We start from the raw sequence: 72,089 nt of genomic DNA, 5'->3' as shown, positions 1-72,089 counted from the left end.
CGTAAACTGGTCATATTGGGCGGACGTGGGTTGGAAAAAGCCGCCGTTCGTTCGTTCGTTGGTTCGCCCGGGTGGCAAAGCCTAGTTTGATGGCCACCGCGTCATGGCGCTTTGCGAGCAACAGCACACTGGCGTTCACTTTTGCTAGAGGACGTGTTGGTCAGGTTATCCTCCGTGTTACTCTTCTTACCGTGCAATGATTCGTAGGACACACACACATACACACACACACACACACACACACACGAGCATACACATCACTGAAGCCTTTCCCTGCAGCTGTGGCTCAGGAGGGAGAGCAGGTCGTCCAATGATCATAGAGTCAGCGGTTAGAATCCCGGCTCCTCCTGTCCACATGTCGAAGTGTCCTTGGGCACGACACCTAACCCCAAACTGCTCCCAATGAGCAGGCTGGCACCTTGCATGTCAGCTGCCGCCATTGGTATGTGAATGGGTGAATGAGAGACTATTGTAAAGCGCTTTGGAGAAGAGTGCTATATAAGTGCAGTCCATTTACTATACGGTATCTCTGCTTAGTTGATGTATTTGGACGTTCTCCTTGTGAAGCAATACATGTATTCTGGTTTGAGAGTGCGTGGACCAAAGAGGCTCTCTGAAAATCCTATCTTGACTGGCCAGGGGGGAGGGAACAGGAAGTAGCGAGAGGGAGGAATCATAACAGATGTCTCTCAGTCAAAGCAGTGGCTTGGGGAAGATAAAATGCTTTTTTTCCCCCAAAGGTGTTTAAGATGGCCTCTTAATCTTCTCATGCCTTGTCACTCTGTTCTTCCTTCCGTCAGAGATTAGATTAGATTCAACTTTATTGTCAACATACAGCACAAGTACAGTGCATCGAAACGCAGTTTAGAATCCAACCAGAGTGCAAATTAATAATAAGTGCAGGTGCAATATACAATTGGAGCACACACACACACACACACACACACACACACACTGTTCACTGTGCTCTCAATCCCAGAGTCTGAGGATCAGAACATGAAGTGGACAAAGTTTAATGACTCAAGTAAACTTTGTGAAAAAAAAAAGGTACAGTATGACTGTTTTGTGTGGTGAGGGTGCGGGCTGACTGTGGAGTAGGAGTTGTAATAGACACGCTGTTCGCTCCAGACAAGCTGTTCGCTCCATGGCTGCATTGGAAATTAAGGGCTTTCACGAGGATTGCTTGAGTAAAGCATTAGTTTACTGTAGATTACAGAGAGCTTTAAGAAATCAAAAACATTTGGCTGTGGCAGGTTTCTCTGTAGCATCCGCCATTCCTCACAAGAACTCGCAGGCTGTTCACCACGCTATGAGGGAGGGAGAGAGAGAATGCGCCATAGTTGCATCAGGCCTCTGAGCCAATGGAAAATACTCCCTTTGGGGCCAAGAGAGGGGGGGTAGGGGTGGCTGCAGCTGTTTTGGCACTCCACTGTCACAGCTGACAGTGGGCAAGCTTCATGTAGAGCTTCTTTGTTTTGGGACTGCTCACACACACACACACACCCACAAACACATACACACACACACACACAGACTCAAAGGGGGCTAAGTACAGCAAGAAAGACATGTAGCGCCAGTCCACTCATGTGCATGGGAATATGGACAATAGAACACGCAGAGACACAGGAAACAGTGGGATTGTTACTCTACAGCGGCGCTCATTCTGCTCCGCCCCCGTAAAAAAAAAGAAAACCAGTTCCAGTCTGCGCCGCGGCTAACGGGCGGCCAGCTTAGCCGACGGCGGCGTTCGAAAAAATACCTTGGTGTTCTGCGAGGAAGCGCGCGGCGTCTTTCACCGGTGGAAGTTGGGCATCTGGGTGCTGCTCCCCACTGGACCGTGTGTGAACCGAGTGCGTGAAACCGACTGACGCTGGTTGATGACCGGCCCTGTCTTTTTTTCTTTTTTTTTCTGAGTGGTATTTTCTTAACAGGGATGTGGTCCGCTAAAAAAACGAACCCGATCCGATTCGATTCTGCCTCTGGAATCTCCAGCCTGGTAATATTCCTTTTTTTTTTTTACTGAAACAAGCTCTGTTTTCTACTTGAAAATGTGAAGCCGAGGCATATCTGCAGCTCTTTGAACTGGGAATTACTGCGGGTTGTGGCTAGTGGCAATAAAACCAGCAAGTTTGGTGGACCGCGGGGTTTGGGATTTGAGACTAGTAGCTGCCACTGTTCTGACAGGTCCACATCTGTCGCCGGAGTGCCGCATCAAGGCCGGGGACGGCCACATCTAGAGTATAATCTAGTATCGATCGGTGCATTCCCCTCGCCGGAAGATTCCACGAACATATCGCATCATTCATACTGACCACCTCATCCCACAGAGAAGCGCTCTATACACCAGTGAAGCACTCTTACTATGTAGACATGAATGAATCAGTGGATTCAGCCACAGTACACTTGGGAGCACTTAACCACATTCCTCTACTCAACGAGCCCCTCGACTGGAACCATTTACCCAAGCTGGCACATTTCCCCTCCACCCTGAGTCTGCTTCATACTGCCCCCCCTGTGTGCAATTCATAAGGAGAACTCTTTGAAGTTAATTTTTAGACCCCCCCCGTGGATTAAGGCTGGATAGGTCAAACGCATCCAGAGAGAGCAACTCTGCAGCCATGACGTTAATCATAGTGCTACTATGACTAACTACTGAATGTTTGATGCCTTCATAAGACGCTAGAGATGTTTAAAAGGGCTCAGAGATGATTGAACTTACCTACAGTTAGCGTTCCTGTGGAAGTCAGGAAGTGCTTTTGATAACGTACGTAGCTTGAGAGGTAGAGCCGGCTGGGGATCGCAAGGTCCCTGGTTCGATTCCCAGCTCCCGGCAGTGTGCCAAAGTGTCCTTGAGCAAGACACTGAACCCCAAAACCGCTCACGTGCTGCATGGGGGGGGGGGGTACAGTACCTTGTACTGTCGCCTCACAGCAAGAAGGTCTCCGGGCCTTTCTGTGCGGAGTTTGCATGTTCTCCCTGTGTTTGCAAGGATTTCCTCCCAAAGAAGCCAAAACGATAAACATGCAGAGGAACATATGCTCTTCATTCCGGTCCCTGACCAGGACTTGGACTGAACACTTGGACTTGGTCCCCGGGCGCTACTGACGAGGCTGCCCACTGCTCCTGGCTGCCCCTGGAGGAGGACGGCCCACTGCTCCTGGCTGCCCCTGTAGGAGGACGGCTCGGATAGGAGAAATGTAGGGAACAATTTCCACCGCCGACCCCCGATGTTGCGTGTGGGTGCTGTGTGCTATATCACCACTCACTGTGTGTAATGTGTGTCACTGTGTGGCCAAATAAAGACCTCCCCCGCCCCGGGTCCTGTACAAAAAAAAACACACACACACACACACACACAACAACAATATAGAGATTTGTCGTTTTGTGTGCTTCCCTTTTCATTGACGTTTAAGGACAGTTTAGGTCAGTGTCTTTCTGGTGGCATGTGGCTTTACTGACATTGATTCCCTGACGAACGTCTCTTGTCCCTGGGATTCTGATGGCTGTTACGGGAGCCATACGGGGACCGGGGGACAGCATCCCGAGCGCTGGCGAGCCGTTAACCCAGCCCCCCCCCCGCTGCTCCTTAATGACTGTTTAATGCAGCGTTCAGCGGGCCTGACACCGGCCCGTTAGCACCTGCCCGATACGGTTTCTCACGCCGTCGCCAGACACGAGACACGCAACGCGCCGGCGCCCCCGGCCTCCGTCTCGCGATCGACCCCTCCTCCTCTCTCCTGCCGCGGGAGCAGTTTTCCTCCAATCACCGTGTGCCCCATAATACCACCTTAACCAGGAAGTCATTAAATAACATAGATTCATCTAGTCTATCCAGGAATATCAGTTTGTTTTTGACATCGGCTGCTATAACTCTACAGTTGGTTAACCCTTTTAACCCTGAAAGTACAGTGACAACATTTTGAATATTAATTTGATTTTCCCTATAATAGCCTACTAGAAAGTGCAGTTTCTCAAGTGTTGGAGTGATGAATTTTTTAGATTTGTTAGATATTTTTTTAAATATTATTAAATATTTGTCAGATATTTTTTTACATTTTTTTTGGTCGTATCGAAAGGGTTAAAACAATAGCATCAGCCAGGCTCCAGTCCCTGAATTGCACACCCTAATTTTCTCTAAAAGTTCTCCAGAGTGATTTCTCGGTTGGAATTCCCAGCCAGGCCAATCAGCGTCCTTTGAATGCGATGAAAGGCAGGGGTCTGCAACCTGCTGATCCAGAATGTTCCAGCGCATGTGGCTCTTTAGCCCCTCTCCAGTGGCTTTGGCTTTGACCAAAAAAACACAAATAAAAGGAAATTAATAATGGTTATTTTCATTTGTAATTGTTCGGGCTAGCTGTCATTTTCTGACTGGGAGTGGGAGATGATTAAATCTTTTTAGATCATTATCAGACTTTGGCGGGACATAATGGGAAATGCTGTAGCGACATAAGTGTTGTAACCACAGTTTTTAGTCTGTCTTTTGACGCTAGTAACTATGTAGGCTGGCTATGTTGTGGACAGAGTCCTAAAATAAATGGCTGATGCGCTAAAATGAGGAAAACACACAGAGCTGCTACAACAGGCCAACTAGCATGGCGCCGTGACACAGAGGCGTAAATGGCGCCCGGTACAAAGTGGTGCATACGAATTCATCAGAATGCAGGAAAGGTTTGATGCTCAAAATTTCCAGGGGTTCAGCAACGCCCATCTCTGAAACCGGCTGCAATGGGGGCCTCTATTCAGAATGAATAATGAAGAGAAACGAAATGGTGAATTCAGTCCGAGTGTCAGGCTAACAATATTATGCATTAACAAAAATATGACTTCCTCTCAGCCTCTCCCTTTCACCAGTAGTACAATAACATTGGCCTTTCTCACAACCACCCTGGGATCTATGGTAAATGGACTCCACTTACAGTAATATAGCGCTAACAGCCCAAACACTTTACAATGGCCTCACATTCACTCATTCACGCACACACATTCACACACCAATGGCGGCAGCTGCCATGCAAGGTGCTAGCCTGCTCATTGGGAGCATTTCGGGTTCAGTGTCTTGCCTAAGGACACTTCGACATGTGGATTTGGGATTCAAACCGTCGACCCTGAGGTCATTGGACGGCCCGCTCTACCTCCTGAGCCACAGCCACCCCTACGTCTACAACTCTACAGTCGGAAGCCATCAGAACTAGTGAGGGAGCTGAGCAATGAGAAATCACTGAAGCATACCAGCAGATCATTACGCTTCATCGGTTTGTCACAGCGTGAAGTCATGCTACTGCACAGTAAAAATTGGACAATACAGGAAGCATGGCTTAAGTATGCCATGGCTGTATATGGTAGTGTTGTTGTCAAGACCACCTAAACCGAGACCAAGTCATGACCAAGACTAGAGTGTATCAAGTGTATCAAGACCAGAGAGTATCGAGACCAAGTCAAGGCCAATACCAAGGCAGGACGAAACCCACACTGCCGGACACACTTACGATAAAACGTGGAACTTTCAAACCATATAGGCTCTCTTCAAATTGATCTGACAAGTTAGTGGTTGCATTTGTAGCGGGAAGTTCTACATAAATTAGACAACAAATAAGTTACACAGAGCGACGAGACAAGACCGAGTAAAAATGTGGTCGATTCCGAGACGAGACGGAGGCCTTCAAATGTGTTCTTGAGACCACGACCAGTCTGGAGTACTTCAACGCTGTAGTATATGGAATATATGGTATGGTCTTCTTTGTCTGGTGTGTTGGTCTTGTTTGTCTGGCGTGTTTGTATGGCTCTGTTCAGGCAGCCTGGCGGGCTGCATCGGTGTTCAGGCAGCCTGGCGGGCTGCGTCGGTGTTCAGGCAGCCTGGCGGGCTGCGTCGGTGTTCAGGCAGCCTGGCGGGCTGCGTCGGTGTTCAGGCAGCGTGGCGGGCTGCGTCGGTGTTCAGGCAGCCTGGCGTTCTGCATCGGTGTTCAGGCAGCCTGGCGGGCTGCGTCGGTGTTCAGGCAGCCTGCCCAGCTGTGTTGGTGTTCAGGCAGCCTGCCCAGCTGTGTCGGTATTCCGACCAGGCTGCTCCCGGCTCTCTCCGGAGAGGAGGGGGTCATGCATAATGGATTCATTGTTGCACGCTTTGGCATGTAAATGGCCCCTCTGGTTAGTATTTCTACGATCATCCTAATGCCTCGGCAGGTCACCCCAAACGCCCGGTCCCCCCCCCCCCCCCCCCTCCTCCTTCCCGTCACCACACATTCACTGGAACGGCTCAGTGACGACGGCAGCAGCTTAACGGCATACGGGATATCTCTCCCTAACGGACTTGACCGTGCAGTGCTGTTTGAATATGCTCCACCACAACTGCATTCAAAGCCCAGCTCCTCATTTTCTCTGCCCTTGCATTCGCGCACACACACACACACACACACACACACGCGCGCACGCACACTCCGCTCTCGCAGTCTGCCAGGGTCCCGTTGGGAGAAAGTCTTTGTGCATGTCAATGGGATTCGGCGGAGACAGCAGAGCGGTGTCAGCGGCGAGATGGGGCCCCTACGTTGAGCGGAATGTAATGACCCGGGAGCCTATCAGAGGCAGAGCGGCCGTGCGGCGCCCACTTCGTCGCCGCGCCCGGGAAGAGGTGACAGACAGGGCGGACGTGCGAGAGAGCCCTTAAAAGGGATGTCCTCTCCTCTCTCTCTCTTGCTTGGGCCCATAGCTCACCGCAAATATATCTCCCCACCATCGCCACCACTGACGCCCACCCCCCCACGTACCTCTCTGTCTTTCATTGATGCCCGGTCCCCTGTGAGAAGCACCGGGGTATTGGTTCTGTCTCCACCAGGGTGAGGTGGAGACCAGCTCGGCACCAGCCTGGTCGATCTATCTGTCTTTTTAGCGTCTGGTATCGACATACATTTTAGCCGGGACAAAATTCCCGGTTCCACCCTCTCTGAGAGTTGTCAGCATGAGCTACATTCACCATATGTGACCGCCACTGGAGGTTTGGTCCTTAACATGCGCTAGAGGGCAAAATACTTTCTTTTTTTTCTTCCCCGTTTTCCTTTTTTTCAAATTACGCAAATTGAAGTTGCCGTTTTCCATGTCACAATTTTAAGCTGGTGTCATCCAATGACAACAATGTCCCAGTAGCACACAACAGAAAAATATATTTTATCCTCCTCTTATTATTGTTATCTGGCAATGTTGAACCCAATCCGGGCCCGGATCTTATGGACATATGTACTTCTAAGGACTAACATCTCAATGTGAGAAGCCTAGTTCATAAAATCTCCCAAATATGTCATCTTGTTCAGTCCAGTAAAATAGGAATAGTTTGTATTACCGAGACCTGGTTGGATTCCTCAATATCAGATGCTGAGATTGAATTAGAAAACTTCAGTGTGATCAGGAAAGACCGAAATAGGAATGGGGGTGGAGTATGTATTTATATCAGGTCTGATATTGTATTTAGTTTAAGATCAGACCTTTCTGACGAAACAATGAGAAGTCATTTGGGCTGACATTTTATTATCTAAGCGTAAACTTTCATTTATTAGTGGGAACATGTTATAGACTGCCAGAACAAAATGAATTTCATTCTAGGGTTAGAAGAAATGTGCTCTAAGCACAATGAGTTTGTGTCTGGAGAGGTGCTGCTATTGGGCGATCTGAACACGGATGTCTCAAATCATGACCATTACATGTACAAGTCCTTCCTTAACTTCTGCTCCAATTTTAATTTCAAATAATTAATAAATAAACCTACCAGGATAATGTGCACATCCCAAATCACCATAGATTTGGTCTTAGTATCTGACAAATCCAAAAGTGGAGTAATAGATTATGGGATTAGCGATCATTCAATAATATTTTGCACCCGTAGAGTCCAGAGGGCGTCTCTTGTCCATCACAACTCAGTCAAGATAAGATACCTAAGGAACTACAATAGTGAGGTGCACAAAGAAAGGCTAAGGTGCATGGACTGGTCACAGGTTTTTAGATGTGTGTCTGTGGACAAAGCCTGGGGTCTTTTTAAAACCTTGTTTTGAAAAATGGTAGCCAACATTGCACCTGTTAAAACAATTAGATTAAAAGTTAGATCTGAACCTTGGATGAATTCAGAGATCCTCAAAACGATCAGATCCAGAGATGACACATTCGAAAGAAATCAGGGAAAATAGGGAGGAGAATCTGTTCAGGGAATTTAAAACACTCTTTTATGAAAAACACTATTTTATGAAAAAATCACAGAAAATAAGTCTAATCCACAACAGCTGTAGAAATGCTTAAAATATACATTTTACGGCAACGAGCTCAAGACAAAACAAAAAACATGAATTTAAACATTAATGGTGAACTCATACCAGGTAATGTTAGTGTAGTCAACAGTTTGAACCCGTTCTTTAGTACAGTAGCCAACACCTTAGTGAATAAACCTCCTAGTCCGTCAGGCACATTTAGTGAAAGTCATGTGGTTCCGTTCTATTACCAAAAGGGTGTCCAGGTAGATGCCTTTTCTTTTAAAAATGTGTCTGAGGATGTGGTCTTAAAAGAAACGGAGGCCCTGAATCTGAATAACGCTACAGGACAGGATAACATTTCCGCTAAACTCCTGCAGGATGCAGCAGAGGCCATTGCTTCCTGCCTAACCTTTATTTTTAACAGGTCATTTGAACAAGGGCGTTTTCCCACTGATTTCAAATTGGCTAGAGTTGTAGCTCTCTACAAAAATGGGAATAAAGATCTGGAGAATTATCGTCCTGTCTCCATATTGAGTACGGTGTCAAAGGGAATGGAAAGAATCATTTCCGAGCAGATCAATGCTTACCTTTCATCCAACAGCCTTCTGTTTGAGTTCCAATCTGGATTTAGAACATCACATCATCATCATCATCATCATCAGAAAAAACACTTAGCTGTGAGCTCAGTAAGATCAGCACATGGTTGGTCGACAACAGGTTATCCCTTCACCTTGGAAAAACTGAATCCATTTTATTTGGGTCAAGTATTAGATTAGGGAGGGTGAATGGGCTCAAGGTGGTGGTGGGCGACACAGAAGTAACGGCCAAGAAGGAGGTTACGTATCTGGGCTGTATCCTGGACAATAAGTCAACAGGAGAGAGTATGGCCCAAAGGGTGATCTCCAAAGTAAATCAGAGAGTCAGATTCCTTGCCAGGATATCTTGCTTCATAGATAGGTCAGCCTTAGAGATCCCGTCAGGGGCCTTGGTTCAGTGTCACTTTGACTATTCTTGTCCGTCCTGATACTCCAGCACAGCACAAAATAAATTAGTCAGGTTAGTTCTCCAATTGCACCCCAGTCCCTCAATCTCACCCAGTCCCACTTTGGCAGCCTTAAGTGGCTCAGAGTGGAGGAAAGAGTACTGCAGATTAGGCTGTGTATGGTACACAGAATAAACAACAAGACAGTGCCCAAATACCTGGCAAACGATTTCACCAGGGTCACTAGGGTCCATGCTACCAGGGGAAGCGCCACTAATGTTGTGCTGGACAAGTTTAAGTCTAAAAGTGAAAATGATTTCCTGTATGATGGGGCCTTGGCCTGGAATAGTTTACCTGTAGAAAGTTCCTATGTCTCCTTTACATCCTCTGTGGATTATAAGGAGTAGAAGCTGGGTGTAATTATTTTTGTTATTTTGCAATCATTTTTCTAATGTGTTCAGGTATTCATATCGAAATGTTATTATGTATTGTACTCTGTACTGTATTTTGTTTTTTTAGGATATCATCTTCAAATATGTGCAGATTTCAGTGACTGGCACATCATTTGAAAGCTTACAATTTACACTTTCATAATATGTAAAGAAAAAGCCCCATTCTCCCACTGTAGACAGGTCCTCAGGATGGACAAGAGGGAATCTTTTTTCGGAAGAGGACGGCCCTAAACCTTGACAATTGTTTTTAGCTATCAGAAAAACTAAGCTCATTTTCCCTAGTTCATCTAGCGGCATACACTTATATATAACATATAATGAAGACATATTGTGTCATAGAATTGTAAATAAAATGAAACTGGAACAATAACAAATATGACAAAGTGATATAATGTCCATGGAGACAATATTCATCAATTCATCCTGCTGCCAAACAGATATGCAGCCATATCATTGAAATCATTTGTTTCCATCTATGGTGTAGACAAGTGAATCAGAAATGCAATCCTATTCATACGCTTCACATAACTTACACATAATAGGACAACATGGAACCTTGAATAACAAAACAACATACCGCAAACAGGTCATGTCATCCGTGTAACCAAGGCCCACTGAATACAAATACGCCTTCAATGAAGTTAATACGGAAATGATGTGACGTCTAAGCATTCTGCCAGCTCTCTGCATGGTATATATTAAGACAATCTCACTGGAATAATTTGGATTGCATATTACGCCAGGCTTCCTTTTTCAAACCCTTGACACTTAAGATCACCTTGCTGACAAGAGCATCAAGAGTCTTTACACTTTGAAGGTAATAAGGAGGGTGGGGGTGAAGAGAGAGAGAGGGGGGGGGGGGGGGTTAGATAGTTAGATGCTTGGATCAGCTCACTTAGATCAGGTCCTGAGGATTAGCCTGAGAAGACACCTGGCTACATCACAGGCACTCTTTAAAATGTAGCAGGAAATGGTTGACAGGGAGGTGGCAGCCATTTTGTGGCCCAACCAGCTAATGATAAACATTGGATGGCACAGACAGACAGGCACACAGAATGCAGAATGGAGGAGGAAGAGAGGGGTGGCAGGCACACGAGAGAAAGAGAGAGAGAGAGAGAGAGACAAAGATGAGGAACAGAATGCCTGTGATGCATGGGTTGCAGAATTAACAAGCCGCTTCCAGTTGTTCCACCAAGAGTGCGTTCTGTGATGATGAAAGATCGTCATTGTCGCTGCCAAGGACATCTTATCAGAACTAGCTATTTTTTTCTGGATCCCGAGATCTCTTAATTATACTTGTTTCCGCAGGAGTGCTGAAACAACAGAAGTACAAATACAGAAAAACTGCCTTTATATTGTCATTTATTAACTTTGAGAACTTTTCACAGCTCTGTTTCTATCCCTTTGATGTTGGCAGATTAAATAACCTAACCCCATCACAACTGGAGGCTGAAATGAGAACAGTAAATATCCTAGCAATTATATCACTAAGAGGGCCATAGATTACTCTTGTCACTATTGGCATACGTGAATGTGAGGATGATATCTAGAATAGAATAGAATAGAAAGTTTATTTTGACATATGTAACACGTACAGGTACAGGTACAATGGGATTCTTCTTATCGCTTATCCTTACAATATCTTGGCACTAATCAAGTCCTCATTCCGGTCCTACATTATAAGGTTCCCAATGTGGTGACAACGTTTCGACCCGTGTGGGTCTTCGTCAGGTGACCCACACAAGACCTGACGAAGACCCACACGGGTCGAAACGTTGTCACCTTTGACCTAATAAATAGTCCTGTGGAGTAGGTGTGCGGACCTCAACCTTACTTTACCAGATGTCATTTTGTCCTGCACCAGCGTGGTGGGTGTGCTTGGCATACATGTTATCGCATTTCATTGTTTTACTATCTGTAGTCTGTCAGTCTATCAAATAGATCCTCATCTAGTTATTCCGTCCAATCATGGATGACTGTATCTGTATCTGTAATAGGCGGTGCATCTATCATCTAAACGTCGGCCTCATCTATTGTCCACACACATTGGAGTTAATGATACAAATCACTGGTCCATTTGAACCATCGAAGATAGCAAAGACAAACCTTCATTGATTCCCTTCCAAATCTTCACGTTAGCACCAACACCAACACAACGTACTGTTGCTAATTTCCGTTGCCGTTTCTGCCTTGAGATTGGAAGGCTGGGGGTTCAATCCCCGGCCGAGTGATACCAAAGACTATTAAAAAATTGTACCCAATGCCTCCCCGCTTGGCACTCAGCATCACGGGTTGGATCAGGGGTGAGTCCCTGTGACATACTAGTGTCATGTCCAGAGGGTGGACTTGAACATCAAGCTGCCTCACGCTAAGGAGATCAGAGATACGCTCCTGCCTTATAGGCCACTAGGCTCCAGAACCATTGGTTCTCAAGGCTACTTAGTCCATTCAACCAAAACCCAATTACATACGGTTCACTTAACAAGGCAGACCAGTCGTCCCGGAGGGGGCGACATGACGCAGCTTAGTTTGTTGGGAAGGAAACGGTTTTAAGCGCTTCACTTTTCCTCCTTCTTTTTTCACTGATGGCAGTTTGGTTTCTCCGAACAGCACAGAGGCAAGCGCGGTCAGGGAACGCGAACGCTGCAGCCGGGCCAAAAGCGGGTCCGCATGCATCGACGGCTCACAAAGAGAGATCAGAGGCAGCGTTCTGACAGGCCGGACACAACGGCACACCGACGCCGGCGGCGGATCAGGATTTTAGGCTGCCAGGCGCCAGGCGTGACACATTGAAATGTTCGATTTTCTTGTCAGAGGGGATGTGCTGAGTCACTGGCAAGACGTCTTCAAATTATACACCTTTCACCGCCGTTGATAGGGTTTTAAGACAGCCTAAGATTGTCGGGATTATGTATCCTTCACACGCCGACTTCCCCACGGTAAGACAATCGTTGTAAGGGAAGCGGTCCTGCCCATTTCTCTTTCCATGCGAGCAGAGAGCCACTGTGTCGAGTACTGAGCGTTACGGAGGAGGTGTTTTCGAGCAGACGACAGTGTAAACGCGTTTGCATTTCAAATGCTGTCATTTTACCATCCCGCCAAAACCCTCTCACCCCCCCCCCCCCCCCCCCCTCACCCCACCATCCTATTTTACTCAGACGTTAAGTAGCAAAATTCAAGCTTGCTACACACGGCCCTGGTTCGGAATGGGAAGGGGGCAGGGTCAGTAAGTACTTGGACGTTCCACTGAAGTGGAGTGACAGTCGTGACGTAACTCTGAGAGCCACCGCGGGAGCAGCTCACTCACTCACTCTTTGCATAACCTTATTTTGCTGAATATTTCATACGCCCCCCCCACGGAAGGTGGCCACTTTGATACACAATAAAATACAATATAATAAACAGCAAATAAGAGAGGAACAGAAAATACAATACATGCATAAATTATTGGGGTGCTAAGCTCATCAAGTAATGAAGGCCACTGAGAAGAGGTGAGTTTTCAGGAGACACTTAAAGGCATCCAAGGTCTGGGCGGTTCTATTATGCAGCGGCAGGCTATTCCACAGCTTGGGGCCAGCTACTAAAAGCTCAGTCACCTCTGGTTTTGAGCCTGGATTTTGGGACATCCAGCAACAGCTGATTGCTTGACTTGAGTGCTCTAGCAGGGTTGTAGACATGCTGGAGTTCAGCTAGATACAGGAGAGGAGAGAAGCCAGGCCATTTAAGACCTTAAAAACAAGTAACAAAATCTTAAAATCAATCCTGAAGCAGAATGTTAAGTGGAGGCTCTGAGCTCACCGTTGTCACCTGAACCGTGCAGCGTTCCTGTACCCCCCCCCCCCCCCCCCATTCCCCCCGTTGAAGTGCAAGCCCTTTGCCGCCGACACCGTGACCAGACGACGGTGGAATCTGTCCGGGCGACAAAGGCGACGCCGGTCGTTATCTTCAAAACGATTGATTGCTTCGATTGTGCGTGACCGCTGCTCCTTATTCCGCGTTGTCAGTCTCCGGATATGAATGATCGCCATGATGGAGGAGGATCGTTCCACGACGCAGATAAGGACAAGGATGTCATTGTTTGCCGCTAACGCGCCCCCCCACCCCGATAACCCTATCAAACAATAGTTCACTTATTAAAGCGTGTGTGTGTGCGTGCGAGGGCGCGTGCGTGTATGGGCCTGTGTGTGTGAATGTGTGCGCGTACGTGTGCGCGTGTTCCAATGGACCCGTCAGAGAGGGCCCTATCAGACGTGTACAGTAAGTAATGTGATTGTATCGGATGAGGCACTGGCGTATTTTCCCGATGCCAGTAGAGAGCCAGCGAGGTGAACCGCCACCATGTAAACACGGCTCTCTAATATATTTGCAAATGGACACAGTCTGGCTAGTTCCGCCACCGCCGAGGCCGGAGCTCACTACGGACCCGGAATACTAAGCACATCCCTCTGCTCGGGGGCAATGCCTTCACACTCTATGCACACACACACGCGCACACACACACACACACACACACACACACACACACACACACACACACACACAGACACAGACACACACATACAGGTACACACACACAGGCTCCCCTTTCTCTGCCACCCCCTCCCTTTCTCATCGGTAACGAGGGGAGGCCGACGCCTTCTCTCTCCGAGGGAGGCAGAGCGTGAGCGGCCGAGCCAGCGGTGTGGGGGTGCCGTTCTCTCCTCCCTGGAGCTCCGCGCCTGGGGGGCGCCCTCCACCAATCCCATCATGTCGACGCGGCCTGCCCGGTCACACAGAGCGTCACAACGCAACACGCTCAGCACGAGGGACCAATAGGGTAAACAGAGCGACTCGGTGAATGTGTGTGTATGTGTGTGTGCGTGCGTATGTGTTTCTACCTCGGTGCTCCCTTACCACTGTAGTCAAAATTTCAAAGTGAGGAAAATTTGATGTGTGAGTTTGATGTTGAAAGTATGAGGAAATTGAACATTATGAAGGGAAGGGAGAGCTGTTTGGATTTATTTTGTTTTGCATCAAACTGTTTAGCTCAGTGGCCAGACTTCCTTTTTTCCACAATTTCTTCCAGTTGGACAGCATAAGTGGTAAGAAAATATTCTGTAAGTGTTCAGGCTTTCAGTGGTGGCTCAGAGGTGGGCATAGCCTACTGTGTGTCTATGAATAATAATAATATAATTCACATGCCCTCGACTACACTACTGGACTGCATACCATATGCCATCCACTGATCACATTATGAAATGTTATACTACGCATAAAAACATAAGACTTGTGACCTTTTACCAAAACTGCTAGACTACATTTTCACAACTTCACACATTGCGTCATCATGAACTGAGCTCATACAACACAGTTGTTTCGGGAGCGTTGAGCCTTTCTGCTCAAACACAAGGCGTTTTACATCTCGCGACTGTGTGAACAGGTGATAATTAGTGTGATATCCCGCAAGGCAATTTGATTAACCCAAAACAGCACACCGTGTCCCAGATCACCTGCGGCTCATAGTTTTGATGCTCAGACAAGGAAGGCGGCAAAAACGGCACCAACCCGAGAGAGGGACTGGAGAGAAAGGCGATGGCGGGAAGCCCCTGGTAAAAATCGCAACAGCACGTCTCTTAATTTCTTCCCGATTTATACTAATTGGCAGCAGAAGTATCTTCCTGATGAGGTTCTCTCCCCAGGGAAAAGGCGTGATGACGAACTGCCAGCTCCAGAAATAATCCTGAGTTTAGCCGGGAAGGATCATCAAGGCCTCCACGAATCTGCTTGGAACTCAAAGATTGAATGTTTCTCTCCCACTCCTCTGTTCTCAGTATTCTCTGACAGATAAGGATGTTTTTTTTGTTTGTTCCCTGTTTCTCATCCTTTCCAAAGTTCCTCTCCCAGGCCAACCGAATTAAATATTTTTTATTTGTCATGAACTGGATTACAAGACCACTGCTGAGTATAATCCTCTGTACCCAGCGTTCATGGACTGTCGTGAAAACAAATGCTTTCATGTCACTTCCTCAGAAATGGCTAAATGACATTTGGCTAAATAGCACTCAGACCAACACCAACTCTCTTCCTGTTCTCTGGGCGTACTGTATTAACCTCCTGTAGATCTTTGAAGCAGTTATTTGGTGTGCGGCTCCACTGGAGATACAGTACCATATCTTGAGAAATATACGATAAATGAATTTAGCTCCCTCGCACAGACAACCCTCATTTTTCACACAGTATAAAAATGGACTCCACCTTTAAGAGATTGTTCTGTGGTTTGGTCATATGACTTAGGGTATAATACCCCTCATGCCACGTACAGTAATCTGACACTTGACAAAGTGCAGTGGGTGTTCACGGATGAATAAGTGTATCTAGCAGGCCTGCCAGTGTAGCTTCCATGAACGGAGAGATCCCTGCCGTTTAGATCCCCACAGTTCAGTCTAAAGCCGCTTATTGGTCACACTGTTTTATGTTTTTCTCCAGAATCATATTGTCTGCCCCCCCAAAAAAACAACAACATCAAAATGAGTTTGGCATACAAATGTGTTTGTCCTACACCATCCTCTAAGATGGCTTGTTACGATAAGCACACACCTTCTTCACCAAAGACTCACTCTAAGGGAGAGTAATAACAAGTGGTTGTAACATTCACAGGACATTTAGTTGCAATAAAACATTTTCAGGCCATACTGTACATCACCCCTCTCTCTAAAATAACATGCAGTGTGATATTCTGTGTGGGGGGAGGAGAGAAAAAAACAACATACTTTTCCCCCTTCATTTGCACTGGCCCCAACACGGGTCATTAATTCGCCAAGCACAGGTTTTCTTTCTGCCTACTCTTTGGGAGAGAATAGGGTAATGCAGGGATGATAAATTGAGTTTATGGCAAACTGCTAGATTCAATCTCTGGCAGTAAATCTCTCCCCCTCTCCGTCTCTCTCTCTCTCTGATTCTGTGTGTGTCTCTCTCTCTCTCTCTCACCTAACTAACTCCACTCATCACGTCAGGGCGACATCGCAGACCCTTTGACACTTGAAACAAATCAGCAGTGACGGGTCAGGCTCCCCTCAAAGCCACTGCCCCCTAAAGAGGTCAATCACAAGTTGAATGATTTATCTTGGTTTCACTCAGGGGGAAAAAGAGAGAGAGAGAGAGAGAGAAAGAGAGAGGAGGGGGTTTATTTTCCACCAAAGTCGGAAGTAAAAACAGACTCCGGTACGGGCTAGTTCATAAAATGTCCCGCACGGGCGCTGAACAACAATGGGGTGTCTTAAAGAAGGTTTACTATGCTGTTAAAATGGCAGATAACTGTCACTACTGTACTGCAGAGCACTCGCAACATGAAGGTCACCCCGCTCTCCCACTTGACTGAGTCGGAACATAAATCTCCCTCAATGAGGGAGTAGAGGTCTAGCTCGCCACACACTCCGGCACATGTTGTCTGGAGATTTCCATCCTTCCCAAAGGTGATACAGTACACAGCGCTGCCAAGCCCAGATAAATTTGCCAAATTGGGTACTGCCTTGAGGTGCGGTATACCGTTTCACAAACCCATCGGGTTCCATCCAGTAAATGGTTCTCTTCTCAGAGGGATGTCTACAAATTGGATTTACTGGGACCTCTCCCGGAAACCGAGCAGCCCACACTCTGCCATACCTGTGGATGGAGCCCCATAATACTCAGTTGGCACACTAGCGACAAAATACCGTAACGCCAGGTCATCTCGCAGGTGCCATGTATCTCTAATAGGCTCGCAGGGCTTCGGCCAGAGCCCGCTGACTGTGAAGACTGCAGTTCCAAACACCCCGCAGTTTTACGCAGATATGGAGGTCACGTCCTATGACCAGCTGTCTGTAGCTGCACCCAGAGACACCCGGCAGCCCACCAGCTCCAGGGGTAGAGAGGGGAATCTGGTCAAACCGCAGCAATGTGTGGAATTTAATCATTTTTTAAATAAGCGAGCAGATTGCATTATAGTAGTAGCGGTGGTGGTTGTAGTAGTAGTAGTAATGGTAGTAGCAGTAGTACTATAGTAGTAGTAGTAGTAGTAGTAGTAGTAGTAGTAGTGGTAGTAGTAGTAGTAGCAAAAGTAGTAGTAGTACTGGTAGTAGTAATAGTAGTAGTAGTAGTAGTAGTAGTAGTATTGTAATATTAGCAGTAGTACTGGTAGTAGTAGTAGTAGTAGTAGTAGTAGTAGTAGTAGCAGTAGTAGTAGTAGTGGTGGTGGTAGTGGTAGTAGTAGTAGTAGTAATAGTAGTAGTAGTAGTAGTAGTAGTAGTTGTAATAGTAGCAGTAGTACTGGTAGTAGTACTAGTAGTAGTAGTAGTAGTAGTTGTAATAGTAGCAGTAGTACTGGTAGTAGTAATAGTAGTAGTTGTAGTTGTAGTTGTAGTTGTAGTAGTAGTAGTAGTACAGTAGGACCCCACTCATCCGAACTTCAGAGATCCGAACCTCCCGGTCTACCGGACAGGCTTAAAAAACATTTTTTGTTGTTGAGCCTGCTATCTGGTTACTGGTGGGATTTTCATTACACAACACATATACACAAATCAAGGTAAACAAGACGGGACTTTAATAAATAAAAATCAATATTAAATAGCATCCAGTGTCGACCCAGTCTTTTTTAATGAGAATACAGGTAACACGCTGACAAACAACTCAATGTGCCACATTTCCATCTACTGTACAAAAGGCTATTTAATGCAACATACTGCGGGACATGAGCCCTTAAAAAATGTAAGTTCTGAAAAATAAAAATCTGGGTGGGAAATGTGCCAGTGGAAGCTGAAATGACTGCAGTTGCTCAAAAGAGCCATCTGACCATCATCTAATCGAGATCCCTCAGAGATGGTAATCATGCAGTCTGAACGAGGCTTCCCCTCTGACACTAACAGCTGCCACACACCAGGGCAGAGGGCCTGGACATCTCACTGGTCTAATATATCTCCCACCCTCTGAGCACAGCGCAAAACACAACGGCGTTCGAGTTTTATTTTTAATGACAAGTCAAAACTTTTGCTAACCAGTGGTGTCTGGTGGGTCCTAGAACTGGGTAAGACAGGACCAATGAAACGCGTGCACAGCTCGCACAATTTTTTGGGGGGTGCGCTTTCAAAGCATGCCCTGATGGGAGGTTTCACAACACCAGAAGGGCGCTCAGCAGTGGCATTTTTTTATGTAAAAAACTTACAGGAAAACTACAGTAGCCTAGGCTAGATAGATAGATAAATACTTTATTAATCCCCTTGGGGAAATTCGGGTGTCTCGCCACTCTATCACAGGACATAGATACATAACTACTGATGGCTACTGATGTTTTTTAACCCGTCAACAAAGGCCAATAATTTGACAGTGAGCGAATAAGCGGGCAATATTTAGGCCGAAACAAGCAAGCTTTTAAGTACACACTAAATAAACTACAGAGCCATTATATGACAACAATGGCCAAGCACCACGAAGAGAATGACAGAACGATAAAATACACCCCCTTATGGCACAGCACTCAATATCCTACTTCACTAATCAGTGTTTAGGCTACTACTAGCTACTAGGCTACTAGGCTTATTAGCCCACCGCTCCAGGAAGCAAAGTTCACGCTCTCGAGTGCTGATTAAATCTAGGCAAAGCAAAACGCACAGCCATAACAACTGGCAATTAATCACAAAAGGGCACACCTCTGGCGTGTCGAGGCAAGTTCAGGCAACTTTTCTATCGTTGTAATCGGTCTCGCGACGCGCAGTGACTTTGCACGCATGTACTGGACTCTCGGGGGTGAGGGGCGGAGGGGGCGGGGTCTGTAGTTATAACATACGACCGACACGTGAGAGTTTACTTGAGAGTTGACTCGATTTTGGAGTGGAATTTGATTTGCGTATTGCGTCCATTTCTTTAATAAAATAGGTACTTTTTGCTGGGAACTGGGGGTCAAAAAACGTCCGGGGCTAGATGAAAAACATTCGGGTCTCGAGCCCCGGAAGCCCACGGCTCCCGACGCCAATGCTCCAGAGCACTCGTTTTTGCTGGTAGGGGAAGTGTTGGAGTCGGACTGATGAGTGCGTTTTTGTAATAGGATACGAAAAAGGCGAGGTTGCTGCGAGTGGTTGCTACGCAAAGCATAGCCTACCGCTTGATTTTATCAATGGCCTCGTCAATGAGATTGACGGTGCATTAATACTAATTGTTATGCGGTCGCAGCCGTGGGTTACAGAGTATTTTACCATGGTTGCTAGCCAATCAGAATCAAGTATCCAAACTTTCCGTTGTAGAAACATTGTTTACCCACATCTGGGATTGTAATGCTATGGTACACTTAAGCCTGATGCAGATGTTACTGGAATGTACAGTAGTTCACATACTTTACACCTTGGATACAACATATTTTCAAGTGACCAGAAGAGTATTTTAGGGTCGATAAGTAGGCTTTGTAGGTTATTGACACTTGGTGTAGAGATTTGACTTTAACAAATTTGTTTTGTTACGATACACTGAGTTAAATGATGGGTAGAGTCCGCAAGAACGGTTGGTCAGGAAAGGACTCTGTTCTCAGCCCCTTCCCCCCCTCCCCGTGAGTAAGCTCTAATCACACCAACCTGAATCCCCTCATCGACATGTACCACCCACTCAGCCCTGAGGCCAACCGGCCTGGACAAGGCACAAGCAAGCCTAAGCTTGTTTAAGGCTAGTACTGTAGGTCAGCTGCCTGTAAGCTATAGGCCACCATCACACCTCAACACTGCTTACACAACTGGACTTAACCAATGACACTTCCACAACAGACAATAGTCACTTTAACATCAAATGCAGCTTAGAAAGTGTGACAAATGGGAGAGCAGGTTGAAATGGCAGGGACTGTAGAGAAATTGTGGACATAGGCATTGTGGGGAATCATATGTACCCTCTACATTTTGCAAGATAAGCGGGGCAAACGCTGTGACGGTCTTAGCAGTACATTTGGACACCCCTTTGTATTGATACGATGGGCAGCAACATCTTCATACTGTAGTCATGGGCAAAGAACAACATATGTACATAAATACACCTAATATATGTATTAGGATGTCTCTGATTGCAGTCTCTGTTAGTAAGTAGCGAAAAAGTAACACATTTCATGAATACAGGCGACGTAAAATTCCAATATTGTTAAGAGGGAACATGTCGGCCCATCTATTTCAAATGGTATGTGAACACACTTAGTGTGGCTGATTTTGTACATTCACAAAGCGGCTTTGTGTCTACTGTTCTAACAGGAGCACATATTTAGACCTGAATAATTGAATTGTTGAATCATTTCATTGTTTGTTTTTGCATTAAATCATCGGACTGTACAATGACCTGAGGTAGCGGGTTTCCTGTTCAACTCAGATCCTTCTGGAGTTCCTATTTTGAGTATTAATCTACCTGTCGGGTCGCTGATATCCAAAGTGATGGATGACGCCTGGCCAATGCCAATGTCAGCTATTTCTGAGGAGCTATCTGGGCCCGACTCACAAATCTGAATGTCACAGTCCCTTCGACATCAAAGGATCTTTTTTTGACCCATCCTTTTTTATAAATCCGAGGTGCTCGCCTCCCCATCAATTATCGCCGTGATTAAAATTTTAAAATGTCTCTCAACTGGAATATTTTCTGTAGACTGGGCTTCTCCAGCATGGGCTCAAACTGAAAAAAGCAATGTCTTGTTTTTCAAAATGAAGTCCTGATATCTGAGCTAAATGACAGCTTGCCAGATTTCCTTTGTATCTGTTCTTGTTTGGTTTCTTCTTTTGGATGCGAAACATTCTCTGACCAGCCGTCTCCACTGAGACAACAAGAGAACACTTACCAAGATTATTCCTAAGAATGCCGTCACTAATCAAACAATGCAGTTAAAGGGGAACGCCGCTGTCATAGCAAGTTTAGCTTAAATGTCGCTTTGTCCTCAATGAAACCGATCCGTACACACCAACATTTAACCGATCTGTGCAGTAGCAAGCTAGCTCCTTTTTCCTCTGTGCGTGCACCCCCTTTATAATGGAGGTCTATGGGTCTCTGCTAAAAACTATGATAAACATGCATTTTCAAGGCAGGAAGCGCAGGGTGTGATCTTACCGGTGTCATTATGCTGTCATGTCAACCTGAATATTGAAACAAAAGCTCCATTTGAGCCAGAACTATTTTGCCGAACGCACTACACCATACCTTTCGCCGCGGTAAAGCTAGACGATTGTTTAATCCTCCTAGCCATGCCTAACATGTCAACACATGGGGATGGCGATTCATGGCGCTTCCTGCCTTGAAAATGCATGTTTATCATAGTTTTTAGCAGAGGCCCATAGACCTCCATTATAAAGGGGGTGCGTGCACAGAGGAAAAAGGAGCTAGCTTACTACTGCACGGATCGGTTAAATGTTGGTGCGTACGGATCGGTTTCATCGAGGACAAAGCGACGCTGCTATGACAGCGACGTTCCCCTTTAAGTGCTTGTTGGAATGTTTACATCCTAGAAATGTCATTTCTTTGATCTGGAGGACTCAGAACAAGACATGCTAGTAAGCCACCATTATCTATTGTAGTGTAAACACTCCAAAAATGTGCTTTATGTCTGCTCACCTGCTGCATTCGGTTTCAGAAATTAATATTCTTTGAAAAATATAACTAGGTCTGTTCCTGTACTGAACTATATGTCAGGTGACTTCAAAAGGTACAGTGGATAAGTATTTAGCCTTTAGGGTTATACGGATCAATTTATGTAAATGAACAAGTCAGATTTAGTTTGATGACTGGAGTTAACGTACACTATTCATGAACTAGCCTTTTAAACCAGATCCTTTTATAATATGCACAACCCACAATCAGGAGATTGAAGGCCTAGCAATTTGACAGAAACGTCAGAAAAATGCTCCCGTGTGCAGAGTGTGTGTGGCCTCTTGTTCGGTAGCCAGCCCCCCCCTGCCCGTTCCATGCAAAGCCAGAGACTGATTCACCTCCCGCTTGCCTGGCCATTGCGCTTGAAAGGCCCTTTGAAGAGTCCCATGACTAATATGAGTGATGCTTACTTCCACTGCACCTCAGCCCTCATGCTTGGAGTGTAAATGAGAAATGATCGATTAAGTGGTAGGAGCCACTGTGACTACCCAACGGTTATGGTGATGATGGGATGATGATGATGATGATGATGAAGAGATACCGTATTTTTCTCCATCATATAGTCATCGTCATCATCATCATCATCGTTTTTGTGGTCCCTTCATCTACCGTTCACAGCACTAGCTCCTCGTCCCAATTTCTGTACTAAGCGCCAGGTGCAGGCGCCATGTTTTCCTGAGTCTATCCTTTTTTCATTGTTTATTATCTGAGCTATCAGAAGTCCGATCGCTGCTAAACTGAATCCAATACCAGGGCACACAATTAGCAGGAGTCTTATAGTGGAGGACTGCAACACGCAGCGTTTTCTCGCCCCTAAAATAGTAAATTCGCCCCTACAGTAAGACAATTGTGGCTCACTAAGCAGGCCCACAGAAGACGCTTGAGCTACGCTAATGTGCAGACGGTGCACAATGCTGACATTATCCAACCACCTCCCACAGTCCAATTTCTGCAAAAACAAAATGCTGATCCATGCAAAAATCACTGTCTGAGGCATAACACCGAGATGCCGAGATATGCCACACATTACAGTGAGCCTTAATGTTTCAACGAGTTGATAGTTATTAATCTGTGACACTCTAAAGCGCGGCACCCTTCCATCAAAAGCCATATTCAAGTTACAGCGTTGAGAGAAAAACAACAGTTGTTTAGTTTGTTAGGGGATGTTCAATCTGTAAAGTGATTTTATTTGTATTTTTTACATTAAAGTAACCTGTCTGCATACAATTTAATTCACACTTTCTGTGCTTTCAAACTTCTGTCAGTACTTCTGTCAGTACTTCTGTCTCAGACGTTTTAGGTCGAAAGCAAGTCTTTTATCAGTGTTCTGTGTCCTCAAGTCAGTTTACTTTGACAGCTTCACAACCTCGACAAGTCGTTGAGTTCATCACTTCCTGTACTGCTTCATGCCCATATGTCTGAAGTGTTCCTGAAGGCAGCCAATCAGAGCCCCTTGTGTTGAAAGGGGGGTAAACGTGAAATAGTGCAGGTGACAAGCTGTTCTGCAGGTAATAGGTCAGCTCCCCTGATTGATCTGTTCATAATCACACATTTCAACAAGCGTGCAGTGAAATCTATGAACACACATTTCAGGACGGCTCCCCATGAAACCTCCAGTTCACCTTAAAAGTGAGGTGTATGCCATGCAGGCAGTGTGTAGGGCTGTCTGGCTGGATTTGTCCAAAGCAACTTTGGCCTTTGTTAGGAGATGATGGTGATATACAGTACACAACAAGAGGTATACAGTATATATTTGATCAAATTCCTCAAATCCAGTAAAGCTACTGTATAGACCCAGTGTTTTTATAATAACCCAATATGTAGGCTATAGCCCAGAGTTGAATTGGCTTTTAACATACACTACACTGCCAAAGCAACTGAAGATGGAGACTTTTGTAAAAAAAACACAAAAAAAACAATTTGCCATGCCAGAAATGATGCTGAAAGTCCCTATCTGCCAAGATTCACATCAATGTCATTGTTCTGATACAGGATTGTTACATGATTGTTACATTGTTACATGATTGTTACATTGTTACATTGTTACATGATTGTTACATGATTGTTACATTGTTACATGATTGTCACATTGTTACATGGTTGTTACATTGTTACATGATTCACTGAATCTCCTTGGCCTCACCAGCTCTCTTATTAAAGCTCTCTCTGCCTCAATTCCCTTTATCTTGTTCTGCACACACCCACTCTGAATTACAAAACTATGAGGAGAATCTAAACTTGCTCAACAGATGTAGCACAACACACGCATACGAACAATTGATTCCTGCACTGCATGCAACATTTCACAAAACAAAACAACCCTTTTTGCAATAGCCAATTGCAACTTCTGAGGTTGGTCACAGTTTGCAGGACAAACAGTCCAAACTTCCATTTGATGACTGGTTTTCAGTGAAGTGACATTACTACAATGACTCTGCAATAATTTAATGTCATGGTTATTATGCCAACTGACATTCACCGCCCAATTGGTATTGTGATTTTGAATGTGCTGCGTTCACACACTTGGGAGCAAAAGCCCGTTCGCTATAAATACCGTACCGTCTGCCTCCCTCTCTCCCTCATCTGTCTCTCTTTCTAATAAGCAGCGCTTTCTTCATGCATGAGGAGAACGCTCCCCCTCGTTCTCTCCGGCAGACAGCGTGGCATCGAAGGGGTCAGCCAGTCAAGTCCTCGCCGCCATGCCTTCGGTCATGTGCTCTCTGTGTTTGCATGCTGTTTCCAGGCTATTGGGCAGTAAACCACACAGGCTACAATGCCAAATACCTCCAGTTTACCCTGGGAAAGCAGACACTCTGCTTCTTTCACTCAGTTGTTTTTCTAGGCTTTGTGTTTGCCTGTTCCTTTTGCTTCGGAGACGTGCACCCTCATTTCAATGTGCAATTCAGTACTAACACCTGAGAGAGACGGAGAGAGGGAGATGGAGAGAAAGATGGAGAGTGAAAGAAAGAGAAGGTCTCGGTGATTCCAGTAGCACAAAGTGTCTAGGCTGTTTTTCTCTTACCAATACTGTGACACATTTCTATTTCCATTAGAAATTGGAACAGTCAGTTCAGTACATATCGCCATCTGCCGCGCCACGCCGTCATGTCAAGGAATAACACACAACCAGCCACAATCTCCAATTATGCAAACTAGCTCACAGGCTCTCTGCTATACTGTAGGTTCTGCGGCTGATCTAAATGCAGATGCACTGATATTCTAGCGCCGGATCACATTACTGCCAAGAATACCAGAGCGCTCTGGAGGTTACAGAATGCTACGTTACGCAACCTCTGTCACAACGCGCTGTATAGACACACAGGCACACTCACACACACACACACACACACACACACACAGACATACACACTCAAATTACGTATATACTGTACAGTTGAAGGAGTGTGTAGGTTAGAGTACCGTACTCTTTTTTTAGTTAATGACATACAGTACTACAGTAGGATAGAATGATGCTTTAACCCTCGACCTACTGTACCAAACAGCCTCTGTGTGTGAAAGAGTGGCTTGAGTGTTTCAGTAAGTATCTGTGAAAAGGATGCACACAGAATATATTCTAGGGCACTCTATGAGGTTGTCTTCCAAAGGTACTACCAGGATCCAACCTCTTAAAGCACCTATTGTATTTATATTTTGTTACTCTTGCACTTTGGCTTTAACACTACACTAGATTATGCTCTTAGTCACTTGTTTAGAAAGGAGATGCACTTGTGAGTTCTGGCGAGTAGTAGAACACTGACTTCCTAATGCAATTATTGTACGTCGCTTTAGATAAAACCGTCTGCTAAATGACTGTAATGTAATATAATATAATGTAATGTAATGTCCAAAGGCAATGTGGTGTTGTCTCTTCAAGACCAGTGCTTTGCGGGGGTTATTCCATCCAATAGGCAGACAGCCCTTGGCATGATACTGTAAATGACTTCTTTTCACATGTTCTTACTCTGGCGGTTACAGTATTATTCTCTTCTATCCGTAGTAACTGCAGTAGACCATCATCTCTGGTATTAACTACAATACTGAACACTGTAGCTATGGGCTGCATCACAATTAAATAGAGCCAAACATCAGATCCAATCAGAAGATCTGACATGCCCCTTCTGCATTTTGAGGTGGATCGGTCAAAATCCGTACCCACCATTCAGTATGAGCCTGGGAATCTACCGACGTACACTCAGAATGAAATGCCCAGTGTTCCTACAACAACAGTGGAGTGATCAGCATCTCAGGTCTCTGTTGAATGAAACGTTTGACAAAACGTTTTTTGTGGGATACATTGTTTGGCAATACTATTTGAAGAGTCACCTGGACACTGACTGTTGGTTTTCAAGCTGACTGTAGTGATGTACAGTACTATAGATTTTATCTCTACAACTATCCACTAAACTTATAATACATCATGGACCTAACCCTCTCCAAGGCCCTACGCAAACTCTAACCCATTGTTTGCTATTTACTACAATAATAAACTTTTTTTTTTTTTGAACTACAACAGCATTGTACACATTTTGAGTATACAAGACTTTTGTCGAAGTGCCAGTCAACTCAGTTTCAAGAGTTCAGGAAGTGAGGTGAAATTAAAAAAGCAAAACTGAAAACTTTATTTATACGTACAACTTCTTATGAGCAATCATTTGAGACTGGATTTGTCCTGAATTGGTCGTATTGAAAATTAATTGACTTGAATCCTTATTTGTTCAGTAGTATATGTGAATATGGAACTATATGTAAATATGAAACTATATGGGAAAAAAACAAAAACAAATGTAGCACCAAGTAAGGAGAGCAGCGGCAGGCAGACAGCTGACACCCGGGGGATCGCCCTGAACCAAAACACTCATCTTCCTGTCCCTCTCTCCTCACACAATCTTCAAGAAGACACTCATCTGTTTCTGCAGTCTGTGCACTGCTCGCAGACTTTTATTCCACACACTCTAAGCTTTCAAAATCATACTTCTGTCAATGTCTCAAAGACGTTTTAGGTCGAAAGCAAGTCTTTTATCAGTGTTCTGTGTCCTCAAGTCAGTTTACTTTTACAGCCTCGCAACCTTGACAAGTCGTTGAGTTCATCACTTCCTGTACTGCTTCATGCCCATATGTCTGAAGTGTTCCTGAAGGCAGCCAATCAGAGCCCCTCGTGTTGAAAGGGGGGTAAACGTGAAATAGTGCAGGTGACAAGCTGTTCTGCAGGTAATAGGTCAGCTCCCCTGATTGATCTGTTCTTAAACACACATTCAACAAACTTGCAGTGAAATCTAGGAACACACATTTCAGGACGGCTCCCCATGAAACCTCCAGCTCGTCTTAAAACGAACGCTATCTTCAAGTACACATCCATCCGCGCCAGCGGCGCCTGCTCTGCTCGTAGGCTTTTATTTCGGCGCAGCGCAATGACTCATACCGTTAAACGCCCCCCCTTCACCCGTCCCTCCCGGGCTAACGGTACTTTCCCCTCCTGTCAGGATCTGACACGAAACCGCTGCTCTCTGGAAGAAAACGCCTGAGCGATGTATAATTCCCCGCTTTTGTCTTCTCCCCGCTGATTCATATCTACCCAGATACGCGGCGTACCAGCCCTCCCGTGTATCCATCAGTCCGGGGCCGTGCAGTCGGAGTCGTTGACGTCATCTCCCAACGCCGTTGGCGCTTGCCTCTCCAGCTCCTTCAGAAGTGTCTGTGTTTGTGTGTGTGTGTGTGTGTGTGTGGGGGGGGGGGTGCTGATGATTCGCTATTCAGGTCAGAACTCTGCTGCAATCACGTCCACCATGATGACCTGATCCCACTTAATACCGCCTCTCTTGAAGTGCCGGCAGATCTGCAACAAAGGAGCGAGGGCCCGGTGACGACGGTGTGAATCCCCGGCTAAATGCCTCAGTCACTGACGAGGAGCGCCCCTAAGCCCAGCTAGTCCTACTTGTATTTTTTATTCTTGCCATCTCTCTCTCTTGTTAGCGGGTGCAAACTTCTGGGCTGCAGCTGCAGTTGCAGAGTTCCACTTCCTAGGCGGTGGGCCTAATTGGTTAGCGTTGCGTCCTGACACAGTCGCAGTGAGGTTTTTTTCATTAGCACTTTTCTGTCAGACTCAGGCAGAAGTACAGCACTCGGCAGCAGAAGCTCTGATCTCCGCCAAACAAAGGCTGGGTGAACGTCAATTCAAGGCTGGATGAATGAGAGAAGGGATATTATATACAGACTGGAAGTAAATACCACATTGTACACTCCCTGTTTGAATAGTAGTATTGTGGTTATTATTAACAGTATTGGTAATTACTGTGGGTGATTAAGGTTTTGTCAGTCAATTTACAATAATTGGATTTCTAGTTCAGGAAGCAATTACACATGAGTGTACTATTATTTGTGTGACACATTCTCGGTTGCATAAACACTTGATGCAGCGGTGGACAGTACAGTTTATTGCAACATCACCCTTATGTTGGACATGGCAAGTAGCAAGCGCATTCCCCAGGGTTGGCTTGGCAAATCCACAAAGCTTTCCTCTTCGAAAAGCTTCTAAGAAAGAGTCAAGACTCACAGAGACTTGGGAACTAGATTTCAATCAATCCAGCTTTTCACTTTTTTTGTGCATTATAAAAAAAACAAAGGATATATCAACGCAAGAGAGCAATCAGCTTCCATCTGTAGGGTACTGCCTATGGAACCAGCCCTCTCCAAGCCTTCTCCAGCCAATTATGAGTGCCTCAGTCCTCTAAGCAAATAATTTACTCTTGCACATTCTCACAGTGGATCATTTTAGTGCTACAAAGCCTTTGGGCGTCTTTCCCCCCCCAGTTCCATTCCACTATTTATAACCTACCTTATATCCCGACCAACGCCATGATATTTCTTTCTTCACTGCTTTGTTTAACATAGCTTACTGTAGCTGGAATAATTCAAACTCTAATCGTACGTTTGCCAGTAGAACACTCCCAATCACAGATATGCGTTCAGTTGAGAGGCCTGGACCGCGCTGTCCTTGCATGCAAAGACCGCATCTCATTTCAGCTGCCCCACAGCTGCGAAGGGAACTGCGAAAAAAAGCCGTAATTGATACAATTTTGCGTTCATGAATAAGAGAACCTCCGAGTGCCCGAGTGATGAGTGGCGGCGGCGAGGAGGACGGCGGGCGTGCGGAATGTTGAGTGGAGCCCCGGCGGCGTCACGGCGCCGCAGGTGTGAGTCAGAGGACGAGCCGCACGCAGTGGACAGCAGACGGAGACATGAGACCATGCGCAAAAAAATCTGCACTACTAAGTTTAACTGATTGGACAGATAGTCTTTTCTTATTTCCAGATCCATTATTTTTAGGTTTGTAAATCAGTCACACACATACTTTATCCTCATCAACGCTTGTTAATTAGAATAAGATGTTGAGAAACAGAACACCCAAGGGACTACCTTTCATTTCTCCAAAGCTCTTGATTAATGTATAAGAAGGAAATAGAAGTATATTAAAATATTGTTGAGAGTTGTGGTGCACAAAAGCTTTCAAACCCCAGGTGTTGGTTGACAGCTGACAGCTCACTGTTTTGTTCACTGCGCCTGTCCAAAAGTTCAATCCCATATGCACTTTTCATTCCAGTTGTTCTAGCAGAACATTAGAAATGTTGCATTATAATACACCGTTGATATTTAATGACTAAATCTTGTTAAATAAGCTATGGAAGGGGGGGTTGTCAGGGAGCTACAGCAGATCCTCCAGTATTGTGGAGTAGCTAACAGCTGTTTGGAGCCGAGACTTGGCAGTTACGGACGGTGAGGGAGCTCCAGGCTCTCCCCTAGCCCCTCCCCTTCACTAGCCATGGCCTCGTTTCCTGTCCCTGTGCCCGAGCCTACCCCCCCCCCCCCCCCACACACACACACACACCAACCCCAACTCACCAAAACCCCCCTCTCTAGACCTCTCTGTTGAACACCTCCCTGCCCATCTTTGACTGCAAGTCGAAAACAACTCTTTGCCCGCCTTTACTTTGATTTACACCAGTTGCTTTCCTCCGCCAGCGTTGAGGCGGTGCTGCTGCCGCGACCCGTACCGCTCCATCTGGCAGGCTTCTCACAGGAGTGCAGACAGTCATCCGTGTGCAGGCCGGGATGAAGACTGCATTAGTCATTTCATCCCCTAACTGGGCCCATGACGCAGCGTCGCTAAATACCTGTGGGTCCCCTGTACGGGGAGAACTCATCTCCCTCTGAAATATGCCTTCAATTAAGCTGTCATATAGCTGAGCCCAGCCGTGTACCGCCATCACTCGCGCCCTATCGTTTTCATTCTGATGGATACCCCCCCCTTCAACATGTCTCATTAGTCAAACGCACCTCTTTATTTCATTGCTCGTCCTCTGAAATTGTCTACAGTCCTTCCTGAGGAAGATCCACAGTCCCTTTAATGTAAATCCCCCCCCATTTAATTGCCATAGATAGTAGTTACATAAATACTTCAACGTCTCGGGAAGCTCAGTTTCACACTGGCAGGTTGCGCAAACCAAAACACTACAGTGCAATTGTACAGTGGAAAGATTGGAGACATGTATTTTGGGAGGGACAAAAAGGGTTCATTGTCCTTTACCATCATCATCGGGTCGTCCACAGACGGGCCTCCCACCTCGTCTCCAGCTATCCCGGTCCTCCATCCCCCTGGCGATGTCCACTCCACTTTACTATTAATGTAAGATAATTGTCTGTCAACTACTTTTATTGTACATTTTTCTCTGTCATATTCCTGTGCAGACTGAACACTATCTGAGTTGCTCACACTGTTAATGTAATTTCAAGTCATCACCCATGTGTTCACTCCAAAAATAGTTTTTCTGTTTTCCTACTTGATTGATGTTCCTGAAGTTCTCTGAGTTTATTGTTTTACAACGTTTGTGGAAACCAGAAGTTAACCCCATTCCCAGAGAATAATCTGTTTATCAAGATCATTTGGTCTGTGACGTCACTCACATCCCCTGTACCCCCTATCAATAGTTCTCCCTTTCTCAGTATCCTTGCTCTGACTAATGGAAACACTTCCTGTGTGAGAGACCGCTTTGCAAACGTATTTCAGAATAAATCTATTGTCTTTGTTTTAAACCAGCTTGAATTGACCACTCGCGTGCTCTTATTTTTAAACCAAGTATTAAAATACTTTCATAACACCAATATGCATATTTATCGGTGTAAGTACCACATCCCCAGTGCGGGGAAGCTTATATTTCTTGAGTATTCAAATTCGTAGCCGCCATCGCTGGTCACCACACTTGCCGGTTAAAGGCGGCCGGGCGGCGCCGCGCCCGTAACAAAGCCCTCAGCCTGCTGGCCCGGACCGAGCAGGTGTTCGCCGCTGCGTCGGGGGAACAGAGCAGCCCAGTGACACATTGCAGGATCAGATGAGGCTTTGGATCCACCTGGTCACGTGCGGAACCCCCTCCCCCACACCACACACACACACACACACACACACACACACAATCTGTCGCGTTCTGTCCCCGGCGGATGCCAGTCCTTGAGGCCAAGATTTCGCTCCACGCTCGCGTGAGCGCTTCGTGATGACTGTGCCGCCGCTGTCTCTGTAGAGGGGGGGGGGGCGCCGGCGCCCATCTATACGTGAACACAAAGCGCACGTTGTGTCCGTATTTTATGCCCAAGCCTACGGTGGGGGCGTGAAAGAAAGCGTTGTGTGAACCAGAATCTTTAGATAAGGAGACCGGATCAACCCTGACAGAAACAATATATTCTACAGATACTAAAAAGGTTAAGGACCAGTGATCTGTGACAGCGGGGTCCCTGACCAACACCCCTGACAGACCTCACAGGTCTCAGCCGCCAAGGCCCGGTCGTCTGCAGTGCAGCTGTGTTTCTGGGCTTGCAGGGAAGAGACCGGCTAAATCAAAGTCAGTGGGAGCGGAGTGAGGGGGAAATTACAGTGTCCCGCGGGTGCTCGGAGTGGGAGTAAGACGGATACAGCCCACTGAGTCTTAATGAAAAAAAAAACGGAAAAAAAAACAGGAAGAGAGCATGAGAGAAAGAGATGGGGCTCCGACCCTCTGGGGGAAGTCAGAGGAACAGAGGAGAATTCAAGGTTTCGCTTGCTGGAGTCAGACCCTGAAAGCATGAGTGGCAGAATCCCATCAAGTGACAGTTGGGGGGACGAGGGGCTTTGTGTTAAACTCCGTGTTAGAATACAGGAGCTGGCATGTCTTCATCAGTTACATAATACTCTTCTCCCGGTCCGTCCCCGCTCTTCCCTGTCTTCGCTTTTCCAGCTCGACCACGCAGCCAAAATGGAAACATCCATTTTGTTTAGTTTTCACTGAAACTGACAGGGCCCAAAATGGAGACCTCATTCGATATTTCAGCCCTGGGAGCTTTGCCAATTCCTTTTTTTATTTTTTATTTTTATTTTTTTATCCACCCTTTGAAGCCTTCAACGTGTCTCATATGAAGCCAAAGCAATAGGGCTCGGTCCTAGTGGATGAGCCCCCGGCAGCTGATAGTGCTTGGGGGCTTCAAGGACCATCAAGGTGAGTCTGTTAGCCAAAGTCCAGTTGCCGCTGACAGAGGGCTGAAACCATGACTTTATAATGGCGCTCTGGGCGGAGGGGAATTGACAGCTGAAGGGTTGAATTACTTCCAGGTTACTGAGGGAGGTCATGGCGTAAGGCCGTTGGGGTTTACCAAAGAGACCATTGTTAAATCAGCCATATTCATTCTTCCCTTAGATTATTGTTTTGTCCTGGCCACAGCAGACCCTAGTTGCTTGTACCCAGCTAGAAAAACGGGTGCTTTGTTTCAGTGAAGTTAAGGTTTTTAGCTCTCAGGTCTTTTTTTGGTGTGAATAGTCATTGATTACACTTGTTATGTTCAAGTCTTTGGCAAGTCGCTGAATCGAAGCGGTGAACGCAGCCAACAAAGTTCTTTCAATAAATGCCATTGTTCTATTTTTTGATCTAGAGGAGAGGGAGGGAGAGCTCAATTGGAATGAAGGGTGCAGCACGCATGTGAGGGTGAGTCAGCGCGCATGCCTGTGCGCCGGGCGAGGCGTTTGCGAGGAGTGTGTCCATGAGGGTTTGGCCAAAAGATAAGAAGCAGCCCAATCTGTTCAGTTATAGAACATTGGGAAGCCAGAATGTGGTGGATCCGTGAACGCGTGCAGGGCCGTGCGGGCGGGCAGGCAGGCAGGCAGGCAGCAGGCAGGCGGACAGGAAGGCAGGCAGGCAGCAGGCAGCCAGGCAGGCAGGCAGGCAGCAGGTGCAGGGCGCTGGTTTCCAGTATTGTTTGTGATTTGTTTTCTTTTTGTCACGTCGAGGTCATAAAGATGTATGGACGTCGTTAAGCCAGCGTCCTCCTCGCCGTACTTTTCTCGGGCCGTACTTTTTGTCGGCCTCAGTCCTCTCCCTCGGCCATTCGTTTGTGCATCATTCCATGTACACACCCCTCAATGGACATCTTTGATAGGCGTACCAGTTTGACAACACATACCAGTGTGATAAGAAAGTTGATAAGACATACCACTTTGATGAGACATATCAGTTGAGAAAAGTCAAATTCCAAAGATGTCTTCAGATCTGCAGTCTTCCATGTCAAGGGCTCCACCTCCTATTCACATCCAATTACCTTGTTGGAAACCACGACTCTGTAAAAAGACTAATGAAGCTGAATAGAAAAAAAACACGCCCCAGCAATGTATTATCCCGCTTTGAAATCCTAGCAACGATGTAAGCAGCGGTGCAATTATTCTGCAGGAGGTGTAATAACTTCTGCGCCTAGGCAGGCATTTCATTACAGGAGTATTAACAAAAAAATAATCTCGCTCGTATGCCAGTCACACAAAAACAAGATTTTGCAAGGGGCCGCTGCGCTGATTGCCGCCCGTAAATCTAGCCATAAAAATCTCAGGCATTATGCTTAGACACCCAAGCAGCTTGTTCAACACAGCTCTAATCACATGCACTACTTTGCGCAGTTCGTTACAGTTCATTAAGATGTGAGTGTTTATATCATGCAGTACATCAGGCATTACTGTATATATCCTGTGGGGCTCATTAAAATGGAGTCGCATTGAGAAGGAATGGCCAGGTCGCACACTAGTGGAGCCAGCCTTCATCAAATCAGATTCGAGCTAAAAATGTCTAGTACAAGTCTGATGCACTAATTCATGTCGCGCCATCAATTACAAAACCGTCCATCATGTGCATGTTCAACTAATTCGTTACTGAATCAACCCACCTGACTGTATGTGACCGTGTTTGAAAGTACACTCTTCTTTTACTGAGGAATGACATTGATGTTGTACCAGCGTTTCGGGGTCCGATCGCCATATATGGCAGCACCACAGTGTGTAAAGGTACTTTATGTTGCTTTTTTCAGAAATAGCTCGAGTACATGGATGACGCACACAGTATAGGCGGACCAAACAACAGCTGAGAGGGAACGTTCTGTGTCCCGGAGCCCCTAGCCAAGTCAAAGCTGTGCGGTGCCTGTGCTTGCTCTGACAGGGGTCCTACCACCTGTGCACAGGAAGGAGGGGGGTCTCTCTACTGTACGCACGCCAGGTCTGGGTATCGCTCGCCCTCCCTGTGGCGTTGTGTCTCAACGGTTTAAAAGCAGACATTGTTAAGACCGTCTCTCTCTCTTTCTCTCCGCTCCCTCGTCTTCTCTCTCCCATTTCATTTCTCTCCCCCAGCTATGATAGAGTGTGACAACAGACAGGACCACACAGCAGGGGACCTTCAGGGGCCGCTCTGGCTCCTCAGAACCCCGCTCCTGGCGAGCAGTGACCTCTTTATGCATTCACACACATACTCACACGAGCACAGACACACAGACATACACACACACACACACACACACACACACCTACACACACACGTGCTCACGCACATACACACACAGACAGGGAAACACACACATGCACAACCCCTGATGTGTGTCTGATGAGATGGTCTGGTGACCAACCAGTGGCGCTAGATGCTGAGTAGGCACCCTGGGTGTCTTAAGTATCTATCTAAGTAACTTTCACTGGTATTTGTTTATTTTCAAAGCCATTATTGGTAAACTTCCACCATAAATCTCATCTCTGTTGGGGTGGAGCGTTGGTACCTACCAGACCTGATCAAACGATCGGTTTGTTTTCAAGGTTCCTCATGTGCATTCTGAACTCGGTAGATCTGCTTTTGTCCATGATGCTCCTTATACCTGGAATACTCTACAACAGACTGTAAAGTTTGAGGTACTTCCTTCAGTCACAGAGTTTAAATCCTTGGCTCTTGGCATTTGTACTTCGACCTGTAATAGTTTTTAATTGTTATTATTATTATTGTATACTGTATTTGTTCTGTTGTTATTTGTGTATTTGTGTGAACAAGCAGTGTAAATGAAGGAAACCTCAGTGCTTTACGAGTATAAATAAAGGTTTGAAATGAAATAAGTGGCAGGGAGGACAGCTCCTTGATGCTGTGGTGTTTGTGTGTGTGTGTGTGTGTGTGTGTGTGTTTTGGGCCTACACTACTTGACCCCACACTGCCTGCTAGCAAAGGGAATAGATCAAACACACACGCTGCTGTATCAACAAGCAGGCAGGGCTGGACTGGCAATCTGGCATATCGGGCAAATGCCCGGTGGGCCGGACCTATTTTTGGGCTAAAAAATATTATTTATTTTTTTTGGCCAATGAAAATGATTATTTTTGGCCAACAAACGGCCCATAAAGCAGGGACGGTGGCCCATTAGGCCATTCTCTATATTGACACTGGGCTGGCCCAATCATATGTAGGTCCCACCCCTCCCTCTATCAGTTTCACGTGTCAGATGCGCGGGCCTTTAGAGAGCCAAAAGTCAGTGGATGGAGAAGGATGGATAAAGATAAGCATAAAGAAAAGTGCAAGGGGGGTGTGGAGAAATTACTTTAAAAAATATTTTTTTTAATATTGAGGCGGATGCTGCCAAATGTGCAAAAATCACAGATATGTTTGCTGGAGGGGCTGCTTCAATATCTAGAGCCTCAGGCGACGTAGTGCAGCAACAGGTGCAGGACGTTGAACACGAACTTGAAGGAGAGTTGGTTGGTGGCCAGGAGCAGGACAGGGAAACCGAGGAGGGACAGAGACATGACAGGCTGAGGAGGGACAGAGACATGACAGGGCCGAGGAGGGACAGAGTGAGCAGGAGGAGTGTGTAGTTGAAACGGTAAGGGAAATAAAGCGTTAAATATGAATATGGGTGATGGCTGTCTGCTGGCTAGCGTCAGCTAGCATTAGCTAGGTACAGCTGCCAAGCAAATCAGCTCATGCTGTTTATCTACGTTTGTGAGCTAGTGCTAGCGTTCGCACGTTAGCTTGGCAATTAGCACTAGCACTACTTATAACGTTATAACGTTATCTATTCTGGTCGAGCCTAGCAGTGTTGCTGCTGCTGCTGCTGGGCTACTGTTATATCTTCTAAGAAAATGAGGAATGGGCTAACGTTAGCTGTGTGGCCATGGCCTAAAATTAACTCAAGCTATTACTAGCCAATGGCTGGCTGCTAAAAAATCTGATTGTCTGGTAATTTTCCAGCCAGTTGACAGGTAAGCCTAGCTCCTTCGGGACTGTTGCTATAGGGAAGCCAAAAAGTTAGTTTTGAACCTTGTACATTACAACTATTATGCACACAATAATATTGATTGAGATTCGCATGTGAGACCAAGACCAAAATAATAATAAGAGCAAATTAACAACAGCATGCACTGACTCCTTTCTTGCTGCGTATCTACTGGACGGGGTTCTGTTCGGAGCCTTTTTTCTTCTTCCAAGAATCATGAGAAAGTCACTTATTGTATTGCACTCAGTTGTCTCTATCGAGTCATTTCGAATTGCATCTCGCCGCTCCAAGACCTCCATCCTCTGCTGATGTAGATCTGGAAATAAAACATCCAGTGAATGCTCATTACCTTTTAATGGAGTTTACACATGTTATGAAAAACGTGAATCGCCTCTCTCACTCTCCTTCTCTTTCTTCCCCCTCCCTCTCTCAGCTTTTTGGCAGAACCAAAATAAGACTGTAGCCTACTCTCCGATAATGGCTCCAGTGTCCAAGATATAAAAATCACTTCCTCAAAAAGAAAAGAAAGTTGTTTCTTCTGGCTACATGTATCAGCCCTGATAAGGCGAGTGGCGAGTCGTTTGTCTCCTGTCAGAACCAGTGCGGAAAGTCTCTGTCTCCCTCTTATCAAACTTGGCAGTTCGCAGCGCACTTATAAAAGTCAAGGCCCTTCTCCCTCGATGGCCCCGGCCCTTGCCAGAAAGTATTTTTCTCCACATATGGATTTTCCCTCTGGGGCACCCAATGGCACGGGGTACACATTACCCTCTCCCTCTCTCTGTCGGAGGTGGGGGGGGGTATTTTGGCTCTAATCAGAAGCTGATAGGGGCCACTGATTGATTGCATGCATTATGTCCTTGTTGGATGTCGGCGGGGAGCGGGGGTATGAAAGTCGACACTAAGGACTCCAGATGGAACACATTCCTTTAGACAAGGGTAATTTGCCTCTGAACAAATAGGATAGAACCGGTTAAATTAGCTTCGGCTTGAACGCTGCCAGCGCCTCGACATGGAGGTCTTGTTGGGATTTCCAGTTCTCTCCATTGTAGTGAACCACCATGATGTCGCGCAGCAGTTGGCTGCAGGGGAGCTAACACCGCTAACGCAGCTTGATCACTGCTTAGTGTTATACACGCAATGTACGCAACTGACTACTTGTCCAACGCAATCAGCCCCAACATAGGGGTAATTGTGAACCACATACATATGTGACCGCCGTTGGTAATTTGGTCCTCAACTAGGCATTTTCATTTTTCAGTTTTTTACAGATTATGAAAGTGCAGATTGTAAGCTTTCAAATGAGGTCTCATACATTGAAATCTGAACATATTTGAAGAAGATATGCTTATTTGAATGCTAGTACTGCCAAATCAACTTAGCTGAGAAATCTCCCTCCAAAGTTCTCCAACATTTCACACCTCTGACTGCCAGGTAATGGGCGTGAACAATAGCCTGGTAACCCCTCCCCCAGCCACTCCCCCACTGGACGATCTGTCATTATCTGTCAGAGTGGCTGTCAACTTGGGGTATTACCTGAGAGGCTGCCAAGTGAGGTGCTCTCTCACTGATGACCCCACACTCTTTGAGTCAGTATTAATCTTGTGTTGTGAATGCAGTTAAGAACAATATGAGATGAAGTTCAAATTTAACGTTCTTTATTGTCACATACATGATATAAAGTACAAGCATAAGTAGTTGAGTGTACAAAAAAAGGCAACAGTCTAAGTGTTAAAGTGTACAGTCAGTTGTCTGTTTTAGAGACAAGGTGCATAGTGTTCATTGTGATCAAGTGTACAACAAAGTAATAACAGTCCCCAGCTCAATACTCAAGGTAATAACAACAGTACTCAGCTCAGTATTCAATATTCTAACAATGCAGTCTGTGCAAGTGTGGGCAAGTCTGTGCAAGAGAACAAGCAACGCTTCAGTATACAAACAGGAAAACAGGAAAGGCTGTGGCCTTTCTCCTGCAGTGCTGTCCGTCCTGATGATCTGCAGTGAATCTACAAGCGGACAGTCTTGTTCTGAGCTGCTGTGGAGTTTGGCGGGGGACATGTGACGTCTCGTCCCTCATCAGAACAGAACTCTCTGATCTTGTCAAAGAGATACGTCTGTCTGGCCATGTCCAGTCCGGGTGGGGCTTGCACAAGAAGACCTTCTCTGGGGGGCAGGACATCAGGCTTGCGCCGGTGCCGGTGCATCACAGTGTTCTCTGGCCACAACCATGCCAGGTCTCTCAGCATCAAAACTGCAATAGAATAGAAGGAGGAAAATACATTAAACTATTGCCCACAGTACTGGCACTCCATATAGATAAAATAGTACAAGAATGTGTTGATTAAATAGACTAGCTAATGCATGATAGGATGAACGTATTCTCACCTGTTGTGCAAAATCAAAGCTGTAGTGCAGTGATCTTCTTGCTGGCTGGTATGAAGGGAGAGCTGCAATTCCTTACAAGCTGGAGCTGGTTTTTGCTCATCCTGTAAACAAAACAAAGAAAAAGGTGTCAGACTACCATACCTCTCATGCTCTCTCATTCTGTTTCTCTCTATAATATAGCTACCTAGCTAGATATTAGCTACCACGCTGGCTAGTGTAGGAACAAAGGGCTAGCTCACTAGCTAGCCATGTCCCTGTGCTAGGTAGCTGGCTAGTTTAGGAACAAAGGGCTAGCTCAGCTAACTAGCATGTTAGCTAACGTTAGCTAGCTAGCCTTTGTTAGTTAGTGCTAGTGCCTGTTATGCTAGCTAGACTGAGTCACTTGTTTAGAAAGGAGCTTCTGCTAAACGACTAACGTTAATGTAATGTAAACAGCACAGATAGTATAAAGATCAGCTTACCCCAAAGCAAAGCAGAATGCTTGGCGGTGGTGTGAATCTGGGACGTCGTTCGCGTTCGCTTGGTAGCAGCTTGCTTTGTTACAGTCATCTCTGTATCACAGGACATCAAGAATAAACTCCGTGTACGAACGAGTCCTGCTCTGCTGGAGTTTTAGCTGCTCTTCAAACTCTTTCCATGCCCTGGATGCCATCCCCGTCTTCTCTTTAGCAAACGCTGGAGCATCCATGGTTAAACTTGGGACAGTAAAATAATTGAATGTAAACACCGGCGTGTTGGGGAAGGGTGGGGGAGAACCCGGAAGCAATAGCCAATGAAAACAAATCATGCTAATCGATCTGCCCGCCCCCAAACCCGGCTCGAAATCAGCTAAAAACGAGCTTAGTTTGCAGACTAATTAAACGTATTTCGTGACCCTAAAACTGTTGTCTGTTATAGTAAGTAGGTTCTTCACAACTTCAACTTTGGTAATACACCAAAAAACAAAAAACGAAAAAAAACGTTTTTTTATATATTTTGCCCTCTAGCGCATTTCGGGGTTTGCCGAGTTGCGGACCAAATCACCAGCCGCTGTCACATATTATAATGTGTGCTGTACCTTACTTAGATGTCCTTGTAAAATTGCTCAGTTGATTTGTGCAATTCTTCAAGGAGTACCAGCGGGCTCTATTTGCCTAGCTATGTTGCTGTCGGCGTAAATAACTGGGTGTTGTCTGTTGACGGTCCCCGTTGTGTGTAGGGTTGGGGAGTACTGGCGTGTTGATGCTTGTCGAGCTCTGTAACGTGCACCTGGAAGTACAGAGCTGACGCGAGAGGGTGTGAGAGTGGAGGACAATGTGTGAGATGTGCGAGGCAGCTTTTCCGAGTCCAACACCCTCTTTAACAGTGTCACAGTTCTCTCACCTCCAGTTGCAGACGCACATCCTGGCACCTGCTGCAGATCGTCTACCTGACAGGTGGTGATAAGAAAAGAACTGTTAGTTATCCCAGTGCTAGGAGAGAGAAAGGTAAATGGGAAATGGACTGCACTTATATAGCACTTTTATCCAAAACGCTTTACAATGAAGGCCTCTCATTAACCCATTCACACACACACATTCCCACACAAATGGTGGCAGTTGCCATGCAAGGTGCCAGCCAGAATTTGGGGTTCAGTGTCTTGGCCAAGGACACTTCGACATGTCATCAGGAGATGGCGGGATTCGAACTGCCGACCAATCATTGGACGACCCGCTCTACCTCATGAGCTACAGCCACCCCTGATTGGGGAATGAGGGAGTTTTTGAGTGTGTTTGTGTTGGGGGGAAGGGGGGCAGACGGAGCCAAAGAGAAGTGTGGAACTAAAGAGGCAGGCAAGCAGTGTACCAGAATTGAGTGTTACCAATCAAACAAACTGAGGAACTTCAGATTGTTCATGGTTCACCAAGCCCCCCCTCACAGGTCATGACAAGGCATCCATTACAAGGAAGCCTCCTCGCTTTAAACAGACCTTTTCAAAACAGCTTCCATAATATCAGAGTAAATGTTCCATCTCCTTGCCTTTTGTAAATCAGTTAAAGGGGGAGGAAATAAAGGAGGGAAATGGTAAAGGACAAACGAAACAGAATTAGTAAAGGAAAAAGTAACTGGCAAAAGAAAGGAACAGGTAAGAAGAAAATAATATTTGAGAGCGGAAGCCATTTTAGCGACAATGGCCGGGTTTCCTGATAAAGAACCTTCTTAGGGAACCCTTCTTGAGCAACCCTTTGCATGGGAGTTAAAAAGTACTTTGGAGTTATGAAGCTTCTTAACTCAGTTAAGTGCTTCTTAACTCGTTTTGGAAACCCGGCCAATGCCAGTTTGGGAGTTTCATACGTTTACCAGGTAGGCAGGCTGATAGACAGATGAAAGAAGGCGAAGATGAAATAATTTTATATAGGTCATAAATTGAATTAGATTTACTTTGTTGTTGTTTTTTAATCTTAATTTTTCTTCCAATCTTGTCTATCCCATCCCTAAAGTAATCTTTACTCTGGTGAAATGTATTAAGTTAGTGAACAACTCATAAATATACTCTTAGGGACCCATACATTTTCTCACTTTCATGTCTGTTTGATTTGCAGCGATATTTTGATTCAACCATCCATGCAGTATATTTCTCCTCTCTCTCTCTCTCTCTCTCTCTCTCTCTCTCTCTCTCTCTCTCTCTCTCTCTCTCTCTATATATATATATATATATATATAAAGCAAGGCATCAAAGCTATGCAGGTCTGGATGTGAGAGGCTGTGCATCTTCTCATGTTCTCCCCGCGAGCGCCACTAAATCAAGCAGACTTCAATTTGAAGGCTGGGAACTGGGAAGTGGACAGATGATGGCTTGTGCCGCCCTCCGATGTTCATATCTGTGTAACTAGAATGGTATTTTTGTCTGAATTAGGACTACTTGAGTTCAAAATCCGGTGTGACCCGCGATGGACACGCAGACAGCTGGCAAACCGAACAAGCTCAGTGACTCGTGAAGAGAGTTGTGGATTCACCCATGTTTGTTGTAAAGCCAGGACCACCAGTAGATGATGACCACCAGGACCACCAGTAGAGCATGTTGACAGTGTAATTCCAATTTGTACCAAAGCCATACATCAACACTAGATAAGACAAGGTAAAGGGAGACAGGCATTCTAAGGTTATGTTTATATTTAAACTGACAGAAGCGACCGCTAATCACTCATCATGCTCAACTGTACCTCTCAGTTCTTCTAAGACCTCGGTAATCTCACCAGGCTGAGACCAGAGTCCGTCAGATGTCATGGTTTTGTTCAGTCCCAATCCCCCCAACCCCCAGAAACACAAAGATTTACGAGTGCTGGTGTCTGTTGTCTGTATTCCTCTGCAAGGGTTGACTTCTGACCTCTCAGTGCCCCGGGGAACGACGCTGTCAGAGGGACATCCCACAGCATCGGCAGAAGGAATTACCTCTTCACTGGTTCGTTTAGTGTTGCTTTCTTCACCGGTGATGACACAGAGACGGCCTTTTAGGAACAAGGCTGCCTTAGCGCCGTCATGGAAAGGAACCCTTCCCAGTCCATAGTTAATCCAGAGAAACTCTGTGATTTTGTGCGTTGTCTATTTCCCTAAATTCCATCACCTTAACACACACTTACTCCAAAGTGAATGATGTTTTTATTTGAAAGTTGACTCTCGACCATAGACAACAAACGCCAGTACTCATGGCGGTTACCATACTGTAGGCTACAGTAGTCGATATTATCAAAAAAACAAACAAAGGCAGAGACGAGAACAGTGACTCTCATGCTCTCTGTGCGGGTCAGGGGCCTCTAATGGATCATGTTTCGTTCGGCACCTCTGTACTCCCAAGATCAACTGAGAGGGATCGTCTCTATTGATCCTGGCTTCCATGCCAATCTGAATCGATAGGGATCCCTTGCATTGTGAAATGGACTAACGTCCTCTCCTCCGGGACGCCCCTTCCACTGAAGTTGCACTGTAAAGGATCACGATGATGCGTTTGATTTGCCTCCCTGATTAGCCCTGGTGGATCTCATTCATACAGTACGGTCTCAGTAAAATCCTACATCCATAACCTGATTTCCACTTCTTGCTTCATCATTTCAATGTGGATTATGACAGATTGTGTGGGATTTTCATACTCCCCCCCCCCCCCCAACCCGCCCCCATTTGCGGTACCGCAGACGCCAATCACCGTTCGTCTGTGCGGAGCTCTACTCTGTCCCCACGGCGCCTAATCACCGTCGGATGATTCATCGGCACGTTTGGGGAGGCGGTGGGAAGCCGGGGGAGATTGTTAAAAAAATCAAGTATGCCATACATCAAAGAGGCTGCTGCGGATGTAGCCGGCTGGCATGATGAAAACAACATGTTTAAAATGCAGAAAGTCTCTCCCCAACCCAAGATGGCGGAGCCTGTGAAAAATAACAATGGCTAATGAAAACGAGAGTAGGAGGGAAAAAAATGACAAAATATCACATTGAGGAAATAGCACTTTGAAAGGCGGTTATGAATAGGCCTGTGAGCACTATTGTGATAATGGCCCTTCAGCTGGTGGAATGCATCTCCAGCCACCCTGAGGAAAACAGGGAGAACACTTCCTTTGTGATCAGATATCATAACAACGGGGACAAGAGAGGAATGACGTTTATTCTGGCCCTAAATACCGGCGTCGAGCACCTGGGAGAGGTGGCTGACGTGTTGGATGCAGGGGGATTGTGTGTGTGTGTGTGTGTGTGTGTGTGTGTATGTGTGTGTGTGTTTCCTCTCTTCTATGGCATTTCTAATTCTTCATTATGAAAGGCTGTGTGTGGTTAACACCAGCTGTGAGGATTATTGGCATCATGAGCACGCACATACACACATACACACACACACACACACACACACACACACACACACACACACCCACCCACAAAGTAATGCAAAAGCAAATACTTATTTTAAGGCGACTAACAGTATAAAGTTTTTTTTTAATACAACCCCTGAAGGAGTTAATGTGATTTCATATTTCATTCATGTAACATTCTGAATATGCAATTAAGTAATAATTAAAGTAGGTAAACCTTGTTCAAGGTAGAATGACCCATACTTATCTTCACTCTTACATCCATAGTTTATTCAGAGGGAAATGCAAATAAGTATATTAAATATGTTAAAAAAAAAAAGTATATTTGAGCTCATAAGCACGCACTGTTGTGAGGGGGATTCCCTGGGCATGTTTGATTTGGATTGGAGTATGAAATGCCTCCTTATCTATGCTGGCTGGGTTCTCGACCAGTAAATGTAGCCTGCAGGCATAATCTCCCCTCCCCCGCCCACACAAACACACACGTACTCATAACATCCACACAAACATTACTGATTGGGGGCCTGTGTATGTAAATAAACAGGAATATTCCAATATGAAAATGTGCAATTTTACCCAATAGGCACTGTATGGTTTCGACCAATTAAGCGGAGTCCTTCGGTTGGCACTAGCGCTGGGGTCAGGGCGTGAGGAAAGCGTGAGCGCCAGCCGATCGTGCGTCTGTGTCACACGGCGCGGTGGACAGACGAACGCGTCCCCCAGGCTCCTTGTGAGTCTCGTGTCCCTGCCGGCAGGATCAATGGGGGCGCCGGCCGACCCTTGTCGTGAAGTCACACCTCGCGAGAGCAAAGTGTTTGTACTCTGCTGCTCATAGTCAAATTACAAATTAACAAATTACCTGACAATGTTGACTTCTATTGCAATACAAGTACGAGTGTATACCAATTCCATTCCATCCTAGCTGGCTGTGGTTGACTATAATTACAGGTAAAAAAAAAAAAAAAAACATTGTTGTTTTAGTGTTGTTATTAGTTACTCTAGCTAGGCTTGGCAAATGAGTAGGAGTTGGAGATCATAGTAGGCCCTGGAGACCAGTCATGAACATGGCTGGGTTAAACACGTTCAACCATTCCATCGGTCCCCCCTCAGCCCTAACGTTCTCGCAGTCTCAGCTGATTGTGTTTATCAGTTGGCTGTCTGGCCTTGGCCCGAAACTGTGTCTGAACCTCCATCCGCCTGCGTTGGTGTTCAAATGTGTAAGCTTATCTCTTCCTGCGAGCTGGGCTTCTACATGCCATGTGCTGTAATTAGTCTTCACTACCTCGCAAACAGGCTGCGATCAGAGCACGGGCCAACCACAGAAGCCGGGTCCAGAACCCCCACCTCGGATTAAAGCTCCAGCGCATACTGTGAACTTGTCACTGTGCAAAAGAGCGATGCTCTTAAAAAAATGTACTACCTTGCAGAACATGTCTTAGTGGTTTACTGTAATAGCACTGAATTAGCAGTGGTGTGTCCGATGATAGTTTAGTCTTTTCACTGCCCGGCAGAGTGCGTAGCTCCCGGCTGTCCTTGGGCGATGGACAAAGGGATTGGTTAAGCGCAGAGAAACATGTATGTGTGTGTGTGTGTGTGTGTGTGTGTGTGCATGTGTGTGTTTGTTCCCATGTATTACCCATTGTACGTGTGTGTTGGAGTGTGCTGTATGACAAATACAGACCTTCTTCTTCTTCTTCTTCTTCTTCCTTCTCTACCGTGTATTCAGCATCAAGGGCTTTGAGCATCATCCTTTCAAGGCACCCGATAGACATTTCAAAGAATGGATTAATATCGCCAGCTCTAAACAAGCCACTCAGAAACAATGAATAGAACACTTGATCCCCAGCGCTCACTACGGTTCACTAAGGAATAATCCTGTTTGCATGTCTGGAAAGTTCCGGCTCTTACCCTGTTTGATGTGGCCTCTGTATTTAGCCAGCGGGGTGATGTTTTGTTCTCATTCTCGTTGCCCAGTACATCAATTCACCCCAGACCCCCTAAAAAAGAGGTACATTAAAGAAAAAGGAGAAATTACAATTTAAATATTCATGAAGTTCTTTGTCTTTTTCTCCCAGCCCAAGCGTGAGAGATCATACCTGTCCGCCGCTTTGGAAATCTCATATTGTCAGACCTCATCGTGTCCAGGATGTGTCAACCTGGGATATTGAGCAGTCAACCTCGGCATTATTGAGGGTTTGGAAGAGAATACTCAAAGATTGGATACAACCCCAGAACTGACATCATTACACAGCTACTGAATGGGAATGCCTGACTGCATTGTCTAAAATGAATTAATCCTAATAGGCTAAGGCTGCGCGGTTTGAAAAAAAGATGAAATTACATACAGTAATTGCCCTTCTAGGGCTGGCAAAATAATCTGCTTGAATGCCAAGTCGAGTGACAATATGAATAGGTTTCTGATCTACACTATATTGCCAAAAGTATTCGCTCATCTGCCTTTACACGCATACGAACTTAAGTGACATCCCATTCTTAATCCATAGGGTTTAAATGACGTCGGCCCACCCTTTGCAGCTATAACAGCTTCAACTCTTCTGGGAAGGCTTTCCACAAGGTTTAGGAGTGTGTTTATGGGAATTTTTGACCATTCTTCCAGAAGCGTATTTGTGAGGTCAGACACTGATGTTGGACGAGAAGGCCTGGCTCGCAGTCTCCGCTCTAATTCATCCCAAAGGTGTTCTATCAGGTTGAGGTCAGGACTCTGTGCAGGCCAGTCAAGTTCTTCCACACCAAACTCGCTCATCCATGTCTTAATGGACCTTGCTTTGTGCACTGGTGTGCAGTCATGTTGGAACAGGAAGGGGCCATCCCCAAACTGTTCCCACAAAGTTGGGAGCATGGAATTTTCCAGAATCACTTGGTATGCTGAAGCATTCAGAGTTCCTTTCACTGGAACTAAGGGGCCAAGCCCAGCTCCTGAAAAACAACCCCACAACACAAACCCCCCTCCACCAAACTTCACACTTGGCACAATGCAGTCAGACAAGTACCATTCTCCTGGCAAAAGGCAAACCCAGACTCGTCCATCAGATTTCCAGATGGAGAAGCGTGATTCGTCACTCCAGAGAACGTGTCTCCACTGCTCTAGAGTGGCGGCGTGCTTTACACCACTGCATTTGACGCTTTGCATTGCACTTGGTGATGTATGGCTTTGATGCAGCTGCTCGGCCATGGAAACCCATTCCATGAAGCTCTCTACGCACGGTTCTTGAGCTAATCTGAAGGCCATATGAGGTTTGGAGGTCTGTAGCGATTGACTGCAGAAAGTTGGCGACCTCTGCTCACTATGCGCCTCAGCATCCGTTGAGCCCGCTCTGTCATTTTACGCGGCCTACCACTTCATGGCTGAGTTGCTGTCGTTCCCAATTGCTTCCACTTTGTTATAATACCACTGACAGTTGACTGTGGAATATTTAGTAGCGAGAAAATTTCACGACTGGACTGCACAGGTGGCATCCTATCACAGTACCACGCTGGAATTCACTGAGCTCCTAAGAGCGACCCATTCTTTCACAAATGTTTGTAGAAGCAATCTGCATGGGCCACATCAGCATCCTCATCCTCCTGGACCTTTCTGCAGCCTTTGACACGGTTTCCCATGCTATCCTCCTCAACCGCCTATCCGACCACCTTGGCATCACTGGCTCTGCACTCTCCTGGTTTCAGTTCTACCTCACCAATCGGAAACGGTTCATCACCATTGGTGATTCCAGTTTCCCTGGCCCCAGTCAACCAAGGCGTTCCCCAAGGTTCTGTAGTTGGCCCAATCCTATTCAACATTTACATGCTCCCCCTCGGTCAGATCATCCGCCGCCACGGCCTCAGTTTCCACTCCTACGCCGACGACACACAACTTTACCTCTCCACCAAACCAACCACCCAGCTCCCCCCACGCTCCCTTGTCAACTGCCTCCACGACATAAAAACCTGGATGTCATCTAACCTCAAACTAAACAGCAATAAAACTGAGCTCATGGTTGTGGCACCCAAGGCCCTGCTCCAGAAGGTTGGAGATCTCACTCTGGACATTGACGGCTGCTCCATCTGCCCTTCCCCAAAGCTCCGCAACCTGGGCGTCATCCTGGACTCCACCCTTTCCTTCCAAGCCCACGTCACTTCTGTCACCAAATCCGCCTTCTATCACCTCAGAAATATCTCCAGACTCCGACCACCACTCTCCGACTCCACAGCAGAGACCCTCCTCCATGCCTTCGTCACCTCCCATCTGGATTACTGTAACAGGGTCCTGTCCGGGGTTCCAAGCAAAACCCTGGACAGGCTCCAGTACGTGCAAAACTCAGCTGCCAGGGTTCTCACCCGCACCAAACGCTGGCAGCACATCACCCCCACCCTCATCCACCTTCACTGGCTCCCCATCAAATCCCACAACACCTACAAAACCCTCCTCATCACTTACAAGTCCCTCCATGCTCTCGCACCTCAGTACCTCACCGACCTCCTCCACCCCTACACTCAGTCACGGTCCCTGCGATCCTCAGACACCGGTCAGCTCTCCATCCCCCAAACCAGACTGCGGACCTTTGAGGACAGAGCTTTCAGCATGGTAGCTCCCACCCTCTGGAACTCCATCCCTGTAGAACTCCGCAACGCTGCAACTCTGGACTGCTTCAAGAAACTTCTTAAAACTCACCTCTTTAACATGGCCTTTGACCTCTAGCTTCCGTTTCTTAATGTTGTGTCTCTGTCTACCATGTTTGTCTCTTGTCTGTTCTGCCCCTATGTAAAGCGACCTTGAGTTTTATGAAAGGCGCTATATAAATGAAAGTTTTATTTATTATTATTATTATTAGGTGCTTGATTTTATACACCTGTGGCCATGGAAGTGATTGGAACACCTGAATTCAATTATTTGGATAGGTGAGTTAATACTTATATACAATATAGTGTAGTGTAGTTATTTCTCCTTTGAGCATATCAATGTTGTATCCTTATTATTAATTCTCAAATAGTGTCCTCAGTTTTTTCTAAGATCTTTAACGATGGCTTCCTGTTCCAACAGCTTCAATTACGGTTACGGTGAACGAGGATTCACATACATCATCACATACACATTGTGCCACAGCATCCTTGACTCCTGCTGGCTGGTGGTGGGCTATCCTTCAGATCCGAACCACTGGGAGTCCCCGTAGACCCCCAGCTCCTCCCAGCTCCCCTATCCCCCCGGCTCTGAGTGTCAGCTATCTCATCAGATTACCTCACTCCTGGGTCTTGTTATTTCCAGCTGCGGAAGCCCGGACTCAACATCCAAAATTCAGACGTGACGCTGCATAATGAATGTATGAATTCACAATGACATTTTCCCTAGCTACTCATTGGAGGGGAGACTGCCCAGTGCACTGCGTGTTTAACATTTGGATTCAAACGTCAGCCTTGCTTCGATATGAAATGCTGTGAGTCATTTGGACGGCAAAGTTAGGCTACTGTCATGTGAGCGACGTATGTGAACGCTCGCCGGGACTGCCTCCTACCTCCATTCCACCATGCCATGTCTGTAGTGGGAGGACAGCTCTTTTGAGCCTGGTTTCCATGCAGCAAGTACAGCACCCATAGCGTTTAATGAAGCCGTGTGTCAAAATCCCACCAGCACATCCCCACTAACTGGCACGTTGGTTAATGTATTCCCCACCCCCCCCCTCGTCTGTGTGCCAGCAGTTCCGCTGAGAATTGCTAGTGCTCCTAACTCAGCCTCGCCCCCACCCCTCTACACATAATTTAAGGACCATAACTCACTCATGCGCTTAAATAACACACGTGGGGATATCTATGGCAACAAGATAGCATTTTCCAGGTACCCTTTAGACCAGGGGTCATCAACTGCATTTGTCCAAGGGCCAGCATTCTTCTCAGCAGACACTTACGGACCAGACTTTCAAATCATATTTTTTTAAATATAGGGGCACACTCACAAAGAATGGATTACGGCCGGTAATAGCACCATGAACTGTCATTTGCGCCGCTATTTGCTCCGTCTTAAAGGAAAATGCTCGTTTTTGACAACCTGGACCTTATTTACGACATATTATAAGAAGTTTGACTCACCCAGATCACTTTTGTGTTGTTCGGAGGCCTGTAGAAGAAATTTAAAATCCAGCGCGAGCCAGTATATCCATGTAATGGCGGCGCACGGGGCAAAGGGAATGCAGTTTCTCAAAATCCATTTTCGGCCGCTAAACGGTTGTTTTCATCAATCAGATTGCATGAATCGACAGTTGATATTCCTCTACGCGAGCCATTCTTTCGGTTTTCAAATACGTGGTCTGTAGCCTCTGTAATATGATCTTTACACTGGCTATGCTCCCTCACATTCTCTGCGCTACGATCGGATTGTTGCTGACGAATGACGACGACAATATTCTCGGCACCAACTACGATCGTAGCGCAGAGAATGTGAGCCGGAGAATAGCAGGCTGCGCGCTGGCCTGTGCGCATGCGTGCTGGAGCAAGTGGGGGAGAGGCTTGTAAAGATCATATTACAGAGGCTACAGACCACGTATTTGAAAACCGAAAGAATGGCTCGCGTAGAGGAATATCAACTGTCGATTCATGCAATGTGATTGATGAAAACAACCGTTTAGCGGCCGAAAATGGATTTTGAGAAACTGCATTCCCTATGCCCCGTGCGCCGCCATTACATGGATATACTGGCTCGCGCTGGATTTTAAATTTCTTCTACAGGCCTCCGAACAACACAAAAGTGATCTGGGTGAGTCAAACTTCTTATAATATGTCGTAAATAAGGTCCAGGTTGTCAAAAACGAGCATTTTCCTTTAACAACCTATTCACCAAAGATATTGCGCTAATGATAACGCAAACGCAAACACGCCCATACATAAAAACATATTTAGGGCCCGAGCACTGGCGGTGCGAGACCCTATGGAAATTGTAAGGATTACCTTCTTCTTCTTCTCCCCAAACAAATGCCTTTTTGGCGGCCTAAACATTGATGAAAACACATGAAACTTTGCAGATACGTCCTGGTGAAAAATGTGATATTTCATGCGTGACCGAAATGGGCGTGGCAAAACGGCTCAAGAGCGTCCCCTGGAAAATTTAAAATGGTGAGCCCCACCTTTCAGTTTGATGTACTGTAGGCGGACAAAATTCGGTGGGCATATGTAGTTCATCCAGACACACTAAAATGTCTCTTGGAGCTATACCCAACATGCAACAGGAAGTCAGCCATTTTGCTCTTAAAGGCAAAATGCACCCTAGAACAACATTAGGCTGAAAAACTAGAGCCCCATACAAAAATATAGGTGATGGCGAGTCCTATAGACTGGACTAGCGGCATCTAAAGAAAATCACGTTTCAGAGTCAGCACTTCCGGGATATACCGCGTCGAAACGCGTCGACATATACTGCCAGAAAATCGAGCAAGACTACAGGGGGGTGGGTGCTTGGTATGATTGACAGCTATGATTGACAGCTATGACAAGCACGGCGGAGGGGGCTAGCGAGCGAACATACGCCCCCTAGTTTCACGCAGCCCATTTGGATCGAGGAGTTTTGGAAACTTTTTTCCGCTTAGATAGGATAAATTGGAAGAGGAGACACAGACCGGAGGGTCCCGGAGGGCAAATGACAAATAAGTAAGTCAACCTAACGTTATACGTAGATCTCTGCTTTGAATGGTCTAACCTGGCTAACGTTAGCTATCTGCATTTCATATCTGCCTATTTGGCTAATCTGAGTTCCAGGAGCCCAAGCTGAGGCAAATAGTTGTCTAACTGCAATCTCGTCAATAATGAAGTCATTTTATAATGTAGGCTGTAATGTTAGCTTTGTTTGGCATGCAATGGTGCTTTGGCTAATGTTCGTAAGCTAGACAGCAATTTTAATGTATTTTCTTTGTATCTAGACAGTACCGCTTGGCTGGCTACAGAATTGTCCTGGAATGGGTTTTACGGGGAGAACGGCTCGGAAGACACCGACGTGCTGTTCTTCCTGCTTGTGTGGTGGACAGTATTCGCCAGCTATATCCTTCTGCGGATGGACAATACCGTGGCTTTATCGAGGGTCAATGAGGCTTTGGAAGGAATGTATCAGTAGGCCTACCTGATGTGTAATGTTAGGCTACAGTTAGAAAAGTCCCCCTGTGCGCGCTGTACTCCCTGCAGCAGTGAGCATAACAGCTAGCATTCAGATCTGAGGTTTGCATGTTATCTGAATAGCTGGTTATGTCCGTTTGCATTTTCTGTTATTTATTGCGACTCAGTATGTAACATTACTGTTGTGTTCTATTGTTACCTAACCATACGTACTCCCTTTTTTGCAATAAACATCCTAAACATTGGCACCTGGACTCTTCTTCTACACTTACTCACCTGAAGACCACCAAATAGTGCCCCGACCTAACACTGTGAAGTGATCGCTGTTACACCATCTATAAAGGCTATATCACACAGATGTATTCATTATAGGCTATATCACAAAAAATACTATTTCACATATGTACACAATGCAGGAGTGCAATATTCAAAAATCTTATTTACTTTCAAAGGCATATGATTACAACAAAACCAGGCTTTTAGTTTTACAGATGGTTTCATACTCTTGTGGATTTTGGAAAGGAGAAACAAAGTGTATTTGCAAGGTAGTGGTATTGGATATCATTTTTAAAATCTAGTCTTATATGTTTGTGCTGCATCTTCTTTGGTTGGCTTTGGGGCTGCGGCAATGTTGGCTGGCAGGTCTGGTCTTGGGAGACGGGAAGATTCATCCTTGAAGATGACACTTTCATCTTGCCTTCGCTTCCACACCAGCTCCATCAATGTCGTCCGGAAGTTGGTGGTGTGTGGCTCATACCTCTTCTTTGTGACCCATTCCTTAGAACGCTTGCTCCACACTTGATCGATGACAGGTTTGCCTAAGACAGAGGATTATATGAACCATCATAGGGTGTGCTGTTCACTAATACGGGCATTTCTCTCTAACATGTTTGCACACACAATATCAATGTATAGGCGTACTGCTCACCATTACAGTCCACCTTCTGTTTACGAGTCAAGTTCTCATTGTGCTCCATGATGGCTAAGTGCGTCCTCTGTTTCATGCTCATGTTGGAGAAATGTTGTCTTTTTGGTGCATATTTGAGGAGAGCACCATGGAATACCTCCAGGGGACCTAATTGTTTTGGAGAGATGAATTATATTAGCTTTATTGTGAACAAGTGGAAATTTGCATTGTTCAATTCATCATAGATGTGTAATCTTTATAGAACTGAAAGCCGAGCCTACTTCACCAAGATGTGGTAAGCAGCAGCGACTGGCACTTCTTTTAGCCAAGGCAAGACAATACCACTGACCTGTATGTTTGAAACGCCCCATGTGATCAAGATCCTTCTGGAGGTTTTTATCGTTGACCACAGCAGCCAGTTCGTGGTATTCCTCAGATTCTTTGCAAAGCCACTTTTTCTTCTCCCGGTCTTCAGTGGTGATAGGTGGGTGAAGACAGTGGTGCTCTGTCCCTCCTTCGGTCCATGTATGCTCATCCACTGTGTGGTGTAGAATCGAGTTCCAGGTCGACTTCAGTTTCTAAAAAGAATAATAATTTAAAATATGGCACATGCATTCCAAGACATTATGAAATAGACAGTGTTGGGGAAGCTACTGTGAACCACACACACACACACATCGGAAGACCTGGGGGAAACAGACAAGAACAAAACCGACAGACCAGCACAGAGACAGAGACATACAAGGCCATAAGACATACAAGGCCATAACATACCCCAACATCTCCTCCTGCCTTGGCGCAAGAGAACCAGAGATGGTTCCTTACAGACCGAATCCATGGCTTTAAAGCTGCACGTCCTCTCTTTTTGGCCTTGGTGATCAACTTATTTTGGATACCTGTGTAAATACAAGACAATGCAAAGGATATAAGAGCATGTGGACTTCCACCTACAATACACTGCACATTACAAACAGAAAGCCCCTTTCCCCACTAGACTTGTGCCAGACCCATGACCTGCGTTGTACTGTCAATTTGAAAGACAATGATACAGTCCTGACTCCATATCCACCACTCCAGAACCCCCATCCCTCATTTCAAATGTCAGAGCCCAGTCACCAGCATTTTATGTCAATTAACCACCTCATAGGCCCTCTACTCCCAAAATTATGTCAACTAATCTTTGATGTTGTACAATACTCACTTTTGGAGGTATGCCAAATATCAAACTCATGCTGGATTGATGGATATTCCTCACGCATGATTTTTTTTATGCTTGTGGAACGATCAGTTGCCAACACCTCCACATTTAAGCCAGTGTCAAGTAGGGTGTTAATTCCACGTCTGAAGCCAAGACTTTCCATGGCCACTGAGCTGGTTGTCTCTGTCACCTAAGGACACAACAAATAACATACAATTTGTACAATTACAAAATAATCAATATAAAGAAAGATGGATGGATAGATGGATGAATTTCTCTTTTATTTACCTGGACTAACTCAGAATGGACAATTTCCTTGCTAGGGTCAGCCATGAAAGTATAGGTTGTGTATTTGGCATTAAACCCTGGGCTGTCCGAGCGACCATCGGAACACAGCTGTGGCTGCAGGCCGTCTTCCTGTTCCAGAAACATCTTGGCCAAGAGGGCTTCTCGCTGCCGGTCATATTCAGCTTGAATGACAGGATGCAGGTAGCTGTTCTGCATGGCATAGAAGGTGCTACTGCCAAATATATGAAGATTGATCAGCTTTGCCCATTCCTCCAACTTGGTGTATGTGTTACCAGTGAACAACAGAGCAGCTGCAATGAGGAGGTTGGACTGCGGCATTCCACGTTCTGAGATGCAGGAAGTCCATGTTCCAGTGTGGCCTGTCTCACACTCCCATTTCACCCTCATTTGAGAACCCATGTAGGAGACTTCTTTTTTCTCAATGACTTTGAGGCATGTTTGGCAAAACTTCATCAATTCAAGCACTTTCGACTCTGAGACTATAACTTTTCGCTCTTGCCAGTGCATTTCTCTTGTTTCCTCACCAGAATCACCACCAGAATCACTGGTTGAGGGAGGGCTACTGCCTGAAGTAAAGTCTGGTCTAAAGCTAGACTCCTGTGTGGTATCCTGGCGGACATCCAAAGACTCCATACTGGTGAAGCTAGAATCAATTTCCTCCTCTGGCAACACAGCAGGGTTTCTTCCACATCCAGATGCTCCCTGTAGTATATATGAATGTAATTAGTACAGTAAAAAAAACAGTAGGCTATAAATAAAAAGCTATATATCTATTTATATGCTCAGGCACCCATGGCTAGAATCAGCCTTCACAAACTGTATACCGTTTTGCCATGAATACAACAGGTAAAATATATGGTTTACCACCTTGAATTTGATAATATTCTGCCGTCTCACACTAGTTATTCCCAGCCAATTATGTCCAGTGAAATGGAACAGATTTCCATGAAGTGTTGCCTTCCTGCTAGCTAAGTTAGCCTACTCAGAACAGCAGTGTAGCTAGCCTACACTAGTCACATTAGCTATAAAAAAAATGTTGTTGTATTTATTTACATTTACCTGAGTTCGTGCGACTTTGCTAGGTGTAGACGTCAGTGGTTGTTCAACAACTTGTCTCTTGCGTTGGTGAGCAACATCACTGCTAGGACCGTGGAAGGTAACGGCTACGCTAACGGTAGATGCCGGTGGTGCTGGGGCCGGGAAAATGGACCGAACTGCGCCCGCCTTCAGTTTTCGACGACTTGTTAGCGCCGTTCCCATCAACGTATCCGCCAAATGACCCTCGAAGTCATCCAGGCGAAAGTGCTGGCTGCATATCAGAATGTTTTTGTAACCTGTTGTCGGTGTGTTGGGGGGGTAAAGAGGGCTGTTGATAGCCGATAGCCACTGCTTGCAGAGTTGAGGGTCTCGTACAGGTAAGCCATGAAAACTTACTCCCGCAGGTCTGGCGTCATCTTTGCATCCACACACTATACACGATTTGGTCATTGTTGGTGTTTTTTCTTGACGCTAGAACTGATTTACAGTTGTTCGCGTTCTGATGGGGGCATGGATGTAGGGTGGGGGGTGGGGGTTGGACTTGAGCGGGGGCGGGAGTTGGGTGGAGGTGAAATGGCTCAGTGTCACGCAAGGCATGTTGGGAATCGCAGTCTTTTCATATATTGCGCAATCGTAACCAGGAACTTCGTTTTCTGCACTTTATTGCTCAAATAACACAATTTTCTGAATCTGTGCATGTTTACTGTAAACAGGAGACATATTACATGTGATTAAAGGCTACAAAGTCAAGCCCTACAGCTTTCCTTTAATGTTCAATTTTTTCCTTGTTTTTACCATTTCCATGCCTCGTACTTTAACAAACTCCTCCTACAGATTTAATCCGATCAACTTCATATTCGGTCAGCTTCATCTTAATACCTTTGTGATCAAAAGTTATAATATATATATAAGTTATAAAGTTAAAAATTTAGTTTTCACCAAACACCCTTGCCGTGGCGCCCCGCCAAATTTTGACGTTGCCATAAAACAGGAAGTCCTCATAACTCCTACACACATTATCCGATTTGCATTATTTTGCTGACGCTTCATGAAGGTCGCATCCTGAACACATCTATGCGTCGGTATTGATACATTGATACTCCTACATACGTTATCCGATTTACTCCAAATTGCTCATGCTTGATGAAGGTCGCATCTTGAAGCCTTGGATACACTAGAAGACTTTTCACAATCTTAACAGATTATGAAATAACTGGGAGTATACACTAGACGACTGGCTTCTGATGATTTTTGCATGACAACTGAAAAACTGGGTATAGCACATTTAACGACTGGACGAGTTTACACTACACGATTGCATCCAGAATCTGCTCAAAAATATCAAACATGTTTGTCTGTTCTCATCATACACTTGCCGATTTAAATCTGTACCCCTCATACACTTACAGATTTCTGTGCCAAATTGCCACTACCACTACCCCCAACTAGTGCAGACTGCTGCCGACTAGGACAGACTCGGCAGGATTGTGAATTGTGTATAAAATCGGGCATAATATCTTGTAGTGTATCCTCAGCATAAGTCAGTATTGCTTCATACCTACAGCGCCACCTACTGCTGAAACAGGAAGTCCTCCTACATACGTTATCCGATTTACTCCAAATTGCCCAGGGTTGATGAAGGTCGCATCCTTAACACATCTGTGCGTCAGCATTGAGTCATACTTAAAGCGCCACCTACTGCAGGTCGCGTCCTGAACACATCTGTAGGTCAGTATTGAGTCATACTTATAGCACCGCCTACAGGTCAAGCAGGAACTTATCATAACTCCTACATACATTGTCCGATTTACACAACATTTCTCACGCTTCATCAAGGTACCATCCTGAACACATCTATGCGTCGGTATTGAGTAACGCTTAGAGCGCCACCTACTGGTGACAGGAAGTTTCTCTCAGTACTGGACACCCTCTAACGGCACACCCTAAATAGCACACCCTCTAACGGCGCCGCACCCCAACACGCGTGGGGTGCGAGGGCCCGCTCACTGCTGCTCGCAGCCCTAGTTGGGATTTAATATCCCAGTCTGTGAGCGCAGTTCATGTTTCCAAACGCAACAGTAGCCTATGGACTGCAAATGGAGGTGGAATGCTTTGAAAAAGAGAACAAAGGAGAAAATATCACTCAATAAATCCGGGGCAAAAAAACGGGCATCCTTTGTTTTTGTCACTGTTTCTTTTGTCATCGCATCTGTCCATCCCAAAATAAATTAGTTTGGACAGAGCTGTCCATGGTGCTGAATGTTTAGGCCGAAGTTCATTTTCATTTAATGTTTGGTCGTAGGCCTAATGATGTATTCCTAGGATATTTGTATTTTTGATCACAAAGGTGTAATTCGACAATTTAATTTTGTTGCAGAGACAGCAAAGTAATATCATGTGAAATAATGCCTGACATGTCTGCCCTCATCTGATTGCACATGAGGCAGGTGGACAGGTGGCTCCTGGTCATCAGCGCAGTCTTCGATTCCGTGCTCCTCAGGATGCAGACCCACATCCATGCGCAGATCGGCTCTCATGGCAATGTTGTGCAGGAGGCAGCACACTACAATGATCTGGCATACTTTGGAGGGATTATATAGCATTGCCCCAATCCAGGCAGCTACGTCGGCTTTTGCCAAGATGCCCAATGTGCGCTCAATGACACTGCACGTTCTGATGTGAGCCGCTTCTCCAACATTAGGATTGCGTCATCAGCCATGGCTAGAGTTGATAGCCGCTGTCCCCTATGATACCAAAGCACATACTTTTCCCCCACACATTCGCAATGAATATTACAGCACAAACGTTTTCTCAAAACAACTTTCTTACCCAGTAACCAGGTACTGTCATCCGTCTTGCATCATTCCATACTCCATACCAAAATGTAGGCTAGCTGTCGTGCACTGACCCTGGGAATTTGACAACCACATTTGTTATTATATTGCACACTACCTGGGTGTTGATTGAATGCGTTTGCTTCCTATTTCTAAAAACATCTTCATTTTCCCATGGTGGTACAATTGGTACGTGAATGCAGTCAAAAGCGGCTACAACATTTGGGAAGCCAGCAACGTTAAAGAACTGCTTTGTCTCTGCAATTTTCCGTCTGTTTTGGGGAAATTTGATGTATCTTGCAACTCTGCTAATAATGGCTGGTACAACATCCCTGCTGATGGATGGTTATGATAGCCCAGAGGCACCTGCAATAGGTGTCTGGAAGGAGCCAGACGCAAGAACCTGGAGTGTTGACAGCAGTTTGGCAATGCCAGGTATTGCATGGCTCAATATCATCCTTGATTTCATCAAGTAGAGCAATAATTGCTTGAGCTGGCAACCTGCTGGCAGCTGGCAACGATGCTTCCAAAGGAAATTATTGTACGATGACAATAAAGCTTCTATCTGTAGGCTATCTCTAGATGATATGTCTCGATTAAATCCAAAAGTTATATTCTCCTTTGAAATATTCTCTCATGAGAATGCCTGGTTACAATAACTGCTGCCGTGATCACTGGAAACGCTGGCCATGACACCCTTATAAATGTGCTTCAATTACCACCAACTCCCTGAAGACCCAAATAATTTCACTATAACTGCATGTGGCAATTAGCACCGATCTTTGTGAATTGGACTGTACAGTATTTGCAATGAGGCTTATTTGCATAGAAATCGGAAAATCTTCCGCCCATATTACCTCATTTAAATAACTACAAATAGCACAAGCGCACAGAAACTATGATGATGGCAACGCAGTTAACAGGCATGTCACCCTTTGCGAGTGCTTTGTGAATAGCAAGATTTATTTTGGGGCTATTTGCACAGGTATAGCGGCAGAAAAACATGCGCAATCCCTTTGTGAATTTGCCCCATATTATTGTTTAATATTTTTACTTTCTTGTAATTACTAATTTTCAGTAACTTACCCAACACTGGTGAAAAGACTCCTAATATTTATACTGCACCCCAATTTGTAAATCAGGAGGCTACGCTACGATCAGCTTGTTGTTGCCTGGAATATTGTGTGCAATATGGCTGAATATTTATCAGATTTTGAGGATATAGAAGATGACTTGGAATATGATGGAAGCCGATCGTAGCTTAGAGAATGTGAGACGCGAGTGTAGCTTACAGACGGAGAATAGCCAGTGTGCGCGCTGTGCGCATGCGTGCTGGAGCAAGTGGGGAAGCTATATTTGTTTCTAAAGACGTTTCTAAAGATCATATTGCAGAGGCATGTTAAAACCACAACAAGCCATCGCTCTATGGAAGCACAAGTAGCGATTCATATAGATTGATGAAAACAACCGTTTCGCAGCAGAAAATACATTTTTTAGAAGCTGCATTCTCGGTCCCCCGTCCGCCGCCATTACATGGATATACTTGGCTCGCGCTGGAATTTAAATTTCTTCTACAGGCTGAATTACACCAAAGTTATCACGGTGTGTCAAACGTCTTATAATATGCCATAAATAAGGTCCAGTTTGTCGAAAAAGAGCCTTCTCCTTTAATCAGGGGGTCGAGCCCCCCCGGACCCCCCAGTATTTTGCACACTGCTCCTGGAGGTGTGCCCGGATATATGTGACCCCTCACCCAGGCTCGGGGTGGTAAAAGGATAGCCCCGCGGCCCTGAGCCTGGGGGGGAGTGAAACACCCAAACAAAGAAGAGCTGAGTGGACCACAGGTCTGGAACACTGGGGCTGGCACTGCCCTGCCCTACCCTGGGTGTCTGTGTGTCTGCTCGCACTGGCGCCCTCCACACTCTCTCTCTCCCTCTCTCTCAATCTCTCTCTCTCTCTGACCGACACACACACACACACACGCCAAAGCCCTACAGTAAGTGGGTTTAGGGCCAAGACAGCAGTGATACCCAGCACCTTTCACTGGTCAAGTCCTCTCAGTGAGGTGATGTCCTATGGAAATACAGGGAGGGAAAGGGCGAGAAAGTATTTTCCCCGCTCTCTCTCTCTCTCTCTCTTGCCTCTCTGGCGCTCTCCGCGGGGGGCGATCGGTCGTCAGCAGCAGCTGCTCTTGTGCCAACCCAGCTCCCCTGCCAGGCCGGCGTCGAAGTGTGTCGCCAAAATCCTATCCCGGCGCCGCGCCACAGCCAGAAATCCATAGCTGCACCTCGGGGCCTCGGCCGGCCCGGACTGTAACATGGAATCTATTAGCTGACGTACGGGACAGGGAACGATGCATTCGGCAGGAAAAATAAAATAAAATAAAAGTTTAAAGCTACTGTAGGAAAGTTTAACCAAGGCTGTTGAGCTCATTACAGAGATTCCATAGCTGTTATGGATGGTGTGCTCTTCCTTCTGTGAGGATAGGGATTTAATTGACTCCTCGCTGTTACTTGATGTTTAAATGTACTACTTCGAAAAGCAAACTCAAAAGCGCTAGCATCAAAGATGTAATAGATTGAGGAGCCTTGCCATTTATTTGGCCCAAAATGATATCACTTCTTCACTTATTTCCGTAATTACATTCTCAATTTATTCAATTGGATTGTGTTTGGCTGTGGGGATAGGGAATTGAACTTGGATAAGGTTTGATTTCAGCTAAATCCCCACAAAACATCCTAACTGCCGCAGTCAATCAAGAACATTAATTAATCTCGAAGGGGGTGAGTGGCTTGTGTGTATGAGTGTTCTTTGCTCTGTGTGTGTGTGTTGTGTGCTTGATTGGACCTTGCAATCGCAGTACACAAGTTAATCCACATCCTGCCACCGTGAACCGCAGTCTTCCAGAAGACCGGCGAAGGTAATTACAAATTAGACCAGCCTTTGGATCACGAGGATGGACAGCAATCTCCAGAGATCCCTTCCCATTCTCTTTTTTTGTCCAAATCCTGACTCAGGGGCCAGTTGAACAATGACAGTCTCTCTGCCTCGGCACTGGCACCGGCTGCACCAAACTTCTGGGGCGTGTTTAGTGAGGCAGCTGTAGGTGGCCAGGTGTTCATCTTGGAGCTGAACGCTATGTTTTGTACTCGTATTATTGGATAGATTTGCTGAGGCTTAGTTGCCAAAACCCCTTTGCTGTTGCTAATTGAATATGAATATGTGAAAATGAATGGTTCTGACTAGGGATCCAACTTCCTTCATCATATGGTTGTTAACATCCGGGGCTACAAACATTTGAGTTGAGCACAGCAATTCTTCAACCTAGGAATGCAATTTAGATCATATATTTGATATCTTGAGTCAAAGGCAAACTGTACCGTATGTCGGTTCCAAATTACGGACAATATGACTAAGAGGAATTAAACTCCCTCTGAGAGGAATGAAACCTCACAAGCTCCAGCGTGGAGATTGTCGCCCACGTTCCCGCCCGTCTCCGAGCGCACGGCGCTACGACCCTCTCCCCTCGACAGGGATACCAACACGCCACGCGTCAGACCCGGCAGCTGTCGCCAGGCGGGTTTTTTAACAGGTACACATGAGCATCAGGCCCCCTGCGTCCCGGCCGTCTGTCTGTCTGTCTGTCTGTATGTGTCACTGCCTATGATGTGTTCGAGGCTGCGTGACCGCAGGGGGACGACGATGTCACCGCGACGGGCGCCATCAGACGTTCTGGTTCATGGAGTGTGGAAATCGGTGTGTGTGTGTGTGTAGGGGGGTGGGAGGCGGTTTGAATGGGAACTCAATATGAAGGCCATGGCCAGACCAACACGCCTGGGAGGGAGGGGGGCGGAGGGATGGAGAGGCAGGGGGGCGGAAGGAGTGGTGGGGGGGTGAATGATGGAGTGAGGGAGCAGCGGAGTGATGGAGATGAGGGAGATTGGGAGATGGTGGGGGTGGAGAGAGAATAGACAGTGAGGAGAGAAGGAGCAATATATTGTAGTAGAACATGCTAACATTGTGTAGTGAGCAGTGCTGTTGTGCTAGTGAGTGTACGAGTGTGTTAACGAGTCCTCGTCCCTGGCCGAATATTCAAAGTATTCAAATCCCTTCACTTTTTCCATGTTTTTCTTTTTTGGGACCTTCAATGCTGCAGACATTATTATTATTATTTTTCTTCCCCAGATGGTAAATGGACTGCGCTTATATCCAAAGCTCTTTACAGTGGCCTCTCATTCACCCATTCACACACACACATTCACACACCAATGGCGGAAGCTGCCATGCAAGGTGCCAGCCTACTCATTTGGAGCAATTTGGGGTTCAGTGTCTTGCCCAAGGACCGCCGACCCTGAGGTCATTGGACGACCCGCTTTATCACTGAGCCTCAGCCTGTGCCTCGACTCAATCCTGTCTCAGAGGTCTACGGAAAATTCCTTTGACTTCATGGCCTGGTTTTTGCTCTGCCATGTATTGTCAACTGTGGGACCTTATATTGACAGGTGTGTGCCTTTCCAAATCATGTCTAAGCAATTGCGTTTACCAATCAATCCAATCCAAGTTGTAGAAACATCTCAAGAATGATTAATGGAAACAGGTGGAACTTAGCTCAATTTCCAGTGTCATAGGAAAGGGTCTGAATACTTACTTGTGGGAATATGATATTTCTGTTTTTTATTAATACATTTCTACTTTTTATGCCTCCGGCAGGCGATAGCCATTATGGTTTCGGGTTGTCCGTCCGTCCGTCCGATGTTTGTTAATGCAATGTTAAAACATTGACGGAATTTCTTCCCCTATGGTACAAATGTTCAATGCCACTTAAGGATGAACTGCTTAGAATGTAGGGGTCAAAGGTCAAAGGTCAAGGGTCACTGTGACCTCACAAAAGGCATTTTTGGCCTAGTGAACACGATATCCTAGGAACGGCTTGACAGAATGTGTTCATATTTGGCCAAAATTTCCAGTTGAACTTAATTGGATTAGATTTTAGTATTCAAATGTCAAAGGTCAAGGTCACCGTGACATCACAAAAGGCACTTTTTAACGATAATGCTAACGGTAATGCTAACGCTAGCTAGCTAATGCTAATTCGAACACTAATGCTAGTTTTAGCTAGCTAGTGTTAGCATTCACATTATTGTTAGCATTAGCGTTAGCTAGCTAGCATTAGCTAGCATTACAGCTAGGATACCAGCAAGCTAGTGTACACAAGCACCATCCATGTCAACACAGGGGTCAGGCTGATTTACAAAATTGGACCCAGTAGTGGAGCGGTTAGCATAATGCGCTTGAGTGCTCATGGTCGTGAGTTTGAATCCAGCTGGAGGCTGGATAATTATGACGCAATTTCGACCCATTAAAATAAAGCGTAACCAAAATTCCTTAATCCTTTACTTGGCTATTTTTTACCACGGCATAGTGGCTGGTAAAGTTAAGGTCAGTCAGTTAGTCACTCATTTACAGGACGTGGGGACGCTATGGTCTCTAATGCGCTTGGCCCTTGTTAGTCTAGTTATGCCTCCGCCAGGCGATAGCCTGGCCGGAGGAATTATGGTTTCGGGTTGTCCGTCAGTCCGTCCGTCCGTACGATGTTTGTTAATGCAATATCTCGGGAACGCATTGACGGAATTTCTTCCCCTTTGGTACAAATGTTCACTGGCACTCAAGGATGAACTGCTTAGATCGTGGGGGTCAAAGGTCAAAGTTCAAGGTCACTGTGACCTCACAAAATGTGTTTTTGGCCTGATGAACACAATATCTCATAGGCTTAACGGAATTTGTTCATATTTGGGTAAAATGTCCAGTTGGACTAGAGGATTAACTGATTACATTGTGGGGGTCAAAGGTCAAGGGTCACTGACCTCACAAAAGGTGTTTTTGGCCTGCTGAACACGATATCTCAAGAACGGCTTGACAGAATTTGTACATATTTGGCCAAATGTCCAGTTGGACTTAATTAGATTAATTGGATTCGATTTTGGTATTCACATGTCAAAGGTCAAGGTCACTGTAACATCACAAAAGGCACTTTTGAATGCTGACGCTAGCTAGCTAACGCTAATTCGAACACTAATGCTAGCTTTTAGCTAACTAGCATTAGAGTTAGCATTAGCGCTCGCATTAATGTTAGCTAGCATTAGCATTAGGGTTAGGTTAGGTTAGCAGTTAGTCAGGGTTAGGGTTAGGGTTAGTTAGGTTAACTGCAACTGGCATTGTTGGGCAGAGGCATTTAGCAGCTACGCGGTTTTTCAAGTTATTAATGAAATCCTTTTTTCACTTTGTCATTACTGGGTATTGTGTGTAGATTGATAGAAAAAAAAAGTAATTTTATTAATTTTAGAATAAGGCTGTTAATGTAACAAAATGTGGGAAAAGTCAAGAGGTATGCATATCACTGTATGCATGCAGAACCGCTTTGCATCCCCTCACTTCCTCTTAGAGGCCTTTGAACAGATGAATCTAAAGTGTGTATTAAGTAAACCATAGCGATGAGTTGATACATTATACATTCCATCCCTCCTAGGAATTGATAAACACTCAGTACCAGACTCGTCACACGTGTCATTTTAGCCTCTGGGTAAAAAGTGGGATGTTTTACTCCCATGCATATTTCCCCTCACTCATCCCTCCTCTAAACTACAGGGGGACTTTTTAAGACTTTGGGTTTTCTTTTTTCTTCTTCAGATACACTTCCTGCTGTATTTTGTGTTGTATTTTTTTTGGGTTCTCACACTCGCACCGTTGCTATGGCAACAGGAGGAGTGAGGAGGGGGGTGGGAGGATTTGGGCGAGCTGCTCCTGAGTTTCTCCACGTTCGTGAACTAGTTCTCCGGTTCCCACGGGAACGGCTATCTTTTTTTTTTTTTAAATCCTCGCCGGTCTTTAAATACCCGCTTTAGGCCTCGGCGTGCTGTAGCAGCCAGAGTGGTCTCTCTCCTTCTCTCTCTCTCTCCTTCTCTCTCTCTCTCTCTCTTTCATGTGCACGCGTTTGCAGGCCTGGCGCAGAGTTCTCTCTCTCTCTCTCTCCTTCTCCCACACTCCTTCTCTCCTGGCCGGCGTTCTCCGCCACAGTAGAGAAGCGAGAGGGGCTCGTGAAGCCGTTTAAGCACCAACGGGGGTTAGATGGCGTCATTGTGCGTTGACGCTGGTCCGGCGGTGTGCAGAACGCTCCCGAACGCGCAGCCATAAGAGGATCAGCACCGTAAACGCCACTACAGGAGACTCCTCTGTAGACGCCACACATTATTATGATCCTGCTTCTTATGCTGTTTTTTTTACTTTCTGCGGCGGATTCGCACGGCAACCCATGGATCCAGCGGCGAGATCCGTATGTCAGATGGCGAATTGTATTGACTTTCTATCTAACTCGCCGCGCGGCCGGTGTGAACACAGCATTAGGCCTCCACACGCAGCACAGGACACGACTGTTGAAAGTACTCGTCCGCGTCTCCATCCTCCTCCTCTGTGGCTGATTGTGTTTACTTACACGTTTACTTGCATTATTTTTATTTTTTATTTTTTTTGCGTCTCGTAAAGTTGCACGATGACCGATCCCTCCGTCGCCCGCTAATCGGGACCGCTGGCTTAATGGGCGGACTGGATGAGCGATTTCATTAATGTAGGCGTGTGTGTGTGTGTGTGTGTGTGTGTGTGTGTGCGGTTGGAGTCTGTGGGGTGCTTAATGGTCCTGGCTGCTATTAAAGCCATGATGTAATCCATCTTCTAGATAACTAGCATGGGGGGGGGGGTGGAGGAGCGGAGGAGGAGTTGGGGGAAGGAGGAGTCGTGTTTTTGTAATATGCCACCTCTGTTTGTAAAGCAGGGGGAGATAAAACATGGCGGATTAGTCAGCGTGCGTACGGCGTCTGGCTCCGGAGGGATCGCGTTGCGCTCTGCGCTGTTCGCTCCGCAGTATGTATTTTTCATGTATGAGTAGGAGTGACACACCAGACCACTTTAGCCCCGCCCTCCCCCCGCCCATCCAGCTCCTCCCACCTTATGGATGTCCTCCTCCTGGCCCACAGCCAACATTAGCATTCGAAAGGCCCGGCATCTCCGGCTGAACAGAAAACACAGCCCTGGGCGCAATTACTGGGTTCACCTTCGCCTGCGGATGTGACTCGATTGCCGTGTGTGTGTGCGTGTGTGTGCGTGTGTGTGTGCATGTGCGCGTGTGTGTGTGTGTTGCCGTTCTGTCCCGTCCAGCGGTCTTTTTCCACGCTTGCATCATCATGGCGCCGCTCCCCTGTTGAGTGCGCCCCGGCGAACAAGAAGTGGATTCGCGGCCGAAGTTTGAGTAGCGCACGCACACACACACAGACACACACACACACACACACGGTGGAGAACGATATCATACTACGGCAGAGTTAATTTTGCGCGAACGCTAACAGGTGCTATTCAGGTCAACTATTAATAAGAGTCCGTATGAAAAATGCTCAATGTAAACTGTGTGAGAGTGTGTCCATGCATGTGTTTTGTGTCTGTGTGTGTGTGTGTGTGTTAGGGCTGCACAATTATGACAAAAGATAATAATTGTGATTATTTGCTTCAAAATGGTAATTGTGATTCATATTTAATATATAATATTAATATATAATAACCAAAATACTCCCAAATCACGGACGTTGATCCCTTTCTTGATACTAACTCACTGACCTACGTTTTGCTCATTTTTTCACTACTCACGGCACTGCAGGTACTCTTGTGTCTTTACCTACTGCTATCTGTCTTCTCAGTGAAATTGCTGCGCACAGCGCACTCAGCGGGAACGCATGTGATTGGTCAGACAGCATAAGCGCCTGTGATTTGTCCGTGTAGTCCTAGCACACTCAATTCAAAGCAAAATTATTAATCACATTAATTGCGGCCTTTTGCGATTAGTTAATTGCGGAGGTCATAATCGCGAATTTCGATTAATTCACGATTAATTGTGCAGCCCTAGTGTGTGTCTATGTGTGTGTGTGTGTGTGTGTGTGTGTGTGCGTGTGTGCTCTTTACTGTCGGGTAATCATGCAGTGCTGCCTTTTGATTCAATTTAAGTGGTGGAGTCGTCACTGTGTCATCTCAACCTCACAAACACACTTATTAAATCAGTCTTGAGTGGTGTGTGTGTGTGTGTGTGTGTGTGTGTGTGTGTGTGTTAGTGTGTATGTGTGCTGTGCGCACGCCCGCCAGCTCTTCGGGGGAGGGGTCAGAGCGCGAGGTCGTTAATCAAGGCAGACAGGGGAGACGCCCCGCCGTTTCCCGGGGAGACGGCAACCCCTCCCCCCCACGCTCCACCCCAAACCCCCTAACCCCCGCACGCGCGTGCCCACTCCTAATCAAGGCCTCTAATTAAGGCTCCCGCCTCCATTGAACCACTCCACCCCTGCTGGGAGGCTCAACCTCGCCTTCGCCCGACTGACTTCACGGATCCCACAGCTGCGCCGTCCAGAAATCAAACCAGCCGTCCCGAGGAGAGAGTGGGTTACGCAAGAGCCTGACGCTAGGGAGGCTCAATAAAATCAAATCAAGGGGTATTAAATCGAATCAAATCACATCCAGGGTATTCAGGGGGGCCGTGACCACGGCTTTTCTCCGGCCTCACCTGGTGACTGAAGAAACGGACAAATCGTATCCTATGAGCGTTGATTTGGACGACAACGCCAGTTGAATTAGCCGGGGCTCGTATGGCGTTCTCATGTTCACTTCATCAGCCATAGGAACGCTAAATCAGTCTTACCCCCCCAATACACACACACACTCAGACACATATTTATTCATGAGTGAATTACATCTGATGCCTCATGTCCTTGATGCATTTCCTCAAGTATTATGCATCTCACTTCCGCCCACACCACCAGCTGCCGCTCTCCCTCTCTGCCTCTCTCTCTCTCCCTCCCCCTCTCTCCCCCCTCTCTCTCCCTCTCCCTGTCTCTCCCTCTGTCCCTCTTTCTCTTTCTCTCTCTGCCTCTCTCTCTCCCTCCACCCCTCTCTTTCTCTTTCTCTGCCTGTCTCTCTTTCCCTCCCTCCCCCCCTCTCCCCCTCTCCCTCTCTCCCACTCTCTCTCTCTTTTTCTCTCTTTCTCTCTCTCTCTCTCTCTCTCTCTCTCCATATCTCCAGTCAGCAAGCAAACTTGCGAAAACCCACAGATTTTCACTTCCGATCATGGCATATTTCGGTTCTTCGTTCTCTCCGTCTCTCTGTCTTTCTCTCCTGTCGGTGTGTTCTGGTTCTCGTTCCGTCCATCGCAGCTCTGGCGGTCTGTAACCAGACAGACAGCCTCGGCCGCTTGCACAGTGCTGCGCGTCACACGCCGTCTGCTGTACGAGTGCGCATCACCCACACACTCAATGGAAACTAGTCCATACCTGAGGATGTGTGAGCCATAACGTTACATTACATTACAGTCATTTAGCTGACACGTTTATCAAAGGCGACTTACAGTAATTGCATTTAACATAGGAAGTCAGTGTACTACTGCTCACTAAGTGCATCTCCTCACTGAACAAGTGACTAAGAGCATAATCTATTGCTGGCAAAGTGCAGGAGTACTAAAAATACAATAGGTGCTGTAAGGCCGTTTCAGACGGGGAGCGATATTCCGCCTGCGTTCTCGCTCGGATCAGCGGAAAGCTGACTACAATTCAGCTCTTGGCGCGGGCGGGCGTGTGCACGACACGAGCACGCGCGTCACAATTTCACGGGATCGCGCCCGCTTGCCGCTCCGCCCCAGATTGTCCGCGGCTCCCAAATTGTCCGCTCGCCTCTCTCATTGAAAATGAATTACAATGCGCGGATATCGCTCCTCGTCTGAAACGGCCTTAAGAGGGGGGATCAGGTAGTACAACCTGGCCTGGAGGTAGGAGAGAGCTGTTCATTGCTCTGTAGTCTATAGTACCAGGGTAACTGCTTACACATCCGTGGTACCATCCAGAGGGAATAAATCCCCTTCAAGTGGCCAGCCCCCTCCTACTACCTCTAGACCATGGTAAAACCCTACACCCCCTCCCGACCACTACACTCTGCTACCTCGGGACGACTGGCTGCTCTGTCATTCCCTGACCCCCCCTGTGGTCGAACAACACGGTCACGGCTCTTCTCTGTCCTGGCCCCGGTCACGGCTCTTCTCTGTCCTGGCCCCGGTCAGGGCTCTTCTCTGTCCTGGCCCCGGTCAGGGCTCTTCTCTGTCCTGGCCCCGGTCAGGGCTCTTCTCTGTCCTGGCCCCGGTCACGGCTCTTCTCTGTCCTGCCCCCGGTCACGGCTCTTCTCTGTCCTGGCCCCGGTCAGGGCTCTTCTCTGTCCTGGCCCCGCGGTGGTGGAACCAACTGTCCCCTGACATCAGGACAGCAGAGTCGCTGCTCACCTTTCGCCGCAGGCTCAAAACTCACCTCTTCAAGAAGTACTACCAGGATCCTCTCTCTTAAACACCGGTTGTATTTAGATTTTGCTACTCTTGCTCTTTGGTTTCAAAATTACATTACAAATTACATTAGTTAAATGCAATTATTTTGTCGCTTCGGATAAAAGCGACTGTAATGTACTGTACAGTGTTGACCTTTATGCGTGAGAGTGGGTTGCAGATCATGGCATAACCTTCCTTTGTTGTCAAATGCTCAACCGTGTGGATGTTATTTTCAAATCAAGATGATAAGGTAACTGTAGGTTGTGCGTGAGAATGAGGATGCACAACACAATACGCACTGACTTGACAAAAACGCTTGTAAATGCCCATATAAACAGTTTAAATTTAAATCTGCCTATTCAGTCCTTGCCTAAGCTGCAGACAGACGGACAGTTTTACCCACTTTATGTAGGACGGATTGACAGTCCTCTTAAAGGTAGTCAGCGAGTAGAATCTCCACAATCCATTCGATTTGGTGTCATTAGCCCGCAGCCGGTCGGCCTGGCCTTACCGACGGGGTAGCTCCACCCACAGCCATTTGGATGTGAAGATAGGCATTCAGCCATGGCTGGCCTCCACAGTTCACCTCAGATACACTCAGAGATGAGATAGCATCGCCACTTCCCCTGCTACTTCTGCTTCGGTTTCTGTCAATGGATATCGAACGAAAGGGCCCGTCGTAGCATGTTACTCTCTCTCTCTCTCTCTCTCTCTCTCTCTCTCTCTCTCTTCCTCCCTCTTTATCACGGATCCTCCCTCATTCTAGATCTCTCTTCATAAACGTCCACTTTTCTCTCTCCGTCCCTCTCTTTTTTCTCTCTATCTCTCTCCAATTCCAGTAATCTTTTGCCCCCTCTCTCTCTCTCCACCATCCTTCTCTCTCCCTCTGTTCCTCCTCTGCTCCATCTCTCCATCTCTCTCTCTCTCTCTCTCTCCCACTTCCATCCCCAGCGTCCAGGCCAGGCACCCCCTCTCTCCTCTGCAGAGCTGCTGAAGGATATGAAGTTTTAGCGCCCGCCATTTCACTGGGGAAATCTAAGTTGGGCATCTATTGCGTTACTGTTTCTAAGCTGTGCATTAGAAGGTTATCAGATCCCCTCCGGTGGACGGGATGGAGGGATAAGGGTGGGAGGAGAGGGGGAAGAGAGAGAGAGGGAGGGAGGGAGAATGCTACGTACTGTATGAGTCTGTGTACGTGCGTTGTTTGTATGTACTGTACATGCATGTGTGGGCGCGTGTCTGTTTTTCTCTGTGCTCTCCTACGAGCCCTTGTGTCTGTGTTTCTCTGTGCTCTCCTACGAGCCCTTGTGTCTGTGTTTCTCTGTGCTCTCCTACGAGCCCTTGTGTCTGTGTTTCTCTGTGCTCTCCTACGAGCCCTTGTGTCTGTGTTTCTCTGTGCTCTCCTACGAGCCCTTGTGTCTTAGCGCGCGGCCCCGTGCATGTCTCCACGTGCGCTAGGAATAGAGGCCAGCGATGGCGGCGGGAGCCCGACCGCGAGCGTGGCGATGGGAGAGTCAGCCCTGGCGATTGGGATACCGGGAAGCACGTCGAGTTTTTCCGTTAAGCGTTAGTGTTCGAGAGGAGGCGGGGCATGGCGGCCACCCGCCCCCCCACTCTTCCCCCCCAGTCCTGCCCACGTCAGCTGTGTGTGTGTGAGGGGGGGTGTCTGAATGTCCAGTTTTGCGCGCGTGTGTAAATGCTATTGATATATCTGGGTCTGTTGGCTGTTTTTTTGTGTCTCTTTGTGCTTGTGTGTGTACAGTGTGTGTGTGTGTGTGTGTGTGTGTGTGTATGTGTATGAGAGAGAGAGAGAGAGCGAGAGCGAGAGAGTGTGTGTCTGCGTGTGTGCGCGCGCGTTCGACAGGAGCTTCATGTTATTCACATCTGCGAGCCTCCTAGACACAGAGAGCCATTAGTATTCATCAAGCAGCACTTTAAAGGAGAAACCACCCATTTTGCTTTAAACTGCCCTTAGTCCCGCCCCCCATGGACCATGAGGTGCCTGTGGCAGACGTGTGTCTTTATAAGAGCGCCAGGCCATTGACTTAGACTGATGGACTCACAGGATCAGGCAGTATTAAGAGGAGAAAGTAGCCAGGAGATTGGATTAGTTGCTCTTCATGGTCTATGCTGAGGCTCCCGAGTTGTCATTCATCTCACATCTGTCATGCCTGGATGTAGTGGGGGAATTTGCTGGGAGTTTTTTTTTTTTTTTACTAAATGGATTCATTCACCCAAAATGTGCTTATCATAAACATCTCGGCAAATGTATGTGTTGTTCAGCGT

The sequence above is a fragment of the Borostomias antarcticus genome (genome assembly GCF_949987555.1).
Source record: "Borostomias antarcticus genome assembly, chromosome: 17".
Classification (NCBI taxonomy): Eukaryota; Metazoa; Chordata; class Actinopteri; order Stomiiformes; family Stomiidae; genus Borostomias; species Borostomias antarcticus.
Note: the sequence above shows the minus strand (reverse complement) of the source record.